This window comes from Phascolarctos cinereus, unplaced genomic scaffold (genome assembly GCF_003287225.1).
Source record: "Phascolarctos cinereus isolate Bilbo 61053 unplaced genomic scaffold, phaCin_HiC Scaffold_726;HRSCAF=1367, whole genome shotgun sequence".
Classification (NCBI taxonomy): domain Eukaryota; kingdom Metazoa; phylum Chordata; class Mammalia; order Diprotodontia; family Phascolarctidae; genus Phascolarctos; species Phascolarctos cinereus.
Window position 1 is genome coordinate 246,572,373 of NW_027556098.1, and position 72,089 is coordinate 246,644,461.

The following is a 72,089-nucleotide window of genomic DNA, read 5'->3' on the forward strand; positions in this document are numbered from 1 at the left end:
AGGGACAGCTAGTGGTGCAATGGATATAGCTCTGGCCTTGGAGTTAGGAGGACTTGAGTTCAAATTCAGCCTCAGACACTTGACACTTACTAGCTGTGTGACCATGGGCAAGTCACTTCACCCCAATTGCCTCACCAAAAAAAAAAAAAAAAAAAGGAAAAACAAGTGACCTGGAAAATAGATCCAAGAGAAATCATTTAAAAATTATTGGACTATCTGAAAGCCATGACCAAAAAAAAGAGCCTAAACATCATCTTTCAAGAAATTATCAAGGAAAGCTGCCTTGATATTTTAGAACCAGAGGGCAAAATAGAAGTTGAAAGAATCTACTGATCTCCTCCTGAAAGAGATCCCCAAAGGAAAACTCCCAGGAATATTGTAGCCAAATTCCAGAGTTCTCAGGTGAAGGAGAAAATATTGCAAGCACCCAGAAAGAAACAATTCAAGTATTGTGGAAACACAATCAGGATAACACAAGATTTAGCAGCTTCTACTTTAAGAGACCACAGGGCTTATCTTGGAGGGCAAAGGAGATAGGATTACAACCAAGAATCACCTACCCAACAAAACTGACCATAATCCTTCGGGGGAAAAATAGACATTCAGTGAGGACTTTCAAGCATTCTGGATGAAAAGATCAGAGCTGAATAGAAAATTTGATTTTCAGATACAAGACTCAAGAGAAACATGAAGAGATAAACAGGAAAGAGAAATCATAAGAGATTCATTAAGGTTGAACTGTTTACATTCTTCATGGAAAGATGATATTTGTAACTTGTGAGTCCTTTGTCAGTACTAGAATAGTTGGAGGGAAAAAATTATATGTATGTGTACATATAGATAGATAGATAGATAGATAGATAGATGGCACAGGGTGAGTTGAAGATGAAGGGGTGATATCTGGAGAAAATTAAGGGATGAGAGAGGATTATACAGAGAAGGAGAAAGGGAGAGGTAGAATGGGGTAAATTATCTCACATAAAATAGACAAGAAAGGGCTTTTACAGGAGGGGAAATGGGGGAAGGTGAGAAGGAATGAGTGAATCTTATTCTCATCAGATTTGGCTTAAGGAGATAATAATATACACGCTCCATTGGGTATGGAAATCTGTCTTACCCTACAGGAAAATGGGAGGGGGGAAGGGGACAAGACAGCAGGAGGATGATAGAGGGGAGGACAGATTCGGGGAGGAGGTAATCAGAAGCAAACACTTCTAAGGAGAGACAGTATCAAAAGAGAGAATAGAATAAATGGGGGGGCGGGATAGGATGAAGAGAAATATACTTAGTTTTTCACAACATGATTACTATGGAAGTGTTTTGCACAGCTACACATGTATAACCTGTATCGAGTTGCTTGCCTTCTTATTGAGGGTGGGTGGGGAGGGAGGAAGGGAGAAAATTTGGAATGCAAAATTTTAAAAACAAGAGTTAAAAAATTTATTTTCACATGCAACTGGGAAATAAGATATATAGGGAATGGGGTATAGAAATCTATCCTGCCCTACAAGAAAAGTGAAGGGGAAGGCGATAAGAGAAGTGGGGGAGAGAGAGAAGGGAGGGCAGATTAGGAGAAGGAATACTCAGAATGTATGCTCTCTTGGGGTGGGAGAAGGGACGAGATGGGGAAAAATTTTGGAACTCAAAATCTTGTGGAAGTGAATGTCAAAAACAAAAAATTAAATCAATTTAAAAAATAAGTAAATTATAAAGAAGTTCTAGGAATGAACATCCTTCCAGAAAAGGATATACAAGACCTGCACTGAAGCTTGGAAAGGGTGTGAGACACCATTTTATAGAAAATAGTTGCATTTGTATGAGGAGATAAGTAAAAAAAACACCAGAGCTACTCAATTTCTTAGCTTGCCCAATCTTTTTGTAGTCATTTTTAAGTGTTAAGAGTATGTTCATTTTAAAGAATAAACATATTTCATAAGCAAAAAAAAAAAAGTATTGTGAGGGCTTCAGCAAAGTCTAACACAAAGTCCTTACTCTTCAAGACTTTACACTTTATCTGGGCAGACATGACCCTAAACATATGCAAAGTTAGACAATGGCAAAGATATAAATAACAGCTGAAGGCAACAATAGAAGAGATTTCATTGTAGTGGGTTTAAAGAGACATCAGAGGACCTGGGTTACAGTCTCAACTCTACCTCTTGTTAGCCCTGGCATAAGGAACAAGCCACAACCTCTAGGAATCTCAGTTTCCTCATTGGTAAAAAATGAAATAGAGACACAATGTGGGTTAGTGGATAGAGGGCTGTCATGAAAAGTCAGAAAGACCTAGATTCAATTCCCACCTTTGACATGTGCTATGTGACCCTGCATAAAACACCTAAGCATAAGGTGTCCCAGAAAACCCTAAGAGTCTAAGTGGCACAACAATTGCTGATCTACTTTGAAGAAGGAAGTTTCCTTGCTAAGAATTCCCTACATTAATAAAACCATACCTCTAAATCAATAGATGAATGTAGACTACATACATATACATACATATACATGTACACTCACATATATATGTATAATATATACATATATATATACAACCTCCAAACAAGACAATGTGAGAGAAAACTATAAACTAAAAATTATTCTATAGATTAAAAGCACTAGATGTAATCATATAACTAATTGCTAAATGAACAGAACAGATCATATGGGTTCATAGATCCAGTACAGGAAGGGATACCATCTAATTCCATTAGTTCATTTTACAGACGAGGAAACTGAATCCCTGGAAAGTTATGTGACTTGGTCACATGATAGTAAGAAGCAAGAGAGGCAAGATTTGAATGAGGAACCCCTGACACCAGAGCCCATGTTTACTATATTTACATCTATCATAAAAAACAACCCTCTAATGGGTGCCCCTTGTTAGAAACCCCTATTGTTGCTAAGTATGATGACAGCATATAGTATTTTATTTTGTCTCATTGGTTTTTCTCTTTATATTTCAGATATAAAGGATACATGTTAATTTGCCTTTCAGCTTGCCTGCTTTTATTTATTTATAAAACTAAGATCAAAGAAAGAATAAATATTTTTGGCAGCTGCCATAGAATCAGAAAAGAGCAGCACTAGAAGGAACCCAAGAGATCATTCAGCTCAATCCTCTCATTTTACCTTTGAAAGGTCGGTATCCTAGGTTCCAAGCAACATTAAGTAACTAACAACTACTTCATCAAAGAGCTACCAAAATCCAGCTGTTTCTTTCAAAATGATTTTTTCTCTCACATTTTTGCTGTATTGAAATGCATTACAAAATGATGCATTAAACCATGAATCCTCCTAAATTCAATAAAAAGAAATGAGAAGAGATATTTTCTTCTGATGTCTCCAGCTGGCTGTCTACCCTAATCACACACAGACTTCAAAATTGTTTTCTCCTGACAATAATGTAATCTATAAAGGGTATTACTGTGGAGTGATTTGAGAGAGACTATTGAAGGATTGTGACCCTAAACAGCAGATGAAATGAGAGTGGTTCAATAGGAATACAGATAGGATTGGATAAACCCCGAGTATTTGGTGTACGGAGGTGAGAGTCAACTGCTTCTACATTTTTCTCAAATTTCTCCAAGAGACAGTATCCACCAAATTGCTACTGACCTTCAGCCCTTGGAGGTCAGCGCTCCTGGTACAAGGAACTATGCAATTACCTTAGGATTTCAGGCCAACTTAGGACTTTCCCACCCCCTCATTGCCCACTTTCTGCAGATGCTGTCTGAGACATGTGGAGAGTGGTGTTTGCTTCTGGGATGCACCAGAGTACTGCATTAGACTCAATAGGTAGCAACAGAGAGTAAAACCAGTCACAGGGAAATCAATCAATAAGTATTTAATTAAAGCAGAGCAATCTCTGCCCTCAAGAAACTTATACTGTTTAGGGGGAGATGTCATGCGCATAAACAGGAAATTCCAAAAGGTTTAAAAGAGCAGTTTTGGAAGCCCCTTATAGGTACATAAAAGAAATATTCATAGTAAATACTAGGTAGGAGGTGGAGGGTGATAGGACGGGGGAGACCAGAATAGGCGCTTCACAGAAGGAGCTGAGTCTTGAAGGAAATAGTAGATTCTAAGAGTCAAAAGTGAAGAGGGGGAGCGTTCCTAGAATGGGAGACAGCAGGTCCAAAGGGGCAATGAAGATGGAATATTGCATGTGAGAAGCAGCAAGCAGTCTACTATGGCTGGCCTGAAGAAGCAGAGTGTGAGTCATGTGAAAGAACATTATTTCTTTAGCCCTCTTATCTGTCTCTGATCTGGGAATTTGCCTAGAGAATTTCAGCATTACAGAACATGGCAAAATGTAATTCAATTCAATAGACCTTCATTCAATACCTTCTGAATTATGTATGTACATGGAAGCTGTGATATTAGTTAGTCAGTAAGTATCTACTGAGGACTTCATGTTTACAGAAATCTAGACCCTATCTGGGAAAACAAATGAAGTAAAAGATGTGGCCGTTAGCCTCAAGGAACCTACAGTCTAGTAAGAGGGAGAACACATACATATGTAAAGCAACTAGAAAAGAACTTAAAAAGAAATGTGAAAAATGATAGTGATAGCTTGCAATTTGCATAAGTATGTAGATTTTACCTCATTTGATCCTAACAATAACCTATGACTTGGGTAGAAAAAATAAATGGTATAATGGTAGAGGAAATGGACCTGGAGATAGAAGACCTGACTGAGGTGGAATCTCAGCTCTACTTCTTATTAGCTCTAGGGGGCGGAGCCAAAATGGCAGAGTGAAAGCAGTGACTTGCTTGAGCTCTCCCCTAAACCCGTCCAAATACCTATAAAAAATGGCTCTAAACAAATTCTAAAGCAGCAGAACTCACAAAAAGACAGAGTGAAACAAATTTCCAGCCCAAGACAACCTGGATGATTGATCAGAAAGGTATATCACACAAGACTGGGAGTGGAGCACAGTGCAGCGTGGGCACACAGGCCACAGTGAACCTGGAGCAGGCCTCAGAGGACTGAATCGTGGGCAGCTATGGTGGCTTCCAGAATTCTCAACCCAGGAATGCCAAAGACAACTTAGTAGGTCAATGGGAAGAGTCTGTTTCTGCAGTGCTGAGAGAGGAGCACGGGTCTCAGCTACATTCCCCAAGAGCGCAGCCCTGTGGGGGCAGCTGCCTCCTGAGCTTCTGGCCCACAGACTGAGGGGGGAATCCAGTGGCTGATCAGAGGGGGATTGCAGGGATCTCTTTGCCAGTTCTGAGGCAGGAATCTCTTGCTTTGCTTGTGCTTGGATCTGGGTCACAGTTCTGGGCGGCAGTCCTGGGGTGAGGAAGAGCGCTGACCGGGTGGAGCTTGTAGTGGCTGTGGAGAGGAAATCTTCCTCACAGTTTCAGGACAGAAAGGAGTGCTTGTGGTTACTAACAGACCAGAGCACAGGCCAGGAAAGGAGTAAACACCTCACCCCTTATCATACCACCTTGCAAGAACTGAAAATTTACAGGTACCTGCAAGTATCTCTGAAAACAGCTGTACAAGCCCCTGAAGCTTGGGACAGTACATTCTCCACATTGGAAGCAGACTCTTACCTTAACAAAGAATTTAAATCTCAAGTAATTGGCCAGGAACATTAGCAAGCAGAGCAAAAAGAGTCAGACCATATTGTCTTATTTTGGTGACAAAGAAGATCAAAACATACAACCAGAAGAAGACAACAAAGTCAAAGCTCCTACATCCAAAGCCTCCAAGAAAAATATGAATCAGTCCCAGGCCTTGGAAGAGCTCAAAAGGGATTTTGAGAAGCAAGTAAGAGAAGTAGAGGAAAAACTGGGAAGAGAAATGAAAGTGATGCAAGAAAATCATGAAAAAGAAGTCAACAGCTTGCTAAAGGAGACCCAAAAAAATACTGAAGAAAATAACACCTTAAAAAATAGCCTAACCCAAATGGCAAAAGAAGTCCAAAAAGCCAATGAGGAGAAGAATGCCCTAAAAAGTCCAAAAGATTACTGAAGAAAATACTTCCTTAAAAATTGGAATAGAGCAATTGGAAGACAGTGACGTTATGAGAAATCAAGACACTGTAAAACAAATCCAAAAGAATGAAAAATTAGAAAACAATGTGAAATATCTCATTGGAAAAACAACTGACCTGGAAAATAGATCCAGGAGAGAGAATTTAAAAATTATTGGACTATCTGAAAGCCATGATCAAAAAAAGAGCCTAGACATCATCTTTCAAGAAATTATCAAGGAAAACTGCCCTGATATTTTAGAACCAGAGGGCAAAATAGAAATTGAAAGAATCCACCGATCACCTCCTAGGAAAACTCCTAGGAATTTGTAGCCAAATTCCAGAGTTCCCAGGTCAAGGAGAAAATATTACAAGCTGCCAGAATGAAACAATTAAAGTATTGTGGAAACACCATCAGGATAACACAAGATTTAGCAGCTTCTACCTTAAAGGACCACAGGGCATGGAATATAAATTCCAGAGGGCAAAGGAGATAGGATTACAACCAAGAATCACCTACCCAGCAAAACTGAGTATAATCCTTCAGGGGAAAAAATGGTCATTCAGTGAAATAGAGGACTTTCAAGCATTCTTGATGAAAAGACCAGAGTTGAATAGAAAATTTGACTTTCAAATACAAGATTCAAGTGGAACATGAAGAAGTAAACAGGAAAGAGAAATCATAAGAGACTTATTAAGGTTGAACTGTTTACATTCCTGCATGGAAAGATGACATTTATAACTCATGAGACCTTTGTCAGTATTAGGGTAGTGGGAGGGAAAAAAATTATATATATGTATGTATGTATGTATGTATGTATAGATAGATAGATAGATAGATAGATACATAGATAGATACATAGATAGATAAATAGATAGAGGGCACAGGGTGAGTTGAAGATTAAGGGGTCATATCTGGAGAATAAAATTAAGGAATGAGAGAGGATTATACTAGAAGAAGAAGAAAGGGAGAGGTACAATAGTGTAAATTATCTCACAAAAAATAAAACAGAAAAGAAAAGGCCCTTATAGTGGAGGGGAAACAGGGAAAGGTGAGAGGGAAGAAGTGAATCTTATTCTCATAGGATTCGGCTTATGGAGGGAATAATATACACATTCAATTGGGTTTGGAAATCTGTCTTACCCTACAGGAAAATAGGGGGAAAGGACAAGAGAGCAGGGATGAGAGAGGAGGGCAGATTGGGAAAGGGGTAATCAGAAGCAAATACTTCTGAGAGGGACAGGGTCAAAAAAAAAAGAATAGAATAAATGGGAGGGCAGGATAGGCTTAAGGGAAATAGAGTTAGTTTTTCACAACTTGTCTACTGTGGAAGTTTTGTGCATAACAGCACATGTATAACCTATATTGAGTTGCTTGCCTTTTCAATGAGGGTAGGTGGGGAAGGAGAAAGGGAGAAAATTTGGAACCCAAAGTTTTAAAAACATATGTTTAAAAAGATGTTTTCACATGCACCTGGGAAGTAAGAAATACAGGAAATGGGGTACAGAAGTCTGCCCCACCCTACAGGAAAATAGAAGGGGAAGGGGATAAGAGAAGGGGGGAGAGATAGAAGAGAGGACAGACTAGGGGAAAGGATATTCAGAATGCATGCCATCTTGGGGTGGGGAGAGGGGCGAGATGGGGTGAAAATTTGGAACTCAAAATCTTGTGGAAGTAAATTTTGAAAACCAAAAATAAATAAATTTATATTTAAAAAAAATACTTATTAGCTCTGTAATCTTGGATAAGTCAAAAATTGTTAGCATCCAAGAGAAAGGAAGTGTAAAATCAGGTCTTGGGAGCAGGAGAGCTGGTTCACTAAATGTGAGTTACTTTAGATTCAATTTCCCCTTGACAATTAATCAATCCATCAAACAACAAGCATTTATTAAACACCTACTATGTGCCATGAATCTAGGCATTTTGGGCCTAAGTGATTTTTGTTCATATCTTTCTATACATCTTCTATTGAGCAACATTCTGAAGGCCTTCCCCTGGGTCTTTTCATATCATGTAGCTCTCCATGCAGCACTCAGCCTGTCTGCTGATCCTCAGTCTTACTATGCTCACCATGACCAGCCCACCTGCTTTTTTGGTCAACTTATGCTCAGTGATACGTTTTTATTGCAAGTCATGATTGGAAAAATGCTGTAACCCACTTTCTCCTGCCCCTCTGGGTCAGCTATTTTGATTCTAATGAGGCTAATATGTTCTGTTACTTCTCAGCCACACAAATATCATCACTGAGAAATGATTGGTATTTTTAAAAAGGGCAAACTTCGTGTCAGGACAAAGCTTGGGATCATTAGAAGCTCTGCATCACTTCCCTAGTTTGATCCAGTTTTATATCTGCTTCATATTAATTGCTATGCCCAGATCTCTGTCACTTTGCAGGGCCTGTCCAAGCTATATGATTGATGTGCTAATTTAATGATTGCCCAATAAACTGCACGCCATAGTTTTGACCAGGGATTTGCAGATGACTTGCTACAGCTGACCGTATTTTCATAACCATAGTATAAGGAAAATGCGAGATGTATTTTATTATTCATTTACTATCACTCCCCCCAAAAAAAACTTAACTTGATGGGATGAGGTGGGCCTCCAACAAGTTGTCTTCCGTGTGTTAAGATCATTATCTAGAGTTGGGAGGGATCTCAAAAGTGATCTAAACTAACCCTTATTTTACAGATGAAGAAACTGAGTCCTAGAAATATTAAGGGTATTGTCCAATGTCATATAAGTTCCAAGTGTTGCAGGTGGTATTTGAACCCAGCTCCATAGCCTCTGAATCCATCGTTCTTTCCAGTGCACCATTAAATAAGGTTTTGTAATATATGCAAACCCAGAGATAATTTTACTCAATGATCCTCTATCAGCATCAAGTTGGGGACAAAAAAGAAGTGCCTGCCCAAGGTTTTCAACAGTATCATGGAGAATGTTCTAAGGAGAGTCCATGGAGGAGGAAGATTCCCTCTATGTGACGAGTTTCTTTAGATGTTCTTTGTTGCAGTGGCACAATGCTCATCGCACTGAGCCCTGAGAAAGTAGGGCCTCCTCAGGGAGATCCGCTGTCACTCAGAAAAGAGGGATTTGGCAATTGGCAAAGGAAAAATCCAATAGGTGAAGGATGGACTGTAATTAGGACTATCACTATTAGAGCAGCAGTCCCATTCCCACTTTTATTAGAGGAAGCAGGAAAGTTGTCAAGTTTAAATGACATGTGCAAGGTCACAGGGCTAACAAGTGGCTATACTAGGAACTGAAGCTAGATCTTCTGGATTTTTATCCAAATATTTACAAGTTAACTATGTAAGTGTAGAGAAGGCCAAGAAAAATGCCTTCTGATGAGAGTGGAGTGAGGTTAGTTGAGATAGTTTTATGGGAGGCAAAAAGACTTCTTGGGGGACTTGAACAATTCAGACAAGCATGAAATGTGGGTCTTGAACAATTCAGAGGGACCTGAAATGGTCAGAAGGGCATTTCTAGGAGGTTTCTTAAAAATAAGGATCAAGAATTTAGTAGGGTCTGAAGGAAACTAAGTGGCAGCTAGTTCAGGACCAATAATGGTATTGCAGTGGACCAACATTTATTTATGAGAAAATATTTCCCATATTTTTTAGAGTCTGTGCAGGTATATAATCCAGGCAGTTCTTCCTCCTGGGTGTTCTTGGAAGTCACATCGTCAGAGACATTGTGTTTTCCCATAGGGACAATATTATGCTGTAGTCAGAGGTTGTGAACTTGACCAAAGGTTCAGCATCACACACAGAAACAGCAAAATGTCATAAAAGCAAAGATAGGACTACCAACTATAAAACAATAGCAAAAAGTGAAATTATGTTGCCAGTCCTTTACAATGCAAAGAAATATTATATACTCACTGATTATATAAAAGATCTCAATATGCTATAAAGTGTATTTGCTGTTCAGTCATTTTTCAGTCATGTCTGATTCTTCTTGACCCCATTTGGGGTTTTCTTGGCAAAGATTCAATGAGCATTCATTAAGCACCTACAATATACAAGGCATTATGTGCTAAGGACATAAAAATAAATATACTCTAATAAATATATAAATAAATAATGCTCTCCAGAGCCTACTAAGTGGGGAGGGAAGCAGGGAACATTAACACCTATGATACAAGGAAGAGTGAGATAATACAAAGAAGATATACATTCAAAATGCTACAAGAAATTAGAGGAGGAGATCATTTTCAGCAGGGAAAGCTTCATGGGGAAGGTAAAACTTAAGTTGGACCTCAGAGGAAGGGCCTTCCATAGACAATCAATCCATCAACAAACATTTATGTCCCAATTAAGTGCCAGGCACTATGTTTAGTACTCAGGATACAAATACAAGAAAGAAAACAGCCCCTGCCCTCAAGGAGTTTATGACCTAAAGGTGGAAGATAACACACAAAAAGAAGCTGGAAAGAGGGCAGAGATGATGAAATTTCCCTACAAAAATGTCTAGACAGACACTAGGAAGGAAGGAGAGTTAATACAGGCATGGAAGATGGCATGAGCAAGAGCTCAGAGATGAGAGAAGATGGGATGATGTGTAATCCAATTTAATTGAATCTTGGTGATGAACTGGTAGAAAAAATTACGTGCTAGCCCAAGATATCTAGACTGATTGTGGGTGCAATCTTTACTGCATGACTGAATAAATCAAACCACAGTAAGGCTGTTGTCGTTTTTTAAATATATCAATGTACCGATGGCAAGTTTCCACACAATGCATAAGATTGATCATACAGTGATCTCAGTAGCATTTTCAGATAACTGAAAACATGAATTAATCATGCCAAGTCCTAGCTCTACTATTTGGTCATTGAGATATGTTAGGCAAGGATAGCAATGTCAGTATTTTAATTAAGGGTACTTAACAGTCAAAAGACCATCTGATATAGATGTAAGAAGGATAAATGCAGAATTTGAGGACCTGAATTCAGAATTCAACTTGTCCACTGACTCCTTGTAAAAGCTTGGCTACTTAGCCCCTCTAGGCCATCATTTCCTTATGTATAAAATTAAAAGGTTAGGCTGGACAACCTCTTAGGCTCCTTTCAGCTGTATAATTCTAAAGCAAGCTTCTAAGGCTTACTTGGATACCATTCTAGTATCAGAGATGAAGAGGATTCTCCCATTTTTCTCTCCATTAGAAAATAAGATCTAAGATTTAGCAGAAATTGATAAATATGCTGTATGTTTATATTTCTCTATGTGTGTGCGCATGTGCATTCATACATGTGTTTAATGATCATTATTATAGGACATTTTCAGGCAATATTATTTTTAAGCTCTATAGAGGGGCTATCTTCCATCCTTTTATGAGGTAACTATATCATCAACTAGTAGGGATACACCCTGTTCTTTTCTAACTGTCACCAGTGACACTGAGCAAAACTTTAATATCCATATGGTAGGGAGAGTCTTGCTTGTCACTGCTTAGATTTCCAGTAAGAAAGATGGTTTGATGATTACACAAGGTACTCTCTACTCTACAAGGATTGGCTCTGCAGATTCTTTTTTTGTTTGTTTTAAGGCAACTGGGGTTAAGTGACTTGCCCAGGGTCACACAGCTAGTAAGTGTCAAGTGTTTGGTCTGAGGCCAGATTTGAACTCAGGTCCTCCTGACTTCAGGGCCGGTGCTCTATCCACTGTGATAACTAGCTTCCCCCAGTTCTGTAGATTTTTGAGAAAAGATTAATCTCTAGACATTTACTGAATGATTACTCCCCAGCACACACACACACACACACACACACACACACACACACACACACACCCCAAAAATTCTCTTTTTCAATTCTCTTTTTAGATCTCTGATTATGTAAGGGAGACAGGCTTAATTGGGTGGTGATATTGCTTGGGCTTTATCCAATCATGGAATCATAGAAATTTAAGAATTAGGATTCCATAAATAGAAGCCCCTGCTTAATGAAGGCGGGCAGCAACAATAGTGTAACCACAGAGAGCAGTCGTAGAAGTAAAGAATTGTTATTAGGAATTGGAACTGAATATGCACCAGAAAAGCTCAATTCTAGATTCTCAAATCAGGAAAGTTTCCTTTCATAGGCTTGTAAGATCAAACATATAAAGCTGAAAAGGACTTTAGTGGTCATCAACCTCAATTTCCACATTTTTTTTTGGTTAGGCAATGGGGTTAAGTGACTTGCCCAGGGTCACACAGCTAGTAAGTACTATGTGTCTGAGGCTGAATTTGAACTCAGGTCCTCCTGAATCCAGGGCTGGATCTATCCACTGTGCCACCTAGCTGCCCCCAACTTCTACATTTTTACACAGGAGAAAACTGAGGCCCAGAGTGATTAAGTGACTTTCCAAGTGACTTACCCAGTGTCCCTTAGCTACTAAGTGTCTGATGAAGGATATAAACCCAGTGTTTTATACTCTAATTCTAGTGCTCTACAAAGTTGCCTTAATTAAATTCAATTCAATGAACATTTGTTAAATATTTATTGGGAGGAAGTTGGAATACTTCTTGCTCCCCAGGGCTACTCTCAGACTCATCTTCTATCACTATCAGTCAGTAGCCTCTCCTGCTTTGAGATTCATTTAATACATTTTTATCACCCCCAATCAAGATTCTGGTAGCTATCTATCAACTTCTAGGACATTCTGTCTTTCCTCAACTAATTCAATGTCTGGCACACAGTCTTTCTCTCCCTCCCAACTTCTGCTCTCATACTAGATGACTTGATACTCCCTCAAACATCTTATCCTCTGAGTTCCTCAACTTACTTATTTTCCATGACACACTCTTCTATTCCAACTCAACTCCATACAAAGATGATCATACCCTTGATCTTGTCATCTACAACAACTGCTCCACTTCCATGTTCATGAGCCCTGAAATCCCCTATTCTGATCACAACCTCTTGTAATGCCACTTCTCTCTCTTTGTATCTCTCTTTGTCTCTCTCTCTGTCTCTGTCTCTCTCTGTCTCTCTCTCTCTCTCTCTGTCTCTCTCTGTCTCTCTCTGTCTCTCTCTGTCTCTCTCTCTCTCTCTCTCTCTCTCTCTCTCTCTCTCAACCCTTAAGCATATTATTTGTCTTCTCTATGACTTCCAGTACCTCTGTCCCTCATGTCTTTTCCATACCATCACCTCTGTACTAGTGATACTCTCTTCCTCATTTTGGCACCTTAGTTTAACAGTTCAATTTTCTTAAGTCCAGCATTCCCTTATATTATCAAAGATCTTGTGCTACCAAGCCTCAGCCTTTAATTATTTCCACCATCTTCTGTCTTTGCTCCTACTCACTTCCTAATGAATGAATATGGAGAAAGTTAGAAAACTGTGCTCACTGGGCTCACTACAAATTTATGTTTTAGAGTCTCAACTGGGCTCTCACTACTGCAAGGCAATCCTTTATACTTTCCTAATAAATTCATTATCTCACTTGCCACAGTGGCTTTTCCAAGCTTTTTTCATTCATCCTCAAACCTTCCACATCTCTTCTTCCCCACATCCTCTTAGCTGAGAACTTTGCCTCATATTTCACTGAAAAAAGTGAAGCTATTTGCTGAGACCTCCCTCTTTTCCCCATTTCCTCACTTCACACCACACAGCTGACTTCTGCCACTATCGCTTCCTTTACCACTGTCTCACAGGAAAAGGTGGCCTTTCTTGCCAAAGCAAATACTTCTACATCCATAAGCAACTTCATTCCATTCCATCCTTTCCACCAGACTGTCCCATATATCATGCTCATTCTCTCACCAGTCTCTAATTTCTACTACTTCACTCTAACTACAAATATGCTCCTGTCTCCTCTATTCTCAAACAACTCTCATTTGATCCATCCACCTCTGCTAGCCATTATCCTATATTTCTCCTCCACTTCATGGTTATATTCTTTAAGGAAGCTATCTAAAATTAATGCATATACTTCCTTTCTTCTCATTCTCTTCTTAACTTTTTGCAGTCTAACATCTGACCTCATCATTTAACTGAAACTGTTCTCTTCAAAGTTACAAAAAGATTTTGTAATTGCTGAATCTAATGGTATTTTATCAATCTTCATCCATTTTTATCTCTTTGTTACTCTTAACATTATTGATCATCCACTTATCGTTAATAGTCTCTTCCCTCTAAATTTTCATGACACTGTTCTTTTCTGATTCTCTTCCTACCTATATGACCACTCCTCTGTCTTCTTTGCTCACTCTTCATCTAAGTAATGTCCATTAACCATGTATATTTCCCAAGGCTCACTTGGGCTTTATTCTCTTTTATCCTATTTCACTTTTGCTTGGTGATGTCAACAGTTCCCATGGATTCATATATCATCTCTGTGGAAATGATGCCCAGATCTATTTTTCCATCCATAACCTCTCTCTTATGCCCAGTCTCACATGCCCAACTGCCTTTTGGATATCTGGAATTGGATATCTCATAGACATCTGAAACTCCACATTCCCACAATTTCCCTCCCCCAAGCTTTCCCCTCTTCCTAATTTTCCCTTTTCTTTCTGGGGCACAACCATTCTCCCAGTCTACCCAGACTACCAACCTAGGAGTCAACTTCAACTTTTCACTCTCTCACTGACCATATTCATGCTATTGCCAAGTCCTGTGGATTCTACCTTTGTAACATTTCTCTTATTCAACCTCCTTCTGTCTTCTAAAACTGCCACCACCTCAATGCAGGCCTTCATCATCTCACACTTTGTAATAGCTTGATGTCTGGTTTCCCTGCCTCAAATCTTTGCTCACTGTGGTCTATCTTCTACTCGGGCATCAAAGTTATCTTTCTAAAGTTCAGGTCTAACCATAACACCTTCCTATTCAATAATCTCTAGTAGTTCCTTATTACCTTCAGAATCAACTATGAAATCTGTTTGCTTTTTAAAGCACTTCACAACCTGGCTCCTTCCTGGCTAGCCAGGCTTCTCATACCTTACTTTACTCCACATAGTAGAGTGACAAGGGCCTCCTTTCTGTTCCTCATACATAACATTCCATCTCCTGACTGCACGCATTTTCACTGGCTGACTGACATGTCTGGAATTCTCCCCTTCCTCATCTCCTTTTATTGACATCCTGGCTTCCTTCAAATCCCAGCTTAAATCCTGTCTTCTGCAAGAAGCCTTGCCCAGTCCCAATTTATGCTAGGGCCTTCTCTCTGTTGTATATACATATTACATATGTATGCATGTATGATAAACTGAAATATATAAATACATGTTTCTAAATGATTGTTTGCAGTTTTCCCCCTATTAGACTGAAAGATTCTTAAAAGTATAGACAATTTTTTTTCATTTCTTTGTATCACAAGATCCCTAGCACTTAGTACATAGCCTAGCATATAGTAAGCTCTTAATAAATGCTTTTCGACTAACATACATGTAGTAATATATTAGTAGCTAGAGATACAAAGACAAAAATAAAACACTCCCTACCCTCGTGGAACATGCATTCTACTTGGAAGATATAATACATGCATAGCTGAATAAATTCAAAGTAATACAATGCAATTTCAAAAGAGAGAGGATTCTATAAGCTGAAGAATCAGGGAGAGCTTTGTTTAGGATATTGTACCTAAATTGCACATTGAAGGGTGCTGGGGATTCTTCATGGAGAAAATAAAGAGTATGGGTACTATGTGTGTTTAAAATGAAAAGGACACAGGAGATAGAATTTTGTATATAAAGAAAAACTAGCAAGTCAGTCTGGTTGAAATGGAAAGTGTGTGAAGAGAAGTAATATGAAATAAAATAGAAATAATGGGGAGGGGATACTATCTTTTTTTTTCTTTCTTTCATTTTTTTCCTTTTATTTGAGTCCTCTTGTACAAAATTAATAATATGGAAATGCTTTACATAACTGCACATGTATAACCCACATCCAACCACCTATCATGTCAGAGAGGGGAGAGGATAGGGAGAGAGGGAGGAAGGGATAGAGTTGGGAATTCAAAACTCCAAATAAAAATGTTTTTAGGAAAAAAATAGACAGTGGGGAAGGACAAGGGGGAAATCAAAGAACAAAGAGGACCAATGTCTGCCATGGATAGAAAATGATAACATGAATAAATAGAAAGGAGAAATACATGATTCTTATTGGATTCTGTTAACTAACTTTTTATATGGCTATAGATAGCTTTGATTACTTCATCTGAAAACTGATCACACATTTTGATCATTTATCAGTTGGGAAATGGCTCTTTTCTTTATAAATTTGACTCAATTCTCTATATGTTTGAGAAATGAGGCCTTTATCAGAGAAACTTGCTTTAAAATTTTTTGACAGTTACTATTGCTAACTGTATTTCCCTCCATCCTATCCCACCCATTTATTCTATTCTCTCTTTTCACTCTGTCTCTCCTCAAAAATAGTTTGCTTCTGACTACCCCCTCCCCGAATCTGCCCTCCCTTCTATCACCCCCTTCTCTTATTCCTTTGCCTCCTACTTTCCCATAGATTAAGATAGACTCCATACCCAATTGAATGTGTATGTTATTCCCTCTTTGAGCCAATTTTGCTTAGAGTAAGGTTCACTCGCTCCCCCTCATCTCCCCCCTCTTCCCCTCCAAGCTCTTTTGCCCTCTGCAATATCATATTCCAAGCCCTTCAATCTTGTAATTTAGAAGCTGCTAAATCTTGTGTTATCTTGACTGTAGCCCCACCATTCTTGAATTGTTTCTTTCTGGCTGTTTGCAATATTTTCTCCTTGACCAGGAACTTTGGAATTTGGCTATAATATTCCTGGGAGTTTTCATTTGGGGACCTCTTTCAGGAGGTGATCGGTGGATTCTTTCAATTTCTATTTTACCCTCTGGTTCAAGAATATTGGGGCAGTTTTCCTTGATAACTTCTTGAAAGATGATATCTAGGCTCTTTTTTGATTGTGGCTTTCAGGTAGCCCAATAATTTTTAAATTATCTCTCTTGGATCTATTTTCTAGGTCAGTTGTTTTTCCAATGAGATATTTCACATTTTCTTCCATTTTTCCATTCTTTTGGTTTTGTTTTATTGTTTCTTGATTTCTCATAAAGTCATCTGCTTCCACTTGCTCCATTCTGACTTTTTGGACCTCTTTTACATTTGGCCTAGTCTGTTTTTTAAGGTGGTATTTTCTTCAGTATTTTTTGTGTGTCTCATTTGCCAAGCTGTTGACTCTTTTTTCGTGATTTTCTTGCATCACTCTCATTTCTCTTCCCAATTTTTCCTCTACCTCTCTTACTTGATTTTTTAAATCCTTTTTGAGCTCTTCCATGACCTGAGACCAATTCATTTTTTTTTTTTTGGTTTTCGGAGGTTTTGCATGTAAGAGCTGTCTTTGTTGTCATCTTTTGAGTGTATGTTTTGATTTCCTTGTCACCATAGAAACTTTCCATAGCCAAAGGTTTTTTTCCATCATGTGCTCATTTTCCCAGCCTATTACTTGACTTTTAATTGTTTGTTAAAGTAGGGCTGTGCTTCCAAGTGGAGGGGGCACTGTTCCAAGCTTCAGGGATTTTGTGCAGCTATTTTCAGAAATACTGTGGTCCTGGTTTTCAGTTCTTCCAAAATGATATGACCTAAGGAGAGGTGTTTACCACTCTCCTTGCCTATGCTGTGGTCTGTGAGTAACCACAAGCACTCTTTTTTGCCCTGGAACTGTGAGGAAGGTCCCCCCTCTACTGTTGCTCTAATCTCTGTGATGCTAGTGCTCCTTCTTGCCCTGAGATTGTCACCCAGGACTGCCACCTGAATCCAAGTATGGGCAAAGCAACATAGTCCTGCCTCAGTGGCAGCAAAAGGACCCTTGAAATCTCCTTCTGACCAATTGTTGACCCCCTTACCATCTGTGGGCTTAGAGCTCTGGAAGTAGCCACTACAGCTGCCACTGATAATTCAGTCACTCCCATGGCCTGCTCCTAGTTTGCTGGGGCCAGGTCTGTGCTGGTATGGCCTGCACTGGACTGTACTCCACTCTCACCCTGGTTAAATAGACCTTTCCTGCTGACCTTCCAAGTTGTCTTGGACTGAGAATGTGTTTCACTCCATCTTTTTGTGGGTTCTGCTGCTCTAGAATTTGTTTATAGTCATTTTAAAAAGGTATTTGGAGGGTTTTGGGGGAGAGCTCAGGCAAGTCCCTGCCTTTACTCTACCATCCTGGCTCTGCCCCTTGAGGGGAAGCTATTTTGTAGGGGTTTTTCAATTCCTTCTCGAAAATTTCTATTTTATCCTAAGGGCATGAAGTAGTCATTGAAGATTTTGAGTAGAGGAATACCATGGTTATACCTAGCTTTTAGGAATATTAATTTGAAAGTTGTGTGAGGGCTGTATTGGAGAAAGGAGATACTAGAAATTGAAAAAAAAATTAAGCATCTATTGTAATAGTTCAGGTGAGAGGTGGTGAGAGTCTGAACTATTGTTGAGGCTAAATGAGTAGAGAAAAGAGTACATATGTGAAAACTTGGTAGCATGACCAAAACTAGGCAAATGATTGAATGAGGATTGAGGAAGATGGAGAAGTCCAGAATTACTGCAAGGCTGCAATTTAAGTAAATTGAAGGATGGTGGTACCCTGAACAGAAATATGCCATACCCTCAAAGAAGGTGAAATGTGTTTGGGGATAAAAGTGATGGATTCCATTTAGAAAAATACTAGATTCAAGGTTTCTATAGACATTCAGGGAAGACAGATTAGACAGCAGGTCGTTGGTAATATGGGTGACTGAAAGGAGAGAAATGATTTCTGGTTTTACAGATTTCAGAGCCATTTGAAGAGATATAATAATTAACCACGTTTAATTTGATGAGACTGGAAAAAAAAGTTTAAAGATTTAAGAAGACCCAGGAACCTTGTCAAGTTTACCATCTCTATTTGTGCCACTGATCTTCTCTCATCTCTTTTGGGAACTTTCCCCTTGAAATCTTCCATTTTCCCTTTCCTATATTCAATTTATCTTTATCCAGTAACTCTTTGCCTATTGTCTCCAAATATATCTAAGTTTTCCTAATCTTTAACAACAACCACAAGAACTGCCACTTGACCCATGCCATACCCTCAAACTATCATCCTATATATTTCTTCCTTACAGACTTGGAAGATTTCACACAAAAAGATAATCCAACGAAGGAGACTGAGAATAAGTGATTAGGATAGACTGGTAGAAAGAGAAAAATGAGAGAGGAGTTCACAGAAGCCAAGAGAAGAGGGAACATCCCAGATGAAAGAGTGACTGAAAGTGTTGTAAAGATGACAAGAAGTATGTGAACTGAGAAGAGACCATTAAATTTACCAGCTGGGAAACAATTGGTAACTCTGGGAATCATAGTTTCCATCAAGGTAGGGTGAGAAGCTAGACTGCAAGTGTTTGAGAAGTGAGAAAATGAAGTCAATAAGTATAAACGGCTTTTTCTAGGACTTAGGATGTCTGTGAAAGGAAAGAAAGATATAGGACGATAGTTTGAGGGCATGGCATGGTCAAATGGAGGGTTTTTTGGTAGACAGTATAGAAGTAACTAATATATAAAGAGAGACTGAAGGTCAGAAAGAGAAAAGGAACAAAGGGACAAGTTCCCAGAGAAGACTGGAAGGGTTGGGGACATAAAGTGGGGATGTTGACTTTGGCAAGGAGATGATGGATCATCTGTTTTTCAAATACTGGAGCAAAGCAAAGAAAAAGAATAGAGTATTATGTTCAGAGGAATTAGGGTATAGAATTGGGAGAAAGGGAGATTAAATGAATGAATGAATGAATGAATGAATAATTGAATTAAGAAGTACTTACTAAGTGCTGAACTAACAAAAAGCAAGACAGTCCCTACCTTTGAGGAGCTTACAGGAAAAGATATCATATATAGAAGAGTGGTTGCCAGAGAGCAATGCTTTAGTCTAGATAGTGCTTGGGATGATGAGTGGAGCAAAGGGAAACTGATTGCTTCATAGTCCATTCAATTACTATTCTCAGAGGTATACATGAAAGGCAAAGAGCAGCAAGAAAGGCATGCTTCTGTGGCAGTATGGGATGAAGATGGTCAGAAAGAAAAATAGTGCATTGGGTTAGAGGTGAGGAATTATCTCCAACTGAGAGCCTGGAGCCCCAGGAACTCTGGATAAAAATTAGAAAGCATGGTTGGAAGTAAAGGCTAGATATAAGGGGATATAAAATGAAGATTAGGATTAGGGAATTAAAACATTTTAAAATAACATCACAAAGTCCTTAAACAAAATTCTAAAGTAATTCTTTTTTTATATTTCTGAGATTTAATTGTGGCCATTCAACAATTCCAAAGCTTGAAACATGCCTTGAGATTTATATAGGAGAGAAACTATGTAATTCTAAAACATTATTCACAACATCTGGTATGTTCTCTCTCCTCCTCTCTATCTCTGCAATGCCTATCCATTCTTCCAGATCACCTCACATGCCACATCCAGCATGTAGCCTTACTTAATGCCCCAAAGCTAGCAGTGATCTCTTCCATCCCTGAATTTTCATAGCACGCTGTTTGTGTCTTTTCTGTGCCCCAAACATACTGTAATTCATACTGGAGTTATTTTACTCATCTTGTCTCTCGTGCTTGACTGTTACCTCTTGGTGTTCAGGGACCATGTCTAGTTTATCATTGTAGCCCCCTCTGCACCTTATACAGTGTCTTACACACACCACATGGCCAAAATATGGTGGCAGAATTAAGTTGGACAATAATATTTGAACAATTAAGTTAAACTACGTTAACCAAACAATACCATCTTAGAAGTGATGTAAGAGTGTGTATATATATGTATGTGTGACTGTGAGTACATATATATATGTATGTATATATATATATATATATTACATATTTAATCAGAACTTGTACACGTTATAGAGAATGTAGATTTATAGAATACGTAAAAGAGAAACCTAGCACAAATGGCATTATAGTGAATATATATTACTATAATACTACGTTACATGTAACCTAATACATTATTATAAGAATGTACAAAGTAATAATGTGACATTTGTGCTGGGTTTCCTCACTCAAAGGCTTAGCCTACATAATAGAGTCTACAGAATAGGAGAAATTGGGACCATTTCCCAAGAAATTTGTAGTAAAATACCTTCATTTTAACTAACTAGGCAAGATGGTGACTACAAATCTCTATTTTGACATTCAAGACCTGGCTATGTAGAGCAGAATTGTTTTGGTTTGTCCTATCTTCTCTCTCCCCAACTTCTCTCTACTAGGATAGTATCCATAGACATGAGCTAGAAGAGACCTTAGAAACAATTTAGTCTAATCCCTTTTTTTTTTAGTGATAAGAAAAATGAGGCCCCAGGAGTTTAGGTGACTTGCCCAAGGTTACACACCTACTTAGTGTAACAGTTTACCTATTTCAAACTTTGAGTTTATAGATTGTAAGGGGCAAGGACAGCTATACGATGACATTTTGAATAGCTAATTTGAATAGCCAGAAAAGCACCAGAGACAATAAACTTGCCCCAGGACAAGGAATTCTTTAGTACCTTGTTTTCCCAATGCTCATTTGCATAGGACCAACAGGAGAAATTTACAGTTAAAAAAATGAACTCTGAGTGATTTGGTGAGTATTAGGCAAATAAACATAATCTACAGAGAACATTGTGGAAATGTACTGGATGATCACCAAAAGTTAGAATGAGGTCCCTCACAAAGGAACCCATCCCTGAGCCAGGTGCACAAAGAAAAGTTACCCCTCTCTGAAGTGCCCCCTCCTGACTGAGAGATGATTTTAAAAAAACCACCTTTAAAGCCCAGGTGAGGGAGCAGAACTTGAGGCTTCTGCCAATCCTGGGTTAAATGTCTCTGCCCTTTCTGAAAGATTGCAAGCTTATGACAACTGACCCTGAAGTGGGAACTGGTGGAGGACTATAACCATGGTGGGAAGCAAACCCAGTAGAGTGGAGAAATAGCTCAGCCTACTAGTGAAGCAGCCCAACTGAGGACATCTGCTGTGATTACCTAGCTCAGTCCAGCATTAAAGTGACCCTGTATAGCAAAGGGAGAGTAGCTCATAACCACTCATCTAGCCCAAATGCCATTTCAACAATGAACTTTTTGAAGACGGTTTGAGAGAGAAAATAAGTTGAGGCCCTATAGGTCCAGAGAGAGAAAGGACACCAGACCCTTGCAGTTGTATAATTGTGAGTTACCTTGGTTACCTGTATTCCTTAAAAATGTCAATCAGTCAACAAGTATTTATTAAGCATCTACTGTGTGCCAGGCTCTGTGCAGTTAAGTTTGTGCCTGCTTTTCTCCAAAGATGATGAGTATTTTCATAGGAGAACGTATCCCACATTTATGGCAAGAATATACCATAACTATCATTCATGCTATGTCATTCAAGTAAATATCTTTGCTAAGAGTCAATTGAGTCAATTTACTGAATGATAATGGGGAGCCTACCATGGCAACTCAGGAGCTACAGATGTTAGGAACGCAGCCACATATATGAGTCCTCCTAGAATATGAAGTAGCAGTCACCTCTTTAAGGGACCTCAACCTGTGGGTGGGTGGGTGGGTGGGAGTTGTACAGGGGACATGGAAGCCCAGAGAAAAGTGCTACATACGCATCAGAGGGAGGATTTGAACTTAGGTCCTCTGATTCCAATGCCAGTATTTAATGTATAATGCCACCTTCTTCATGGTAATTCATGGTGGCTGTTAGAAAGGAAGAGTAATTTATATGTGTATTTGTTTTTTTTTAATTTGCTCATATTAATTTGCTTACCACCACTTTATTTTGGTTACTTTCTGGCTATACACAATTGACTTTATTGTGCTAATTACCAACTGTTTTGTTTAATAAAACAAAATTCATTAAAAGTTAAAACAGGTTTTAATTTAATTAATATTCATTATATTGTTTTCTAATACAGTACATTTATTTTTGAAACCACATTCCAATTAGTATATTATGCTGGAAAGGCAAGCCAACAAGTGAACAGCAATCATATTAAGAACCTGACAGAAAAACAGCATTATCCTTAAGCTTCCAACAGAAGTTATAGCAAAGCAATTTAAAATAAACCAAGAACTCATTTTTCATTAGTCCTTGCTCTAGCTAGGTCACCCTGACAGAATATTTACGGACTGCTCATTCTAAACAATTGCAGTAATTTACTTAAAAAGGAACACACAGATGATTATCACCTTGAAGCAAAAACTCAGGAATTACACTGATTGGCTTGAATTTTTAGAGAAGCTACCATGTGCTGATACACATTGCCTCAGTCTAAGCTATGAAGATACTTAACGTTGTTCTTAATTAAATTGTAATGAACTGAACTTTTGTCTAACAAGTCCTGAAGAACTTTGCTGTTTACTTTAGAGCAGAATTTGGCACAAGCCTCTTCCATCTTGGACCTTATTCAAAGAGATTACATTACTGTACTATCCAAACTTCCTCAAAAGAAAACATCTTTTCAATTACTCACTCTGGGACCTTGGGTAAGTTATTTAAACTCTCTAGATCTCAATTTCTTCATCTTTAAAATAAGAAGATTGGACTGGAAGATTTTTAAAGTTGTATCCAATTGCAAAAATATGGTCCTTGGATCATTGAGGCAGTGTGGGGTAGCGGATAAAGCACTGGCTTTGGCATCAGGAAGATCTAGGTTCTAATTCGTCCTCAAACACTTACTGGCTATACAATTTTAGGCAAACAAATCATTTAAGCTCTTTGTGTCTCAGTTTCCTACTCTGTTAAATGATGGCCTCTAATAGTGCCCTTGCAGTTATAAATTTACAATCCTATGATTTAACCGATATGATGGCCCTTCAGCATGGAACAAATATGGAAGCCATAGTGTACATCGTCCTCATATGTCTTCTGTTTCAACATTCAGTTACACTAGACCTGCACAAGTTGGCAGTAGGTAGGGGGCAAAATTAAAACAGACTAAACTTCTTTGGGCCCCAGATAGGTTAGACTAGAGACAGACTGATCATGGTTAGTTTCCACAGGTCATGTGACAAACAGGAGAGTGAGCAGTGGCAACCCTACATTTTTTGTGGGCCACCTGATATCCTTTACTGGGCCACAAGTAGCCTGCAGACTATATGTTGTGCAGGCCTGAGTTAGACAGTCATTCAAAAAACACTTATGAAACACAAACTTTATGCTACTCTTCATGACCCCATTTTGGATTTTCTTGACATTTCCTTCTCTAGCTCATTTTACAGAGGAGGAAACCGAGGCAGAAAGGGTTAGGTGACTTGCCCAGGGTCACACAGCTAGTAAGTGAGGCCAGATTTGAACTCAGGAAAATGAGTCTTTCTGATTCCAGACCAGCATTCTATCCCTGAGCTGCCCTGTGTAAATGCTAGGTGACATACAAAGATCATTAAGACTTGCTTCCAGGAGCAATGAGGTGGCGCAGTGGATAGAGCACTGGCCCTAAGGTCAGGAGGACCTGAGTTCAAATTTGACCTCAGACCAAACACTTGACACTTACTAGCTGTATGACCCTGAGCAAGTCACTTAACCTCAATTGCCAAAAAAATTTTAAAAAAGACTTGCTTCCTCTGTCACATTAGCTCACATTTGCAAAGGACTCAAGGTTTAAAAAATTGTTTACCTCACAACAATAACATTTACCTCACAACAAGTAACACAAAGATTATTATCCTAGTTATGCAGATGGGGAAACAAAGGCTCAGTAACATAACTTGCCCAAAATCATACTATTAGATCCAGAACAGTGACCCAATGCTTCCGACATCAAAACCAGTGTTCTTTCCATGATGTCTTTCTGCTTACATGTACAGTTGCTGAGATCTATATAAATAAACATAATACAAAAAATAGATAGATAGATATAGATAGGTAGATAGACAGACAGATAGACAAGATAGACAGATAATTAGACAGATAGATATAGATAGATAGACAGGTAGATAGATAGACAGACAGGTAGGTAGGTAGATAGATAGATAGATAGATAGATAGATAGATAGATAGATAGATAGGGTTCAAGAAGAGTATCTGGTATCTTGAGATCAGATGAAAGAGATGCCACTTCCTGCATTGGAGGAGGAGGGAAGCAGAGAAGAGAGTGACAGGGAAGACTGCTATTTACTACTGTTGAAAAAGTGTTTGCTTTCTGTCCAAGCATCCCTCGAATACTTACAAACATTTGGTGTCTCCCCTTGGTCTTGGAGGCAATAGTGAAATTAATGGTAGGCAATTCACCTAACTTAATGCCAGGTACCTAACCAAACCTCACCACCTCACACATCCAGGTATGAAGACCATGTGGGCTCCATCTCTAGTGGTACCATTTGCATTACCCAGGAAATACAGGGTTGATAAAGCTGTGCTGCTTTCCTTACAGGGTGCTTATGAGGAAACACTGAAACAAGGTAAGTAAAGTGCTTTATACATATAAGTTATTAATATTATAATTATTAGTAGTATTATTATTTAGAAATCCTCTGGTTGATCACTTATGAAGGCAGTACCCTACACCAATAAAATCACAGGTCCAGTCCCTATTCCTAGCCCTATGGACACTATAGAAGATAAAAAATTTGGTTTGCTTGTCTCAGAAAAATAGTAGTGCTGGAAATTTTAATTAAATTTCACAAAGAAAATTGTACTAAAGTATCTGGTATACAGCAAAATACAATTCAAATGCTGTTTTGAGATCATGTTTATGGAATACTTTGAAATTTGCAAAACATGTTCTTCACACTAACTCTTTGAGGTAGGCAGCACAAATGTTACTATCCCCATTTAACAGATAAGGAAACTGAGGGTCATAAGCATTAAATCAGTTGGAGCACTGTGCTAAGTACTGGAGACAGAAAGAAAGGCAACAGACAAGTCACTGCTCTCAAGTTTACAGTTTAATAGCAGAGATAACATGCAAACAACTATGCAAAAATGTCAGAGCCAGAGTTTGAACTGTTTTGAGCGGAAAAAAAAAAAGAATATGGGCTGTGGATTTTTTTTTAACATTCTACGGCTATCTAGAACTTATAAATTCTAGGATTCAGCTCATATTAAAAGCCAATCCTCTCACCATTTAACCTCACTCACCAGGAAAGGCACATTGAACCTAGAACCTAGTCTGAAAGAATAGACACAGGCCTCACCTCTTATTCGTCAAAAGCACCAAGCTATTGACTCACTGCCATCTCTAAAGGAAGGAGTGCAGTGTTCTCCCAGGTCAGAACCAGTTAAAATTTCTATTTTATTTTTCTTTTAGCAACAACTGCTGGAAATAACTTTTGTGTAGTTGAAATTGAAGCACTCTTTTTTTCATCCTAAAATAACAGCAACAAATATAAGATAATGCCCAACCCCATCATTTCATACAGGAAGAAACTAAACACAATGTTTGCCTGCCACTCAGGAAGCAAAAATTAGAGGTTGGTTTTGAATCCAAGCCCCCTGACCCCACACCCAGAGTTCTTTCCACTATACCATGCTACAGGGGTTGGCTTTTAAAATAATTAGGGAAATAATTGAAATAAATGGGGAAAATTATATTAAAGATATCACAAACAAAAATAATGTAGGAGAAAAAGAATGATCACCTAACACTGGCACGTGCTCTCTGAATGTATAAGGCAAAATGGAACAAGACTGCATCACAGTTGTTGGCATTGACCGAACAGCAATAGGGGCTAAACTGAAATGAACACACTGATTTTGTGTCAAGAGGGATTCCTTCTCTCCCATTCCTCCCACCCTCCCCATGTCTGTCTGTCTGTCTGTCTGTCTGTCTGATATCCTAGAAGCAGGGATGGTTGGACAACTAGGTAGCATAGTGAATATAGAACTAGACCTGGAGTCAGGAAAACTTCAAATCTATCCTCAGATGCTGAGTAGCTGTGTGGCCCTAGGCAAGTCAGTGAGCATCTGTCTGATATAGTTTCTTCATCTGTAAAGTGGGGATGATAATAGCACCTACCTACTAGGGTTGCTATTAGAATAACATAAGAGGATATTTGTAAAGTGCTTCACAAATCTTAAAGCATTAAATAAATAGTAGCCATTAGTATTAATTATCTCTGGTCAAGTCAGGTAGTGATTGGGCAAAGTTGTGATAAATAAATTTGAGAGTGCTAGAAGCATAGCTGTCATAAATTTGTATGGTTTTGTGAATATGTGGCGTTCAGGAAAAGTGAATGTCTTTGGTGTACTTTGTGAGGGTGGGTTTTTCTGGTATGAGCTGGGTTAGTACACCTAACTGAATATATGACGGTCTGAGCTATGAAGCTGTGTGTGTATCTGAATGTGTATGTGCCATGCAGATCCTCAGGCAAGTAAAAGGAAAGTTTCATCTTCACCCTGAATGATTAGGGAGAAAATATAAGTGTTAATGGGCTGAAGTATAAATTTCTAAGCCAGTGGCCAGTGTGGTATCATTAGTGTATATTTATATTTGTTGTTCAGTCATTTCAGTCACATCTGACTCTTCATGATGCCATTTGGAGTTTTCCTGGCAAAGATACTGGAATGGCTTGCCATTTCCTTCTCCAGCTCATTTTACAGATGAAGAAACAGAGGCAAACAGGGTTAAATTACTTGTACAGAGTTATACAACAAGTAAGTGCCTGAGGCCTTCCTTCCTCCAGACCTGGCACTCTATCCACCATGCCACCTAGCTGCCCTGTATGTTTATGTAGATCAATAGATCTCCAATCTTATCTATATGAAAACTTCCCCCAACAAAGCAACCCATACACACTTTCTTATTCTGTGACTCTTGCCCACAACTAACACAAATCTTCCCCTCATGTCTACCCAACATACTTGAGGTCTTCTTTCTGATCACTTGACATTGCATTGATCCCAATGGATCACTTGAGCTGTCCATTGGCCATTCCTCATTCTTGTTTCATATTCAGCCCTCTTCTCTCTGACATTGTTAGCACAGCTTCTTCTAAGAAATACTTAAGTAAATATATTCACCATATACTTCTCCATTATCTTCTGGGTGACCTACCACTTTAATTCTCCCAACATTTTGGTATTCTATGGCTCATATACATACAAATCACCAGAAGAATAGATATTATTAAAAAGATCATTCTTTGTAGGGAAGATAGTCATTAGAAGTACTACTTTCCTAATTATAACCCACCTTGCTCTCCTCTTTTTATCAAATTCTGGCTGAGTGCAGAGTTCATTATCATTAAATAAAATGAAGCCAAAAAGATGGTCACTTTCACATGTACATAAAAGATATTTTTCTTCTTAACTCTATCCCATCTTTATTTTCCAGGTCAAGAGTGAATCCTACCCTACTGACAGAGATAAGTTTGACTCTCCTTCCCAAAAGCTATTATCCAAAAGCTCTTAAGCAAAAAGCTAATGTAATCTTAGCTTGCATTTAGAAAAGAACATAGTACCCAGGAGGGGGAGGTGGTAGAACTCTGCTCTCTGCCCTTGTCATACCACATCTGCAGTGTTATATTCCAATCTGGGTGCCACATTTTAGGAAGAATGTTTAGGAAGAATCAGGAAAGTATCTGGAAAAACACAATTAGAATTGTTAAGGATGCCAACATGATGTTGTTTGAATGGATTTAAAAACGTTTGTCAAACACTTACTGCTTGCTAGGCATTGTGCTGAATCCTGGGAACACAAATATTGTAAAACAGGCAGTCCCTGACTTCAGTAAGTTTATAATATGATAGGGGAAGCCAACACATATAGGGCAGAAGTGATGAGGGAGATTTGTTCTTGGGAAGTAGAGGTGGGAGGTGGGATTATGGGTGGATAGATGCCTTAATGTCTGGATAGGATGTGAAACTGTAGTATGGTCTGTTGTATAGGGATAGCCAGTAGATATAATGGCTTAAGTTGCCTAGTTTTCATACACACAGTCAACCTGGGGCAGGAGCTCCAAAGATAAATGGATTAACTTGCTCAGGGCTGTGAATACAGAAATACCCAGGTATGGAATTCTAAGTCTCAGGATGAAGGATGCAAGCTCAGGAGGAGAACAGGTAGGCAGAAGGGAGTGGGATCTGGGTAGATAGCTGGCTGGGATAGAAAGCTGAAGCATGGTGAAGATTGATTGAAGAAAATAGGAATGTTTAGCCTGAAGAAGAGAAGTCTTATGAGAGCTATGATACGTCTACCGGTATTTGAAGGACTCTTCTATGGAAGAGGAATCAGGCTTGTTCCTTCTGTCCCTAGAGGTCTAAACTAGGAAAATGAGATTTAGACTTAACATAAGGATATACTTTACATAAAAATTACAGCTATCCAAACAGGGAAAAACTGCCTCAGGAAGTAGTAGGTTTTTAATCTCTGGAGGTCTTCAAGCAAAGGTTATATAACCATTTGTTAGGAGCATATAATTAGACTGGAAATCCTTTGAGGACCTTTCCAATGCTGATATTCTACAATTCTGTAATTCTGTGCCAAGTCAGATGTCTTATGTGGACTAGCCCTGTGTCTAGAATGCTCTTCTCCCCATCATTTTTTATCTTATTTTTGGTTCTGAGACAGAGATCCCTTGTTATGGCCATATCAAAGTTCTCAACTTTATATTCTCTTGAAGATAACCAGACCAAAAAAGATAAGTAGTAAAAGTGGGAATATCCCCATTGTACAAAGCATTTGCCTTAACCAAAGCATTTGACAATACATCCAGATAATGCTATCTCTCTCCTATTTGAATTCACATAAAATTACTTTCCTGAATCTGCTGTTCTCCCTCCCTACTGTAGTTGCCCTGATGCTTCATTCTTTCTATCTCTTATAAATTTTCTCTTATAGATCCCCTGTCATATTTCCTTGCTGATGCTTTAGCTCTCAAAGTCCAATTCTAAACAATCCCTTACAGACTACGAGCAAATGCTTTGTGGAGTGGAGGTACCATCTCCTACCCCCTTTACTGAGCAATTGAGTTCCTCACCTGCTTCTAGACTGATCTCCAATCTATCAGTAGCCCATGCTGACTGCCCCAACCATATAGCCTCCAGACAGAATCTCTTTAAAATCATGGTCAAGTGGCTTCCCCCTATGACTTTCACCTCTCCTCAAACACTACCCACATCATACCTACCTATTTGCCATGTACAATGGTTTACTCTCAATGGTCATCCTCAAGACATCCCTACAGTGGCCCCAAAAGCTTTTGAGCAGGCACATGAAAGGGAAAAAAGCTTTAAATACAGGTTACTTGAAATCACACCTCCTTCTTTAATCCTAGACTCCCAGAATCTCATAGTTGGTAGAGACTTGAGTGACTGTCTATTCTAACCCATAACTGCCTAAAAGTTCCATCTGTGATGTACCTAAGTCGTGGTCATCCATTAACTGTTTAAAGGTCTTTATTGATAGGGAACCCACTACACAGATCATTTAACTAATTGTTAAGCAGTATTTCTTGACATTGAGCCTGAATTTTCTTCTTTACAGCTTCTATTCATTGCCACTCTGAGGCCAAATAGAGCAAATCATCTTTCATTCATTCACCTAATTCATCTTTCCCACAATACCTCTTCAAACTCTTGAAGAACTTTTCCAGGCTAAACATCCTCATTTCCTTCATCCAATCTTCATATAGCATGAATTTGGCCCTCTTCACATTCTGGCTGCCTTCCTCTGGATACTGTTTAGCTTATAAATGTCCCTCTTAAACCTAAACTTATACTTGGGTGTCGGTAGTATGTGGTGTTTGGAATGAGGTATTTTTGTCAATATGTTTTACTATTAAAATCACTCTTCCACCACTTACAAAATATTGTAGGTAAAAGTATCTATAGTGTCCCAGAGCCAGGGAGATTCCTTCAGTTCTTGGCAGGGGGAGGTGTAGTATCTGTATCCCATGATGAAAATCAGGGTCTGCTCTGGCAATGGCCTCTATTGGGTGCAGTTGCTCAGTCTGAAAAGCAAAACACTTCTCTTCTATTTGCCATTGACATGCTTAAAAGTAAGTCCTAATATACTTTAGTTTGAGTTGAAATAATTAAATTACTTGGAATTTATCCACAAAGTTATGAGTAAGTAGCTTAAGGACTGAGCAGCAGAAGAGATTCTAAACTTTGAATGTAACTGTTCCATGCATCTACTCAAAGATTGTTTAATGTCCAAAAATGGCTTAGTGTCCAAGGCAATAATTTTAGGAATTTGTAGTAAGGCGTACTTTTTATGAACATAGGATGATTGTGAGAAACTACATGATGGTCCACTGTGTATATCATCTGATATCAGCTCAATGGTTAGATAGATATTTTAGGGAAAATTATCAACTGAGAAGAAACCATAAGAAAATAATAATCTGACCAGGGGTTAATATGAGGGAATTATGACCTCCTTATTATCAGAAGCTATACTTGTTGATATAATCCAAGATCACATTAGCTTTTATGGTTGCCATATCAAAGTGTTGACTCATTTTGAGTTTAAAATCAATTAAAATCCACAGATCTTTTTCAGACAAATTCATCTTAACCCTGTAAATTTTATGTTTTTCAGTAGAGGTTTAATATTTTACATTTAATTTTATCCCATTCAACCTGATAGTCTAACCATGTAACTGTGTAACCCTAGGCAATTCATTAAACTACAGTCTGCCTCAATTTCCTCATCTGTAAAATTGAGATAATAGCACCAATATTCCAGTTGTAAGCATAACATGAGATCATATTTATAAAGTCCTTTGCAAGCCTGGAAGCATTATTACTAGCTATTACACAGGCACAGGTGTACACTAATAGTAAATGTCTAAGAAAAGACATGAATTCAGATTTTCTGGTCCCTAAGTCTAGTTCTCAATCCATTATGAAACTATGTCTCCTGGTAGCCCTTCACCAGAATCAAGTTAAGGGTTGAAATATATCCTGCACCATCCAGGTATAAGAATATAAATCAATGCAAACTTAATAAAGAAAAAAAAACATTTCCCCAATATCAAGTTTGAAGGACCAATGAATTCCCAATTCAAAACCATAATTGTCCCTTTTTCTACTCTAGCTCTTCTGATCTACAATGTTGCTATAGGAGCAACAAAAAGGAATTTCTGTTTGGGTATAGATTGAACTAGATGACCTCTGAGCTTCCTCCTCACTCTAAGGTTCTGTGATTCACTATCATTTTTATCTTGCTCATTCTGTGTCAAGGATCACAAATCTGATTCTTTCTTCCAAAGTTCACTCTTGCTTTTACATTGCCAAAGAAGGACAATGCTTTTTCCAAAGCTAACTTAATCTATGATATACCAGTATACACAGATATGAGAGTAGTTTCATACACAGCCTGGAAATGTGTATGTTACTACACATGTAACATTGAACCACAGTATATTTTAAAGCAGAAATTTTCCTAAGGAGAAAGCCAAGTCCTTTTGATAGCTATAAACAGAGGTGATGACCCAAAATGATGAATTTAACCAATGTTTTGAAATTTAATCTAATCATTCAGAACCTGTGAAATAGAACTCACACGTCATTAGGAAGGTCTTACTTTTCCGCCGATAGATTTATCATTTTGAAGAATGTATCCATTTCTGGGGCAGCATTTAGAATACATTTACCTGCTACAAAAGTTCTCAACTGCATAATCTTGCTAATATCCCTTCTATGAAATGACCTTTTGTATCTTATAGGACTCATTGAAATCTATTGCTGCTATTTTAGTGAAAGGTGTAAGAAAGACAATATCTGTGGACAAGTAAAAAAAAATCTTAGGGAACAGGATCTTTAGTTTCATACCTCTACCTGGGGTGAAAAGAACTTGACCAAAAAGAGGGGGACCAGGGAAAAGTGTTAGAGGGTTCCTTTTCACTATTTAGCTCCCAAGAGATAGACAGAAGTTAAAATGTGCAGAAAGTTCTGGAAAGTGCTAAGAGAACTCTCAGATGATCAGAACATTATCCTATACAGATCTACCAGCCCAAGAGGAGGCAAGGAAATAGCAAATGCCCAGTGCTTTCAGCAAAAAAGGATCTTTGCAAGGGTTTGACAATTTTCTTTCTGAGGTATATAGAGAATCAAGGCCATACCCTGCTTTCTTCAAAGAAAAGAGGAAAAGGGGATAGGATCCAAAGAGGAGAGCCTAGCAGAATATTAGGACACAGTAGAACTGAAAGGAAAATATCAGTAGACTTTGCCTTCCCATAGAAAGATTTTCTCCCTATCATCTGTTGTTGGGGTTATGGAGGAGTAGAAACAGGGAAATAGTGATTACAATTCCATAGAGCACATTTAGGGACATCTTCATTTGGAGGGTAGGATCTCTGAGAACCATAGAAGGGAAAACAGTATTTGCAAGAGTGTTTGTTAGCAAATGTAAAGCCTTCAGTCGATGGATGGAAAAGCAATGAACTTTGAGTCAGAATACCTGGGTTCAATTTGAGCTCTGTCACTTACTAGCTGGTGACCATGAGCAAAATACTTAACACTTCTCAGCCTCACTTCACCAGTAAAATAGAAATGATAATATTTATACTAAGTTTTATTAAATATCCAAGTCTTATCTGTGGAGGATTTAATCAAAAGATAAGGATAAGAATCACAAACAATGAAAAAAAGGATCTGTAAATCTAACTGTGTGACCCTAGGCAAGTCATTAAATTACAATTATGGATCTTTCTAAGAAAAAAAAGTCATCATTTCAACAGTTCAGTAAACTCACAATCTCATCCCTGCAGGTTCTTCCTCAGATGGCACAAATTCCAATCCATCCATCCCATCATCTGGCACAATTTTCATCCATTAGAATCAGAAGGGACTATCCTAAGATCATACATAGATTTACAGCTGAATAGGACAGTCAAGTTCATCTAGTCCAATACCCTAATTTTGCAGAAGAGGAATTTGTGTTCTAGAGAGGGGAATTATCTGTTCAGGGTCAACTAGGTAAGTAGCAGTCCTGATGGAAAAATTCTACAGTTTGTGCACAATTGTTTATCATAATCTGGACAATCAATATCTTTCATTCATTTGGTCTGTCCTGTGTGAGTAGCCAGACCAATTATGTAAAATCACAGACATCTTCTAGGAGTATTTTAAAAGTTCTAGGCTTGATGAAACAATGACATCTGCAAGTAGGAATATCCAGAAGACTTCACCAATCACAAGAAATGCCTCTTCATTTACTAGCTATGTGACCCTGGGCAAGTCACTTAACCCTGATTGCTCCACTAAAAAGCAAAAAAACAAAAGCATCTTCAATCTGGAATCTGTCCTGAATCCCTCCATTATTGTAGTAGACATTTTTTTGCAAGTATGTATTTTCCTATTTCATATACTGCCTGATATTTCTGGGTGTGAGGGAAAATGTTATTTCTGCTACTAAATCTTTCAGGGAATCTTGAATCATTTTTTATTGTTATGTGGAAGACACCTTGTTGGAAGAGAGATTTTCAGGTGATGTTTTGCTTTAGAAAATAAAATTTTTATAATCAGCTAAAAATAGGCACAGGAAGGAAGAAGTGGTCCACATTTTCAGTATCTTTCCATCAATTGATGGTTAATATGTGGTCCATTGTAGAATATCACTTGCAGAAGCTTGTCTTACTAATGCCTCCATCAAGGATGCCCTTGATGTGTATGTAGAAGAGTTTCACAAATATTTTACCTAGATAGGAAAATTGACATGTAAGTCCATGTTCTGAGTTACATTTTTCCATATTTTGATGGAATAAATTCTGAGAATTCTTTACTTTCCATTATTATCTCCCCTTTCTTCTAGTATGTAATAAATCAATTCCCGTCACATTCTCTTCTAATGATGTCACCCCCAGTACTGATCTCCTCTGTGTAGAGTTGGCCCAATCTGGCTGCATTGTGCCATTTCTATATCCTCTACAAGTTCATCTGATACTGTGAAATTAGAGTCCAAAGGTTGTTGTTACTACTCTACTTAATAGTGAAAATAGTTTGTTACAATAATCTTTGCAGATTTTTTTTTCTATTTTTCTTCTATTTGTTATATTCCTCCCATTTTCATCCTTAAATGGTCTTGGGATGACTTAGTCTAGTTGGATGCCTCTTTTTTTTGGCAAAGCAATTGGGGTTAAGTGATTTGCCCAGAGTCACACAGCTAGTAAGTGTCACATGTCTGAGATCAGATTTGAACTCAGGTGCTTCTGACTCCAGGGTTGGTGCTCTATCCATTGTGCCATCCAGCTGCCCCATTGGTTGGATCTCTTAACAAGCTTTCTTCATATTGGCTTTACCCTCAAGTAATCCTCTCTATTTTATGAGGTGATATGGCTTATCTATTGTACTTTTTTATTAATTTATTTTGATTTATCAACAATCATTTCCATATGCTTTTGAGTTTAAAATACTTTTTCAAATAATTTACAAGTTAGTTCCTCATCCAAAATCATGCTGTCATTGGCTTCCATTTCTCTCCACTGACTTGCTGTGGGAAAATTTATTGAATAAAAAAGTCATCTGTTCAAATATATTTGGCCAATGTGTTAAGACACTACTTTTTCAGTGCTCTTAAGCATTCCTAGATTGGAAAACTAAAGAAACGGTAAGTGCTGTATTTCTGAAAGCCCACCTCTTCCATGAAATTACCCCAGGCAGATCAGAGAAAACTGGTTAATTCTCCTCAGCTAGTCTGAACATGGAATTACAAGGGTTAGTAAAGAATATGAAATTATTAACATCATTAATTACTTATACTTTCATAGTACATTTCACTCCTATAAATGCTTTTATATTCATTATTTTGTTGTAAATATTTGTTCTTTTCCACTCATGAAGTTCTGTCAATTCAGTGAATTCTCAAAAAGAATGATTGGTGTTTTGAAAAACCCTTCAGGAGCACAAATAATTGACTTAGGTTACCTTACATTAGACCATAATGAAAATTCTACTCTTCAATCATTTCTTTCAGTAATCTATTTTCATTTCATCACCTACCCAGCAGAGGAGGACTTTTCTCTACCTAGTGGAACACAATTGAAGTTACTCAAAAAGACAGATTTAAAAAATTATTAAACATTTCTGCCCTTTTCAGATATCTAAAAAAAAATTATTCTGATCCTTTGCTTCTTCCTCCTTTACTTGAAGTAAGATACATACTGGCTCTTGTACTCTTTCTGTTTCTGGCCTAACAGAGCCTTGATGTGCACATGCACATACTGGATTCTATGTCCAGAAGAATAGAGAATTCTTAGGGGAAAGCCTTACATACATACATACATATACACATGCACATGAATGCACATATGCATGCATACCCTGAGTGAGATCAAAAAGTATATCCTGCAAGCCTCAAAGAACAGTAGTAGAACTCACACCAGAATAGCGCAGGGTCTTCAAGATCCATAGAAGTCAACCCTGAGAATCCATATAGAGCCCTAAAGATCAGGGCTCTGAAACTGGAAGTTCCAGAAGGGTCTAAGCCCTGAAGGTAGAGATGAGCACAAAGAACCCAGCTGACAAGAGGATGATTAAGCAGGACTGTCTATTCTAAACCAAAGTGTGTTAGGGAGATGGGGCTGGGGCCCTAGCATAAAGACTCCATTCAGAATCTAAAACTGGTGAGAAGAGCAAACTAAAGAAGACAACAATTAATAGATACCCCAAGAAGGAAATAGAAACTCCATAATAACTGCAAATAAAGACTCAAAGGTAGGGAATGGATTTTCCTCTAGGGCTACATGAGTACCTAGAAGAAATAATGCAAAAGATAAAAAAAAAAATAAAGCTCTAGAGAAAAGAATTGAAAGGAAAAGGAATAGCTTAGAAGAGAACATGGTAAACCTTACCTATCTAATGTACCACAGAACTAGAATAGCTCAAATAGAATTCCACCAAACAGCAAGAATATCAGAACAAAATCAAAAGACTGAAAACCTACAAGTAAAAGTAAAATATTTGATGTCAAAAAGAAATGACCTGGAAAATAGGTTAAGGAAAGGTAATTTGAGAATCAGTCGACTCTCTGAAAACCATGATTTGTAAAAGCCTAGACATATTTCAAGAAATGATAATGAAAACTGCATGTATCTATTAGTATTGTAGGGCAAAGTAAAGATAAAAAGAATCCACTCATCATCTTCTAAAAGGAACCCCAAAAGCAAATGTCCTAGGAATGTCATAGCCCAAAATCCAGAGTTCCCATATCAAAGAAAAAGTAGTGCAAGTATCTAGAAAGAATTAAATTACTAAGGAACCTCAGTAGGATCATACAAGACCTGACAACTTCTACTAAAAATCATAGGTCCTGTAATACAATATTCAAACATGTAAAAATCATAGGTTTACAAATGAGAATAACCTTGCAAATTTTGGTTTTTATAAAAATAAAAGGCTTTCAAGGATTTCTGATGAAAAGATCAAAGCAGAAATACAACTTTAAAATACAACAAAGACAAGAGTCAAGAGAAACCTAGAAAAATAAATTTATTTGAATAATTGGAAGGGATGGTATGATGATACAGTATTAACATTTTAGTAGAGAAAGAAGAAACTAGTGTCCCACCAGGACCTAACTCTTTTCAAAGGTGTTGAGGGAGTTAATAGAAAGAAAAAGAAAACTTTTGAGTAGATTGTTTCTGTTCTGAGAGCTTGGAGAGCAGAGGAAAAGAAAGGATAAGATGGAAAAGGAGAAGAATTAGAATCTAAGGGAATGCTTATTAATTGAGAAATGGATGAACAAATTATGGTACATGAATATAATGGAATCTTATTGTGCTGTGAGAAATAATGAAAAAGATAATTTCAGAGACTCTCCTCAGATGCAGACTGAAGTGAGCAGAACCAGGAGGACAATTTATAGGATAGCAATATTTATCGGATATTCATAAGACAATAAAAAAGAAAACAGCTCTGAAAGACTTAATAACAATGACCAAAGAAATGACCAACAATGTCTTCAGAGAGTTTATGATAAAGTCAATGGTGTTACCCACCACTTGATAGAAAAATTGTGGATTCAAACACATGTGTGTGTGTGTGTGTGTGTGTGTGTGTGTGTGTGTGTGTGTGTGTGTGTGTGTGTAATTGAAGCAGCAGGATATCACAGTTGCTAAGAATAGTGGGCCTGGAATCAGATCTCAGTTCAAATCCAGCCTCAGATAGTCACTAACTGTGTGACCCTGAGCAAGTCACTTAATCTCTGTTTGTCTCAATTTCCTCATATATAAAATGAGGATAATAATAGCAACTGAACCCCAGGGTTATTGTGAGGCTCAGATGAGACAATAATTATAAAGTTTATCATAATACCTGGCACATAGTAAGTGCTATATAAATGTGAGTTATGATGATGATGATGATGATGATGACTACATGTATATATTAAAATCTGTCAGTGTGAAATGTAGATTTGCAGTTTCACAATCTTTTTTGTGTTCCAATTTTTTGGTGTTTAAGTTTGAAATAAAATTTTAAAATCATACACATGTTCATTTCAATTCTATTCTTATAAAATATACTTGGTGAGATCTAAGAGGGAAAAAAAAAGGTCTTATTGATACACCATACATGTATCTCCTTCATACATATGGGTAACAGTTTTAAGACATTTTAATTGATTTAGGAGAAACTATAATTTTAGCTGGAGCTGGAGGAGGGGCTAGAGAACCCACCCTGAAGCTAGGAAGCTGTGGTTCAGGTTCTGCCTCTCACATAACCTGGGTCCGTGACCCTGAGTGTAACCTCTTACTGCTCTAGACAGCTCTCTAAGACTCTTAGTTACTAAGAGGATGCTGATCTGCATTGGCAGTGGGGTGTTTCCTCACCTGGGAGTTTACTGTATTAATAAAATCCCAAATCCAGTCCCTATCCCAGTCAAGGAGACATTTGGGGAATTTTAAGCAGAGATCCACAACCCTCCATCCTGCATTAACAAGTCAAAGGTAAGCTAATGGTGTTGAACCATGACAAATGAGTAACACATATCCTCAAAGTCTCCAGGATGAGATAAAGGCATTGTAAATCACTATAATCCAAACAATTATGAAATTACTATAATACAAAGTCTTTGTAATATTGCTAGACTATTCTCGTGTACTCTAGTCATTTAGAATGTAGGAAATCAGTCTAGCAATCAGCAGCTAGTGTTTTAGATTAGTGGCTTATGGCCACTATGGCATTAAGAACTTTTAACTAAGAACAACTAGGTGGTAAGGGAACATAGCGTATTGGACTTGGAGTCAGAAACATATGAGTTCAAATCTAGCCTCGAAACTAGCTAGGAGACCCTGGGCAAGTTATTTAATTTCTCTCAGCCTCATTTTCCTTACCGCATCAAAGAAGATGCCTTGTTTTGTGAGCAAAGCAGAATTACAGCAGCAAGAAGGAAATGGCAGATGTACACATTTAGAGAAATCTCTATCTCAAATGGTCAAATAAACTATTTAAATGCAATCTGTGGTAGTGCCTTCAAGCTCACATTGGACTGATCAGCTACAGTCAAACACACTGTACCTTGACCCCAACATCATCATATTATTGGTCCTCTTTGGGTACAAGGGATGAACAGCCAAAACATTTTCCTGATTTGTGAAAATGGAGATGATAATTGTGCCTACCTCACAGGATTGCTGTGAGGATCAAGTCAAGTCAACAAGCATTTATTAAGCACCTATAATGTGCCAGGCATAGTGCTAAGCCCTGGAGTTAGAAAGAAAGGCAAAAGACTTAAGAGGCAAAAGACCTGCTCTTGAGAGAAGACAACAGGCAAACAACTATGTACAAAAAAGATTCGTACTGGATCAATTGGAGATAATCAGCAGAGGTAGGATACAAACATTAAGAGAGATCAGGAAAGGCTTCTTGAAGAAGGTGAGATTTTAGTTGGACCTGAAAGAAGCTGGAGAAGCCAAGAGACAGAGATAAGAAGGGAGAGAATTCCAGGTGTGGGGACGTTCCATTAAAATTCCTGGAGTCGGGAGTGGAATACAAGGAAGTCATTGCCACTTAGATTATAGAGCATGAGATGGGAAAGGGGGTGGAGTAAGGGGTGGGGTGCCAACCCAAAATCTCCTCCCCTAGATGTCTTGATGTTAAATGAATAATGTAGTTCCTTGTCCTTCATTACCTTACAGGCCCATCTTTTTTTCTAATCAAATATTTCTCCAGAGATATCCTTCATAGTGCTTCCCTTGACCAGTTCCTCACCTGTAGCATATTTTAGCCTGCTTACAACCACCTTACACTTCTCTATTTCCCTTTTGGCTCACTTTGGGCCTCAGTATCCACGACTGAAAAATGGGAGGGGATGGAGTTGAGATCTTTAATCATCTTGAAATTGGGGCTACTTAATTTTATCTTCTTTATCCCCAGTGCCTATAGGCACTTAATACATGTTTGATGATTGGTTGATAATGCTACAGTTTTAAGATTTTTATTTCATTTTTTATTCAACAAGTATTTATTCTCTCTTCCTCTCATCCACCATTTAAAAGAAAAAGAAATCCCATGTAATAAATATGCATAGTCAAGCATAACAAATTCTCACATCAGCCATGTCCAAATTTGTATTTCTCATCCTCTAACTTGAAAGTCATGCAGAACATCCAAAAGAGAACCATGCTAGTGAATAGTACTGATATTTTGGGATGGATAGGATACATAAATAATAGCTAACATTTTTTAGCACTTTAAAGCTGGCAAAGCATTTTATAAATATTATTGCATTATATTCTCACAACAAGCCTGAAGATAGATGCTATTATTATCCTGATTTACAGATGAGGAAAACTGAGACTTTCCTGAATGTGGTACAGAAAAAAAATATTCACCTCTCTGAAGAGTTGATAACAAAGTTCTGTTAATGGACAGCTCCTGGGGGAAATGGGGAAGAATACTGATTTGATTTTTCTTGTGGTAGAAAAGCTCTTATATTTTCTAAGGTTCACCTTCACAAAGGATGGAGAGTTGAACTTCATGTCCTAATTGTTTCAGCTTTGAGGCACCATGGCTTGTTAAAAATTCTCATTTCTTATTGATTACCTGTGGCTTTTCAAAGAGGAAGGACACTTTTAATGCATTGCATGAAGAAGCCAGTGATATGCTATCACCAGGCATTGAAGGCAATCAAAGTCCAAATTTCAACTCCCATCTCTGCTGAATGTTTGCTTGTCAGCTCTCATTTGGTGACAGTGTTCAAATGCGTGTAATTTCTTGCAAGGCGCACTTTGGGAATGAGAGGACATGACAGTAAGAAAGAAAATTTTGTACAGTGGGTGAAATGAAGGGTTTTGGAAATTGACTTTGTAAAGTCAACTTGATGTCAGCATTAGTATGCTCATGAAATTTAGGCTCTTCTGAACAGACTTTCAGACAGCGAATTTATCAAAATGAAATTGCAAAGAACCATGTTCTGCATCTCCCCTATTTAGCATCCAGAACTTCTCATAGTGAATGAGAAGGATTTTCTACAATATTTGTTGGTAACACTCCTCCTTCCTAAGAGAATTTCATTGCTCAGGCCAGTATAGTCTCTGTTACCAGTCTCTTCACAGGGCTGAAGTTTAGACCAATATCAAAGGTGAAACACTACACCGGTTGCCCCCAAGCAATAATGAAACAGCGCATTTATATACTTTAAAATAAACAATTGGAACCCTTCTCAGCTATGACCAAACAGTACTATAAGCTAAATTATCATAATCACCATAATTCCTTAAATATAGTGATTTGTAAAGGTCTCAAGGCCTGAAGGATTGAACAAATGCAGGTTTAAGGGGTAAAAACTGAATTCTGAGTTCATCAATTAAGATCCACCTCTGTTTGCTCTTGGACTTACACTACAACATACTTAACCTTTCTGAGTCTCTCATTTCACACACATCAAGCCAATGGAATACCACTAATATTCTTGGAGTGATAAGATACAACAACTAGCTAGCATTTATGCAGTCCTTTAAATTGGCAATGTGCTTTCCAAGTATTGTCTCATTTGAACCTCACAACAACCCTGGAAGATAGGCGCTATTATTATTATTCTCATTTTACACATGAGGAAACTGAGGTAGACAGAGGTTAAATGACTTGTCCGGGGTCATATAACTAGAAAGTGTTTGAGGCTGGATTTTAACTCAGGTCTTCCTAATTCTAGATCCAATCAACACTACCCATTGCACCACCTAACTGCTTCTAACTAGATTACTTATAGATTATACTTCTTGGTGGGAGTAGGGAAGGTGGGAGAGAATAATCTTGGTATATAAAACTACTTACTTTTATATCACTTCAAACTCTCTTGCTGTAGGTTGGTCCTCTTTTTTATTTTATTATTTGACAGATTCATACTGTAATTCATTGATATGGGAAAGTTTGCATGGAAATTCCCTCCATCAATCTAGATCAGCATTTTATAGTCTTAAACATTGATCTGGAACACTAAAATGGTGTGTCTTATCTTTGGTCACAGAGTTAATGTGTGTTAGACACAAGAGACTTGAATCCAGGTCTTCATGATTGTTACTTTCATAACAATCGATTATGACACCATGTTTTCTTTCTAGTCACTCAGCCACCAAAGTGACTTTTCTAAAACCCAGGTCCAACCATGTCACCCCCTTATTCAATACACAGTAATGGCTCCCAATCACCTCTAAGGTAAAATATAAAGTCCTCTAACATTCAAAACCTTTTATAATCTAGCCCTTCCTCCCTCCCTTTTCCATTGTTCTTATACCTTACACCCCATGCCTTTCCAGTCCTGTAACACTGGCCTCCTTGCTATTCTTTGAACAAAACACTCCATTACTTGATCCCTAGGCATGTTCACTAGCCATTCCCCATGCTTGGACTGCTCTCCCTCCTCATCTTCACATCCTGGCTTACCTAGTTTCCTTCAAGTTCCAAAGAAAATCCCACCTTCTACAGGAAGCCTGATCCCTCTTCCTTCTAGTGCCTTCCCTTTGCTGACTGTCTCCAGTTAATCTTGCATATAGCTTGTTTGCACATGGTCATTTACATATTGTCTCTGCCATTATATTATGAGCCCCTTGAGGGCAAGACTGTCTTTTGTCTTTCTTTGTATGCCTAGCACTTAGTACAGTGTCTGGTATATAGCAGGCACTTAGTACATGTTTATTAACTGTTACTCTAATAAAATTGTCACTATGTTAAAAAAAAAAAGATGAGATTTATTTTTGTCATCTCAGGTTCACTTTTGTGGACATAAGATGAGTAACTTCAGTTCAAGCTATTCTGAAAGTCTGTTTTCTTGGCAAAATGACTGCATGGATCAACCACTGTGGGGAAAAAGATGAGGAAACTTGGGCTTCATCTATATATTGATCTCTGCTTATTTTCTTGAAGTTCCCCACCCCCATCACACACACACACACACACACACACACACACACTGCTACAAAACTGTTTGAATAAGGATTCTAATCTGTCATTAAAATGAGTGAGCTTTCGCAGCTAGGTGGAGCAGTGGATAGAGCACTGGCCCTGAAGTCAGGAGGACCTGAGTTCAAATCCAGCCTCAGACCAAACACTAGACACTTACTAGCTGTGTGACCCTGGGCAAGTCACTTAACCCCAATTGCCTAAAAGAAAAAAAAAATGAGCTTTCAGAGTGATCATTTCTCAATTTAACCACCAGATGGTAGTGATAGGTACCCTTCATGGAGATCCACGCTGGTGGTTTGTCCATGCCAGATAGGGTAGAAAAGACTAGTAAATGCTAACCCTTTTATGGTTATCTGAGAATCCAAGACCTTTCATCCCTCAGCTCTGCTGTGTGAGCAGTCAAACAGTCCAGATGGACTCTAGATTTTTCCAGATTTTTTTTTGGGGGGGGAATTAGCATTTCACCTTGGGTGATAATTTCCAGGGATGTGTGCATTTGTAGATTTATCTAATCAAAATGAGCCCTGAGTCCTATGCCTCCTTTTGATCATGCTGTATTTCAATGAGCACTAGGTCATGTGACCCTGACTTAATGGAACTGGTTCCCCTCAGGAGATAAACATGATGGAATGTTGCATATAATATTTTTACTCCTAGCAAAGAATCAATAAGCAAATAAGAAGCACTAAAAAACAAAGTCATAATGCACAGTAAGAAACAGTAAACATTTCCAGATACATGTTGTACCATTCTTCTATACCCTGGAAGTCACCCTCAAAATAGGATTGAGGAGTTCTAGTAAGTGAATGGTCTTAACCTTTCCATAAGTGGGCAAAGAAATGTAACAACAGTCTTCATAAGATGTTTTGCTTATTCTCTCCTTGTAACTGCTCATCAGTCATAGGTAAAGAGGCTTCACTCACATCGTAGGGAGTGGAGAATGTGGCTTCCAGGGTGAATTGGAATCCAAAAGGTTTGGATGTTGCTTGTTCTATGCTTCTCTTTTCGGTCACCAATGGAGAACTTTGACCTCATCTGGCTGAAGTTAACTGATCCCAATGCAGAGTGAATAGAACTAGCATCCATCCCCAAGAAAAAGCTACACCATTATTGCATGCTCCTGTTTCCCTTTTACTCTGATTTATACTACTACTCTATACATCATGTCATTTCTCTCCCTCTTTTCTTTCTCAAAGTCCTCTCTGGGTCCCACCGCCAGAAGAACCTTGTCATTTCCCCTCAAACACCAGTCCCCCCCCCAAATCTAGTAAAGGACTGTTTGACTGCTCATACAGCTTATATGAAATGGGACTCATCACCTCTATTCCTTCCAATAAGATGGAAGACCATTAAGCCTTGATAATTACAATGCTACCACACTCTAAGATCCTCCAGATCTTGCCATCTGGCCTTCTTGTATACATTATCATTTTCTAGCACTGTCATTTGGCCTACTGACCAACCTAAGAACCCCTGGGCCTTTGCATCCACTCTAGAACTTCTGGGCCTTTCTACCTACCTTGAAGCTGGACTCTCTCTTATGTATTATTTCCCCCAATTGGAGTGTGAGCTCTTTGAAGCAAGGATTATTCTCACTTTTTCTATTTATATCCCCAGAACTTTGTTTTTCATTCATTCATTCACCAATATGGTGTTTTTCATTGTGTCCACTGTTCTACCCAATTAATAACTTTGCCTCTTCTATCGACTGTAGTCTTTGGCCAGAACCCTTGGTGATTTCGTGATTATTGTCCACAGTTATTAAAATACTGTTCCCACCTACAGGAACATTCTGTGGCTTTGGCTAATGTCTTACCAACTGCTGCATGTAAGAGGCAGCAGTTGTCTCTCAAAGAGAACTTCTCCCTTCTCTCTCAAAGAGCTCACATGGATTTAAACCACGTTCATCTCATAGTGGAGCTGCCTTCCATATAAATAAGGCACAGGCTTGTACTATTCTGTATGCTGGGTGTTATCTTCCTGTCTCACACTCACATGTCTGGCTTTAATGGGGGTCATAGATCCATAAAGACTGTAGAATTGGGCCTTCAGGCTCCAAATTACTTTAGAATGAATGCTGGCCATTGCTGAGTACATCATGAAGACATCCAAGAGACACGCGATTTACTGTGCTTGGTCACATGAATGACAGCAACACTCCTCTGAATCCTAAATAACCTCATTCAATTTTCTGTTTTCCATTGCCTTAACCCTACCTGTTTTATGATAGGATGAAATGACATTATACAATTTAAATTCCGAATAATCTCATTATATTTTTCTCCTCTCAGGCATGACTTATCTTTTATGTAATAAAGGAGAGAAGAAATGTGAGCGTGATCATTCCATGGGTCGCTGTGTAAACTGATGCAAATAAATTATTCTCTTTGGCTTTTCACTCCTACTTTTAAACATGATGATGGGGGAGGCTGCAAAACACCAAGAAAGAGAATGAAATCACCTCTGCAGTTGCAATCACCTTCTTAAACTAAAAAATAGCTACCTCTCCAGGAGTTATGTGTGAGTATAAGAACATATCGGTATAGAAAAATGAATGTGCATACATGGTTTTGGTGCAAGTTCTCTCTTTGGAACATAATTCATGTATTGGGCTAAATATTTTAATTGTAAGTCTTTCTGTCAGGGTGTTTCTTTAGCAAAATAATTTTTTTATTTTGATTGTGGGATAGAAACAAGCATGTTGCCCATACATTGGTCAACGGAAGGTTTGGGGGGCAAAGAGGGATGAGGAATGGATATTTATTGTTTAAACTTTAATGTCTCTGATACTCTGTATTGTATTCTTTGTCCATATATAGATTTTGCTGCCAGGCAATCTTTTATGCCAATAGGAGCTACCTAATTACTGCCAAGGAATATTTGTCAGGTTGACTTAATCATTGGCTCCCTTACTTCCCTCTTCCTAGAAACCAACTTACAAACCTCAATGTACTAATAAAAATGACTCAAACCATTACAGACAAGAATATGAGAAGATAACTTTTTTTAATTTAAATTAAGCCTGAATAAAGGGGCAGCAAAGTGGTGAAAAAGATGGAGCACTGGCCCTGGAGTCAAGAATCCTGACTTCAAATCTAGACACTTACTAGCTGTGTGACCCTGGGCAAATCATTTAACTCCAACTGCCTCCCCCAAAAAAAGGATAAAAGTTAAGCCTGGATCAGAGGTTCAGGATTGTGCCAATTTCTATTAATGGGTAAAAGAACTCTTCTCTCATCTTCTCTTTTTTGTAGAGATAAAATAAATAACAATTCTCCATAGTAGAGGATATTAGAGAATAGCAATACAATGACTACATTCACTAGAGCCAATTTTGATTCATACAATGTCATGATGAAACATTTCTAACAATGCGCTTTTAACTTATTTCAGCTTACAAAATTTAACAGACTATCTCCCTGACCTTTCACTTGGTTCTTAGTGTCCCTCATTTACTGCTCTGGTCAACTTTCATCCATATTACAAACTAATTTTCTCCCTGGCTTTTGTTCAGTACTTTTTTCTCCTGAAGCTATTTCTATACATATGTATTGAATTAGACATGGCCAAGAGATTTGTTTTTCCTGTCACTTAGAGAGGCCATGAGCTAAAGCTGCAGTGAATAATAATAGCTAAATCTTTGTGTTATAACTGACCTGGTAGGGCAGCTTTAGCCATTGAATGTAATTCAAAATTTGAATCAAGAAACCTCAAAATAAAGTTTAATGATTCATTTGGAAGATAGATACACATGGCATATTTTATGAAACTAAAGGCAAAGTGAGATAAAATATACCTAATATCATGGCCAGCATCCACGGATGTTAATTGATGGTAATGACTAGGTTTTAAGATAGAGTTAGATTTTTAAGTTCAGGTACTATGTTGCCCCCTGGTGTTTGGAATATAGAAATAATACAAGTTCTCCAGAAACTGAACTACCAGGAGCTTTTCTCTCTTCCTCAAATAACAAAAGCCAGTCCTTGAGAATGATGTGCTTGGTCCTCACTGCTGTGTTTTACTTCAACTAATTATTACAGATGTTATTGTTTGCTCATGTTTGAGTACATCTTACAATTACTTTAAAAAACATTCCAACTAATAATGTATCTATTCCTTGAGACATAAGAATAAACAAAGGTCATAATTTTTCTATCAGATCATGGAAATAATGATAACATCCTCTTAATTAACTTAACCCTGTAAATGCTTTACAGTAAGCTAACCTGAGACATTATTTCTACCATATGTGTGTGTGTATATATATATGTATATATATATATGTATTTATACACACACATGTGGTGTGTGCATGCGTGTGTGTGTGTGTATGTGAAATGGGTTGAGACAGGTGAATGGAGCAATACAAGTCTAAATCACCCACTCAAAATTGTGTTTAGCAAGCCTATAAATAACTTGCCATTAGCAAATTCCTGGTATTTCTCTGTAATCTCACATATACTAAGAGAATCATAACAATGGAAATCTGTTTAATTAGCAAATGAATATCATTTCTACTTTAAACCTTATAAATTTATTGTAAAATTAAAGTTAAAAATAAATGGTTTGCTGTAAACATTGCTCCAACCTCTATCTTCATCCAAGAAAGACTTCTATTTACCTTTTTTGAAGGGTTTGTAAAAAATGTTTAAATCCAAATTCTCTATAATTTTCTAGCAAAAGGGAGGAAGGGAGGGAGGGAAGGAAGGAAGGAAGGAAGGAAGGAAGGAAGGAAGGAAGGAAGGAAGGAAGGAAGGAAGGAAGGAAGGAAGGAAGGAAAGAAATATAAACATGAAAAGAAAAGTGACTTAGTAAACTAGAAATGTCTATAAACAAAACTAGCCTAGAATAACTTGCATTTCATAATTAGGTCCCCGTGGATCTATTACTCTTTTGGAATTTCAACTCATTTCAGAGTTGAAACATGTCAGTCAGTCAGCAACTGAGCACTCCTCATGTAAAGAGTACTCTGGGGAGTCACAACCTGAGGCAGGCAAAGTGTTGGTTGTGCTCATACAGTTCACAATGAGACCCTAATTATAAGCCTGCAATTGCATTCATTCTTCTAATCCAGAATGAAGAAACACAGACACCAAAATATTCCATCAAGAGGAGAGAAAACATCTTTAATAAATGAATGTTGGAAAAACATTTTAAAATTATTTTTGTTCTTCCCAACGGCTTTATCCTTTCCCACTGCTTTTGACTCTGGTCTTTGGCAGTGTTTGAAGTGATGCAGCAAGAAGAGCATGAGTTTGAATCATTGCAGGAAGGATAACCTCTGGGGAGCAGCAAAAGTGACTCAGGTTTTTCTCTTCTCCTTCAAGCTCATTTCTTACAGTAGGACCCTCTGAGATTTCCTTTCCTTCTCAAAACATGGTAACAGGATTATCCTGGTGGAATGGGCTTAGTTGGCCTCTCTAATTTAATGCTCTTTTCAGGGGTCCCTCCATTACTGTCAAGAACAATCAACTTTGGAATGGACAGCTTTTAAGTACATATGAAGATCAAGCCTTTAGCTCAAATTGAAAGCCAATTTCCCAAAATAGATTGAGACCAGCATTTCTCTTTCATATTTCTCCACTTTGGTTTTGAATCAGTGACATCAAAAACATTTATATTTTTTCTGTAAATGCTGATGTCAAGGGGGCAAACAAGATGTCTTCAAATATATGAAGAACAATTCTGTGGAAGAGGGATCCCACTTATACCGCAGAAGTCTCGGGGGCAGAATTAGAAATGAAGGATAGATGTTTAAAAGGAGGTGTGCTGCAGCTGAATATATTGAATTTTGTAACAGAGCTGTCCAAAAATGGAGTATGTAGAGACTATGATTTTGCTTTTTGTTATATCCTCAGTTCTCAGCACAGTGCCTGGCACATAGTAAGACCTTCATATGTGCTTATTGATTGATGGTCAAATAGTGACTTAAAACCATTCATTGGATGGCACTGGAGAGATGCCTACCTGAAGTATCATAGATATAATACCTGCTTTGGGAGATTGGGCTATGTGACCTCCAAGGTCACTTCTAATTGTGAGAGTCTACAATTGTGTGAGCTACCATCAACCTAACTTGTTTTCTTGTTTTCTAAATCCCTACTTCCTAAGAATAGATCATTTGAGGAACACAACAGTTCCTTTGTGAACAAGTGTTACTTTCTAGACTTACCTAATTGCACCACTAATAATTCTGGGAAAATATTTAAAGAGAAAATTTTTCCTGCTCTATTGATTTTTTTTTTTGGAAAATAAAATATTTATTTTTAAATCAGATTTCTCTATCTTCTTTGTTTCAGTTTTGGGTTTGTGTGGATAGATAAATGACAGATGGACGGATGATAGATACATAGATAGATGACATAGATAAATGGATGGATGGATGGATGGATGAATGAATGAATTTAAGCACTGATTTGAACTAAGTGTTTAAGCATGCTATTTGGAGTGTGGGGGGAAGGAACATGCTGGGAAATCCAGGTTCCAAACATCATATACATAACAGCAATAATGTGCTTTACAGTATTGTCATATATTCATTTCCATCTATGGTTTAAAAGCACTGGGGTGGATGAGGGTAAAACATGATGGCTCTGAAGAAATAAGGCAGTTTTGCCTTCTGATTTTCTGTGATGCTTTGATGAATACACCATTACACTGTTGTTGGCATTCCCTCCACTAGTGTATATAGCAACCCCAGAACAACTTCTCTTCCTATGTCCTTGTTTCTTAGTGAGCCCCCATAGATGAACTACCCACTGTGCTAGAGACCTTCCATTTTAGAAGTTTTGCTGCATGCATCTTTCTTTTCTCCCAGCAGATTGATTCAAATATTTAGCCTATAGCTTTATGATGCCATTTTCTCTACAGATTTGTTTATGTTATGAGGCAATTCTCAGTAGGGAAAATAATCTTTTAGTCAGTGAATATTAATCGATTACCTATTATATGCTTCACAGCTGGTTATTATTTTTCCCTGCCACAGATTTCAAGTAACAGTATGCCTGTGCATCCTTTATTCATTTACCATGCATTATTTTGTAATACAGTCATTTGTTTATGTGATAGACTATAGACTCCTTGAGGGAAGGAGCAATATCTCATAAAAACTTTGTATAGCTCCCCTTCTGGAGCTATTTCCCCTCTCTCTTCACTCAGCAGGCTGAGTCCCCAAAAGGCAATTAACCTCTTTTGTTATCCAGTTTCTAAAGTAATCCTAAAGAGTTGGGGTTGTCTAGCATTGTTTCTCATGAGCCCCCTTATCTGGTATGCTTCCAATATCCATTAACCATTCCAAGTTAAGTAGCTCTTTGAAAGGGATATTTAATAATATGGTATACTAAGAACAAGTTGTACAAAAACATCCTGTCCCCTCTAAAGTATGGGATATACCCTCTAATGTGCACACACAGAATCCTGAGGAAAATGTGCCCCAGTTTAGAGAGCACATGGGGAAGCAGGTTATCTCCCAGTTCCTGTTTGGGTGGAAGTCTTTTTTTTTTCCCTTCGTGGAGTCATCATAAAGTTCCCCAAGATGCTACACTAGGCTCCAATGGTCAGTGTTTTTGTAGAGTTCATAGCTTTACCTTTCTTTGCCTTAAAGAAGACCTGACCCCAAACTGAAACCTGTCTTCCCTTAGTACATGTCTACTTTATGCTTACGCCACTGCTGCTCCTGAGGCATTACTACCAGGCCTATTGGGCAGTCCAAATCTTCCAATCTTCCAAAGTTCACAAGGTCATCATCCAGTCAAAGGTTGAACTGGAATAAAGATAGCAGATGAGAAGGTAAACTTAATCTCCCCCTTTCCACCATCCACTGGGTACAGGTTCTAGGTACTGGCTCCTTAAAGTGTTCCTGAAGCTTAGCTTATTGCTGGAATTTACACACACACACACACACATGCACGCATGTGTGTATATATGTATGCATGTATATCCACATATGTGTGTGCCTACATACACATATACATATATATTCAATGATATGCCTGATATACATATATATATGTTCAATGATATACCCAATTTTTTCAATCTATCCTATTATATTTCTTATGTAGAACCATCTGATTTCATCAAATGGTTAAAAGAATTTTACTCCTTCCAAATTGATTAAGCACTTTTTCACATCTAATTTATGGCTTTTTTGATTAATTGATGATTCATTAAGAGATGGCCAGGCCTTGCTCACAACCTGTTTTCACCTTTGATTACTTAATTCTGTCAACAAAGAGGCTTTCTCACCTGATAAAGGTATCTGGTTATAGAGCATCTTGTAAGTTACATTCACTGGGGTTATTGAGTATGGGATACCCCACTTACATTCGTTTTTCTTCTCAAATCTAGTGCAATACTCTTAATCCAATAGGTACTTAATAAATGTTGAATTGAATTCAACTGAGCTGAATGTGTTCAGCATCAAATTAAATGCTATGCTGATACAAAGAAGTCCCTAATTCAAGAACCTCATAATCTAATTGAGCAAATAAGACTGATGAAATAATTAGAGGACAAATTCATGCTAAACTGTTTAACATGATTCCTGGTGCCATAGAAGGGGAAAGTCAGGGAATATTTCAAGGATTTGAATCAGACCTTGAAGAGTGATTAGGATGAGAATGGGATAAGAGTGGAAAGTTACCATTCCTTACTCAAAATCTCTTTGTAGTCAATAGAAGAGAAGTGCTGTTTCATAAGTAAAAACAAGGGCCATCATGATTTCAGGAGATCCTGTCTCCATGCATGTGAGATGCCTCTGTCCCTTAACAAAATACAATTGGAAACCAAATGGTTTCCTTGATGCAGCACACACAGCTGGAAGGAGGAGAGTGTCTGTATTCTCAAGTTACTCCTAGCCTTTATCATTTCTCATTCTCAGCTTCCAAGGGACCTGACAAGCTATATAGTCTGGGAGGCTATTTTCAATATCTCTTGATAGTAAAAGACCTTAATGCCACAGTGATTCACCTTTATGGTGAAGAGGAATAGGGGTTTGTGTTACACACAGTGTCTCATCATAGAAGCAAGAGTGTGACTGCCTAATGCTTACTGAGGCCTTATACTATAGACAAAGGCCAAGAACTCAGAAGCCCCAATTTCTTTTCCTGCCTATAACCTTCCATTATTCAAATTGTCTATATTTCCTCTTTTTTATTTGAAAGATGTATCTAAGAATGCCTCATGGGGGGTGTTTCGAAGACTCAGTTAAATTTTATGAAGTGCTAAATATGATATGCAATGTAAAGTTCTATGTATGATTCTATTGCAGCTTTATTTTTGTACCATATTGTTCCTGCCAACTGCACCTGTCCCTAAGTGCTTTGTACAATTGGATCATAATGGTTACAAAAAGTGGCAATAACAGTTGGGGAAGAAAAAAAATATGAGGCAAAGGGCACAAAGAAGAACATTTTCAGTGGGATTTGAAGGGAGAATGAGAGGCAATGAGGCAGAGAAATAGGGACAGGCTGTTCCAGATGGCAAAAACTACAGAGATGGGGATTATACAGACTTGCAAACAAGGAAGTATAGGAAGAGATATATTCCTATATATAAACACAGGGGAGAGAAGGAAGACTAAATTACATCCAGGAAGTTGGATAGACCCAAATATAAGCCCTGGCCCAGAACCAAAGCTCCACTCTTCCATGAACTGGATTAAAATGGTTTGCTTGTTTGTTTGTTTGTTTTCACATAATCGTATTCCTTAGCTCATATCTCCACCTAGATTTCCTCTTAGAGCATTTAACTTTAACTTATGGCTACCTTTTCCAGCAACCGTAACTCTCCAGGGATGTACATTATCTTCCAGCCTTAGAATACTACTTTGGAGTTGAGGCCCCCTTCATTTGGAGTTGCTAAGAGTCAACTCTTTTCCCCAAATCTGCACAGTCCATATTATAATAATAATATCAACGATGAACATTTACTATGTGCCAAGCACTGTGCTGAGTGCTTTACAGTTGTCATCTCACTCATTCCTCAAAACAACCCTGGGAGGTGGGTGCTACCATAACACCAGCAAAAATTTTTAAAAACTGGATTTATTGCTCCATACTGTGGCTTTGTCCCTTGATGTTCTTGGCTCTAGCATTCTCTGTCTGGGTCCAGAAGCCTGGGTTCAGGAATGCCATTACTTAACTAGGAAGTCCTCTGTTGCTCTGCCAATGTCACTCCATTGCTGCTGGCTGATGTTGCTGAAGCTGCCAGATACAGTTCTGAGCTTGGCCCAGGAGTTACTCGCTGTGCCAGTGATGATTCCGCTAACTGCTTCCATCATCTACCATCTTTAGTACCATATCATTCCCTCCTTTCCTGGGGAGCATATGGTTGTCTAGGCACATGGTTCCCCAGAAGAGCCATGCAGTTATGCAGGCTTCTTTTCTAAGGAACCAAGTGTATATGCACCTTAATGCCTTCTTCTCTGTCCAGTCTCTTAGCTCTTGGTCTCTGTCTGACATGACAGAGAACAAGTCTTTCAAACTCAGTCTTTCAAAGACTGAGCCCAGGTATAATAACTGGTTATGAATCAAAATGTGACCTATATTTTCTCTCATCTTCAATATCTCCTTATTCACTTCCAACCAAAAGGCTCAAGTTTCGCCATCCTTTTTTAAAAACTAACAAGACCAACAACCTTGATTTGACCCTTCCATCTTCTCAAGCTATTACCCTCCACGAGCATACTAAAGAGATATTGCAGGTTCAGTTCCAGACCACTGAAATGAAGCAGATATCAGAATAAAGTGACTCATACAAATTTTTTGGTTTCCCAGTGCATATAAAAGTAATGTTTATACTATATAGTTGTCTATTAAGAGTGAAATAGTATTATGTCTAAAAAAAGTATATACCTTAATTTAAAAATGCTTTAATTCTAAAAAAAATGCTGATCATCATCTAAGCCTTCAGCAAGTCATAATCTTTTTGCTAATGGAGGATCTTGCCTTGATATGGATGGCTGCTGACTAATTAGGGTGGTGGTTACTGAAGGTTGGGGTAGTGACAATTTCTTAAAATAAAACAACAATGAAGTTTGCCACATGGATTACCTCTTCCTTTCACTTGAACACTTGGAGGCTCTTGTAGGGTTATTAATTGACCTGATCTTCAATAGTGTTGTGTCTCAGAGAATAGGGAAGAGAGGGACAGAGATGGGGAAATAGCTGGTCATAAAACATTTATTGATAAAGTCCACCATTTTATATGGGCATGGTTTGTGGTGCCCTAAAACAATTTCAATAGTAACACCAAAGATCAATGATCACAAATCACCGCAACAGATATAATAATAATAATGAAAATTTGACATATTTGCAAGAATTACCAAAATGTGACAGAGAGACGGGATATGAACACATGATTTTGGGAAAATGGCACCAATAGACTTGCTTAATGCAGGCAGGGTTGCCACAAACCTTCAATTTGTAAAAAAAAAATACAATATCTGCAAAGTGCAATAAAATGAACCACAATAAAATGAGATATGTATGTATTTCCTTTCTCTTATAGCCATTTGCCTCCATTTCCTCACCCCTTCTTAATCCCTCACAATTAGTCCTCCAATACTACTACTCAACTGGGTAACAACTGATGTCTTAAAAGCTAAATCCAGTGACCTTTATGCATCTTGGATTCTATACAGCTTTTGATACTGTTGAGCACCTTCTTCTCCTACACATTCTCTTTTCCCTAGGACATTTTTGTCTCTTGGTTCTCCCCCTACTTGTCAGACTAATTCTTCTCAGTCTCCTTTATTGGGCCATCATTGTCCTCCTGACCACTAAACGTGATTATCCCCAATTCTCTGTACTGGGCTCCCCTCTGTGTTTTTTTTTTCTCTCTCTCTCTCTCCATTCTCTTTCTTAGAGATCTTATCAACTGCCATGGGTTCAATTAATATGTTCATGCAGATGACTCTGAAAAGAGTACATATAGTACATACATATAGATAAGAGATTAGTCTCTTATCTGAATGTATGTTATCACTTGCCTGCTGTATACTTCCACCTGAATGTCCCAAAGGCATCTCAAATTCAACAGTTCCAGAGTGGCATTCATTGTATTTCACCAATACTAATCCCTCCTCCAAACTTCCCCATTTCTGTTGACAAGACCATGATCCTTCCAGTCAATCAATTTTGTATTCTTAGGATCATCCATAACTCCTCCCTTTCCTTTATGATATGTATTAAAACAATTGCCAAGTCCTATCTATTTTACCTAAACATCATCTCTCACTTCATTCCCCTTCTCTTCATTCTCTGCCTACCCTAATAGTCTCTTACCTCCAACCTAGACTATTGCCTTAGGACCATAATAGCTCTCCTTACTTCTACTCTCTCACACCTTGATTCAATTCAACAGACATTTATCAAGCTGCTAGTGTGCCATACTATGTGTCCAAGCCCTACTATGTGCTAGATGTTCAAGATACTAAGATGAAAATAAACCTAAAATATTCCAGTGGATTATAAGTGCTTTAAGATCAGAGATTGCTCATTTTTATTTTTGTATCTCCAGTGTTTTGTGCTGTTTAGGTGTGTGTGTGTGTGTGTGTGTGTGTGTGTGTGTGTGTGTATATATATATGCATATTCTTGCTTGTGTTGTTGTTGTTGTTGTTGTTGTTATTGTTGTTTGGTCATTTCAATTGTGTCCAACCATTTGTGGCCCCATTTGAGGGTTTTCTTGGCCAAGATAACTGGAGTGGTTTGCCATTTCCTTTTCCAGCAAACAGGGTTAAGTGATTTGCCCAGCATCACACAGCTAGTAAATATTTGAGACTATTCGAACTCAGGAAGATGAGTCTTCCTGATTCTAAGCCCAGTGTTCTATCCACTGCACCACCTAGGTGCCCACACACCTAGATGTATGTGTGTGTGTGTGTATAGATCACATATTATATACATTTGTATGTATATGTAACTATAAACATGTCTGTTTGTGTGTATATATATATATATATATATATATATATATATATATATATATACATATATATATATATGTATACGGTGTCCCAAAATACATGGTGTAGTTTTAAACTGTTAAAGCTTGATAATTTTATATAGAGTATCCCAAAAGTCTTAGTCCAGTTTTAAGCTTTAATAGCTTAAACCTTTGGATATCCTATGTAAAAATCACCAAAGGAAAGAATATGTCTATATATCTATATACATACACACACAGAGATAGGGATGATAGAGATAAAGATAGAGATAGCATAGACATAGTATCAACAGGTATAGATATGTCAGATTCTATAGTTACTTTTAGAGCTGTTAAATAAAGTCAAATAATAGATTTGGAAGGAAAAGAAAGTGGCTCATTTCTCCTTTTTATAGATTAGAAAACTAGAGAGGCTATGACCTGCTCAGAATCTAATAAGTGGCAAGGTAAGAATTTTAGAGCTAGGAGAGATAATAGGGGTGGGGAAAGTGCTAGATTTGGAGTCAGAGGATCTGGGCTTGCATTCTTGCCTATCTATGTAACTTTATCTGGGTTAGTCACTTAACTTTCATTGGCCCCTAAATCTATGATCTTAAAAGATCATCTAGTCTAAACCTTTCATCTCAGAGATAAGGAAATTGAGTCCCCAAAAGGTTGCTATTTGCCCAAGATTATAAAGCAGGTTAGTAGAGGAGAGAGGATTAGAACCCAGGTCTCATGATTCATTGTTGACCACTCTAAAAACTCCATTATGCTGCCCCCAACTTTGTAGATTCATCATTTGACAGAATCAAATGTTTATTTAAATCAGTATGCCTGGAGAGTCAAATTTCTTGGCAGCCCACCTCACTGGCTTATCCACCTCCACCTCCACTCCCACCCCAAAGCATGTCATCAACAAGATTCCAGCAACTGGCTTACAAGTTATTTGCAGCTCAGGTCACCACACTAACATTCCAACTGGAATTTCAGTGCTAGTGAGGACAATATGGATGTAGCTAGGTGGTGCAGTGGATAGAATATGGGGCCTGAAGTCAGGAACACTCATCTTCCAGAGTTCAAATTCAGTCTCAAATACCTACTAGCTGTGTAACCCTGGGCAAGTCACTTGAGCTGGAGAAGGAAATAGCAAACCACTCCAGTAATTTTGCCAGGAAAACCCCATATGGAGTCATTAAGAGTTGGACACAACTAAAAAGTGACTGAATAACAATTGAGGACAACATAAATACAATTTCAATTCCAAAATCAGCCTGCTGGGCCATCTGGGACAGAATAAATAAGCTGCAAATCAATTGATGAAAAAGCATTTATTAACTATTTGACAAGGATTGTACTAAATACTAGGAATAGAAATACTAAAGCAAAGGCAGTCCCTGCCCTCAAGGAACATTCTGATGGGGAAATGTGTGGCTAGAGAGGAGCACTTTGAGCCATAAGGTAATTGGATGGTGAATCCAGGCAAGGTGGGGGTGGGAAGCAAGCTGACATACCTCATCTAGAAACAATGCCAGGGTTGATTTAATATTTTTTACTGCCCCAAAACTAGAGAGAATATTGGTTTAGAGTCTGTGGAGGAGATGGTCAGAGAGTAATGGGATTTCTTGAAATGGTGGTTTAGGAAAAACTATCTCTAATCAAAAGAGTAGGACCCCAGGACAAAAGTTCCTCCATGGTATGGTCTCTGCTGTGTACTGCCAGGCAGTTGGTAAAGATATTTTGAAGAAGGTGGCAGTAGAACAGGGAGAATGCAAGATCTTAAATGCTAAACCAGTCCAGGAAATCATCTTCAAATAACATTAGGCCTGAAATTGAACGCTTTTTATCTTTTCTATGATTCAGGAAACAAAGATATATCTGATGCTCATTGACTGATTGGCCTTATTTATCTCACTAAACTTGGCTTAGTACCAAATAAAACTAGAGTGTGGTTGCACTCAATTGTGACTTCAAATCAGGGAAGAAGTCCTTTTCAGGAGAGGCTGGGCTTTAGCCTGCAAAGAGTGGTGACCTTTGAGCTGTGCCAGATGCCCAACATTTGCTCCATAAATATTAATTGCCCAGAGGTTTGGAAAGCATCGATAAGGGAACATTTCCCTGAAGGGCAGGTTTGTTAAACTAATCTTGTTGCTAAAGAGTCATTACTCTGAATTTTAAGTGGCTAAGGAAATCTAAAACTACAATTTCACCAGGTCAAACTGGTTGGAACCTTAGAGATCATTCCGCCCAACTCTATCACTTCAGTTAGATTAAATGTAGATAAGGATCAGTTTTAAAATATTTTAATAAATCATTTTATTGAGTTACCTCAGAGTCCTTTAATGTGAATTCCAAAAATGTATCCCTATACGTAAGTGCATTTGCCCACTGAAAACATAACTTGAGTGCCTAGCCCATGAGCCCTACTGGCTGTGTGACCCAGGGCAAGTCACTTAACCTCTCACTGCCCCTTCCCCCCAGGAAACTGTAGGACTGTGAGTTGCAGAATGGCTGTTCATCTGGATTGGCAAAGAGATATTCATTATTAATAATTCCTCAATCCAATAAAATCATAAGTCTAGTCCAAAATAAACGTTATATACCCAAACAGATGGCATAGCATCATGACTACCAGACTAGGAGTTAGAACATCTTAATTACCATATTATCATTAAAACTAACTAGCTATGTGGCCATGGGCAAATCCATTCAGTTTTGGGGGCCTCAGTTTCCTTATCTATAAAATGAAGGAGTTGGACAGGGTGATTTCTAAATTCCCTCTCAGATATGAAATCATGATTCTAATTTAATCTGTGATTAAATATAGTGCCAAGATTTCTCAGACAGTAATCAGCCCTATAATCCATGCTATATTGCTTCAAGGATGAGAGAAAGATTGAATTGGCGCTCAATTATCTTTAAGAAATTTATAGATAAACAAGTGAATAGCTTGGTAGTTTGAGTCTTGGGGAAAATACTCCTCTCCCATGTATCTTCTCAGTGTTTGGTGTTTTCCTTGGACAGATACCATTCTACTTCTACTGATCTCATGGACAAACTATTACATAGGAACAGAGAATGGCTAAACTTCACAATGTAACCAACTAAGTGGCACAGTGGGAGAAAGCTGGGCCTGTAGTCAGGAAGACTTGAGTTCAAATCAAGTCTCAAGATAACTTATTAGCTGTGTGACCCTGCACAAAAACCTGTTTGCCTCAATTTCTGTATCTTAAAATGGCAATGATAACAACAGCTACTATCTCCCAGGATTACTGTAGTTTATCATTGTAAATTTTAGTGCAGTTCCTGCCACAAAGTAAACTCTATTTAAATGTTAGCTATTATCATTACAACCAAAGTATTTATTACAAAGCCAAATACAGTTTGGTTTAAATCAGAAAGCATTTATGCCTCTTCACAATGCCCAGATCTACACATCTATTATGTGGATGAGGATGATTCTATCAGCTTCCCAATTGTTCTCCTCTGGCCTCTCCCCTCTCTGAATCCATCTTCCAGACAAAGGCCAAATTGATATTCTTAAAGCAAAGGTGGGACTATATCACTTCCTTGTTCAAGAAGCTTTAGGGACAATTTGCCTCTAGGATAAAATACCTACTTCTCTGTTTGGCATTTAAAATCATTTATAATCTGAATCCAACCTACATATTTCTAGGCTGATTACACATTACTATTTTTACATATACATACATACATACAGACAGACAGACAGACATATATACACACACGTGTATGTACATATGTATATATACACATATACACACATACATATATACACGTGTGTGAGCGTATATGTGTGCAGGTATGTATATGTATATATGTTCCATCAAAACTGACCTCCCAATGCATCTCATACATACCACTCCATCTCCTATTTGTGTGTACAGGTTGTCCCTGTAATGCACTCTTTTCCCTCCTCTACTTTTTGGAAACTCCAAGTTTTTTCAAGGCTCACTTTATGGGCAATCTGATCAAAGTCCTTTCCCAATTCCTCCAGTTAGTGTTTTCTCACTGAAATTCCTTTGTATTCATTATTTGGATAGTTCATATTTACTTTTATATGACTCCCCCTCAATAGAATTTAGGCTCTTTCAGGGTCTTTGTATCCCCAGCACCTAGCACAATGCCTGGCACATATATTAGGTGCTTAATAAATGTTGTATTGAATGGAATTGATTGACAGAATCATATGAATTTCACAGTAGAGATGGAAAGTGCCTCAGGTACTCTCTAGTCCAACCTGTACTTAACATTTTTCTCTATTTCATGACCAGCAAATGATCAATCAGTTTTGCAGGGAGGGCTCCAATTAGGGGAAAGCCACCACCTCCTGAATCTATCCATTCCATTTTTGGATACCTCTAATTTGTAAGAAATTTGTGATTTCAAGCCTAAATCTGCATCTCTAGAATTCACATTCACTTTCCTCTTTCTGCCTTCTGAGGCCAAGCAGATTAAGTATGATCTCTTCAAACACTTAAAGAAAGTCCTCATTATGCCTTCTCTTCTTCAACCTGAATATCCCCAGTTCCTTACATTAATCCTCATACACAGGTTCTCCAGTCCTTCCACTGCTATTACCTCCTCCTCCCCCTCCCTCCTCTTCTGCCTCTGTCCAAGTGGAGAGTCCATACCTTTACATGTGGGGGCTCTGTCCAAAGGAATATAAATTTTAATCACTTATACTCTGCAAGATGTCTTGGAGTTTGGAAGATAGATATTTTTCTCTCTCCTTACTCTCTCATTTCTTCTTATGAAAAACTGAGACAATTAACTCTTTTGTCTCACATCATTTTCATTTATGATTTCCTGAAATTCAGCTCCAGAAAACCAGGCTTTGATAAAGCCATTGGGATTCAAATGGAACGACATGACTATGCCTTTAAAACCAAATCACTCTGGCTTCACTGATTGGCCAATAATAGGTCCCAACCCAAGTTTCACTTGCTCTTTGTTTGGGTTTGATGGCTCAGAGCGAATGTAAATAGCAATTGTTTCTCTTCTGGCCAGAAACACGAGGATCTTCCCCTCCCAGGCTGATTCTTTTGTGAAGGCAAACTATTCCATCTTTTGTCTCAATTCTTGCCTTGCGAATCTTTGAATATGTGTCATCTCAGACAAACTGAGATCTGGGAAAGGCCTTATCTCAAAAAGATCAAGGTCCCCCACTGTATCCTGGGCTATCGCCAGCTTGTCCTTACCTTTGTCTTGCCACTGGGCTCCAGAGCAGAGAATGAGACTGCTGACTTTGCACAGCCCTGCCTCACTTAAATCCAATTCACTTGCCAAGTCAAGACATCATCTTCCTGATGTAATTGGTCCTCTTCCAGAAGGAAGACTAAACAACAACAAGCCAGCCCTTTCACCATCCTGTGCACCCTCTTCTGGTCATGCTCCAGATGCCTATGTCTTTTCTACAAAATACTGCCCAGAAAATATGGTACTCAAGATGTGACTTGAACAGGGCAGGGAATTGTGGAACTGTTATCATCCTTTTCTAGACACTAAACCTCCCTAAATACTCTCTAAATCTAGAATACTATTTGGGTTTTTTAAAATGCCACTTTATATTGCTGACATGCTTGAACGTATATAACACTAAAACCCTCATATCTTTTTCACAATGAGCATTGTTTATCTATAATTTCCCTTAATCCTATACTTGTACAGTTATTTTGTGAACCAAAGTGTAGAACTTTATTTTTTTTGCAATGAATTTCATCTTATTTCATTCAGTTCAACATTGTAGCCTATTGGGATCTTTTAAGATATGACTTTCATCATCTATTTTATTGGCTTTCCCTTCCAAAGTTTCATGGCCTTTCATGGTATTTGACAAACATATCATCTATTCTCCATTCAAGTCTTTGGTAAAAATGTGATACAACACACAGAGTCAAGAGTAGATTCTTGAGGAATCCCATTAAAGACCTCTATTCAAGTTGACATTAACTTATTAATGATGACTCGTTGAGTCCAGTTATCTATCTAATTCTAAATCCATCAAACTGTAGCATTACTAAATCTACTAGTATTTAGTACATACACATATGTGTGTGTGTGTGTGTGTGTGTATGGATGGATGGATGGATGTATAGTCAAACCTAAGGGCAGCTAGGTGGTACAGTAGATAGAATGCCAGGCCTGAAATCAGAAGACTCATTTTACTGAATTCAAATCTGGCCTCAGACTAGCTGTATAACCCTGGGCAGATACTTTAACCATATTTGCCTTGGTTCCTCCTCTGAAAAAGGAAATGGCCAACCACTCCAGTATCTTTGCCAAGAGAACCCCAAACAGAGTCACAAAGAATCAGACACAACTGAGCAACAAAAACAATAGTTAAAGCTATGATTTTTCCAGTAGTAAATATGGCTGTGAGAGTTGAACTATAAAGAAACCTGAGCACCTCAGAATCGATGCTTTTGAATTGTGGTGCTGAAGAAGACTCGAGAGTTCCAAGGAGATCAAATCAATAATTAAAGAAATTAACTCTGGGGGCAGCTAGGTGGCAGAGTGGATAGAACACTGGCCCTGAAGTCAGGAGGCCCTGAGTTCAAAGCCAGCCTCAAACCAAACACTTGACACTTACTAGCTGTGTGATCCTGGGCAAGTCACTTAACCCCAATTGCCTAAAAATCAAACAACAAAAAAAAAGAAGAAATTAACTCTGACTATTCATTGGAAGAACAAATACTGAAGCTGAAGCTTACATACTTTGGCCACATAATGAAAAGACAGGACTCATGGGAAAAGAATCTCATGCTGGGAAAAATTGAAGGCAAAAGGAGAAGGCAATGGCAGAGGATGAAATGGATAGATAGTGTCATGGAAGCAAGAACATGAGCTTAGACAGACTTCAGAAGAAAGTGAAGGACAAAAGAGTCTGGCATGCTATGGTCCATGAGGTGACAAAGAGCTGGGCACAACTGAACAACTAGACAACATGTGTACATATGTATCAATATGGATATGTATTACACATATACAATATGTACATTACTATAGCTATGTAATACATATGTGTTGTATCTTCTGTACATCTGTATGCATTTATATATAAATACATATTTACACACACATATATGTATATGTGAGATATATATATATATACACACATACACATACATACATACATTTTATCCATAAGCATAAAATAAGAGATGTGGTCTATGTGCTTTTTCACCATTAGTCTCCGTGATGACTGGCTCAGAAACCTCAGAAATACTAGACTGACACTTAAGAGTACAATTTTCACTGTACTATGATTATTCGGAGCCCACAAATTCTTTCAGTCACAGACAATTTTGTGGTCTTGTATAGGCCCAAGTCCTTGACCTTTAAATGTCACTGAAGTTCTTATAATACTTCCTTAATTTCCAACAAGTCACAGTACCAAGCCTTTGTTCAAATTAGGATCAAATGAGGTAATGGATATGAAAAATCTTTGTAAATTATCAGTGTTTATTTAAATGTAAAGTATAATAATTTTTTATCATTATTAATAATTGTTCTTGACTAGAAAAGGAGGAAAGCAAGCAGGTAATGATTCAACAATTTAAAAAGAACGTGGACTTGAGCAATATAATAAGAAAAGTAATTTTCAGTGAAGAAATGTACTAAGGCTTGAAGTTTCCATTCTTTCTTTTCTTCCTTTTTTTCCCTTTTTTTCCTTTCTTCTTCCATCCTTTTTCATTCCTTCCTTTCTTTCTCTCTTTTTTTTGCCTTTCTCCTTATTTCTTCTTCTATCATTTTCTTAGAGAATGAATATATCTTCCAGGTACATAGTTGCTTACATATTGTCTTCCCCATTAGAATGGGAACTTCTCATAAAACAAATCAAAAGCATTTCTATATATTACTAACAAAGCCCAGCAGCAAGAGATGGAGAAATTCCATTTAAATCTACTGTAGACATTATAAAATATTTGGGAGTCTACCTGCCAAAACAAAATCAAGAACTATATGAACACAATTACAAAACACTTTTCACACAAATAAATTCAGATCTAAATAATTGGAAAAGTTTCAGTTGCTCATGGGTAGGTTGAGCTAATATAATAAAAATGACAATTCTATCTAAATTAATTTACTTATTCAGGGCCATACCAATCAAACTACCAAAAAAATTATTTTATAGAGCTAGAAAAAACAATAAGAAAATTCATTTGGAAGAACAAAAAGTCAAGAATATCAAGGAAACTAACAAAAAGAAATGCAAGGGAACATGGCCTAACTGTACCAGATCTTAAATTGTATTATAAAACAGCAATCACAAAAACTACTTGATACTAGCTAAGATATAGAGCGGTGAATCAGTGTAATAGGCTAGGTATACGAGACACAACAGTCAATGACAATACTAATCTACTATTTGACAAATCCAAAGTTTCTGGGATGAGAAATCACAATTTAATAAAAACTGCTAGGAAAACTGGAAAAATGTATGGCAGAAATTGGGCATAGACCAACATCTTACACCCTATACCAAGACAAAGTCAAAATGGATACAGGATTTAGATAAAAAGACTGATACTATAGGCAAAGAAGAGCAAGGAATAGTTTACCTTTCAGATCTATGGAGAAGGAAAGAATTTATGACCAAACAAGAGATGGAGAATATTACGAAATGCAAAATGGATAATTCTGATTACATGAAATTGAAAAGTTTTTGCACAAACAAAAAATGTGAAATTCTCAAGGGCAGGGATTGTTTTTACTTTTTTTTGTATCCCCAGTGCTTGGCACATAGTAAATGCTTAATATATGTATGTGTGTGTGTGTGTGTGTGTGTGTGTGTGTGTGTGTGTATGTCTGTGTGTATGTCTGTCTGTGTGTATGTATGTGTGTGGAGAGAGAGGGAGAGACAGAGACAGAGAAAGATTTTGTACCTAGAAACTGAGCTTGCTTTTCTTGAAGGAAGGGAGATTAAAAGGTTGTTGGGTTTTGGGGGGGGGGGTTTGGAGTTTTTTTAGGAAAAAACAAAAACAAAACAAAACATATTCTATAGACAAGGAAAGTAAAGCCCATAAAGAAGAAGAGAGTTAGCCAAAGGCACACATGCAGCAAGTAAAAGAGCCAGGATTGACGTCTGGTTCTGGGCTCTTCCTGTTGTACCAAGCTGCAGCTGCTGCTATTCATTCTACATAATGGCTTGAGGTTTACAAAGAAAATGTCACTAGTCAGTGGTCCCTAAGAAAATTGTTAAATATGAATGAAGCACAATTTTAAAGGGGGAAGAACACTTTATACCCAGTACCATAAACCAGGGGTAAGAAACTTCCAGGCTGCCCTGCTGCTTAATTTCATACATGCCCTGTCAGGTACCACATGATATGACTTTCAAGTACAGCTTCAGGCATTCTGGAATGAAGCAGCCCTAATCTCTCAAAGCGCACAGATAACATAATTGAGGCAGTTTCTGAAATTGAAAAGGGCTTTCTGGCCTAACTACTAAATTGTTGATATTTCTAAAATTCCAAAGCAAAATTCTAAAGCCTAAATAATTTCCTGATACACATGCACACTATTAGGAAAATAAACATGTATAATATTCATACATATATGTCTAGATACAAATACCTTTAAGTTTGAAAAGAAAAGTAGATAACCAATTTCAATGCAAAAGGACAAAATTATAACAGGCAACCTTTTATTATCCACATTCTAAGAGAATAGTAGAATATTACAAAAGCCATTTACTTTGACTAACAAACTCACTTTAGAACCTAATTAATCACATTTTCCTCTTTTCTCTTTATTCTCCTCTCTATCTCTTTGTGTCTCTCTGTCCCTGTCTCTCTTCCTCTTCCTCCTTCACCTTCTCTCACTCTATCTCTCTGTCTCTCTGTCTCTGTCTGTCTGTCTCTCTCTCTCTCTCTTTCTCTGTTTTTCTCTGTCTCTGCCTCTATATCTGTGTGTGTGTGTGTGTCTCTCTCTCACCTCTGGTTTCCTCCTCACTCTCTCTGTGAGTTTCTCCCTCTTGTCCTGTCTCACTCTAGCTCTCTGTGTGCCTATCCTTCTCTTCCTATTTCTATTTCATCTTTTAGTTTCTCCCCCTATGTCTCTACATTTAATGGAAAAAGCCCCTGATTAAGAATCAGGAAAACTTGTTTCCAGTTCTAGTTCCACAATTAACTAGTTATGTGACCCTGGTCAAGTCCTTTTACCTTTCAAAGCTAAACTTCACTTCCCTAGTCTGTAAAATGAGGTGATTGAGTGATTCTTCAGATTCTGTCCTGCTATATAGTTCTGTGAATTTTATGACTAAATAATTTCTAGGGGCAGTTAGATGGCACAGTGGATGGAGCACCGGCCCTGGATTCAGGAGGACCTGAGTTCAAGTCCGACCTCAGACACATAACACATACTAGCTGTGTGACCCTGGGCAAGTCACTTAACCCCACCGCCTAGCCAAAAGGGAAAAAAAAAAGAATGAATAATTTCTAAGGTTCCATGTGGTTCTAAATCTGTCATTCTAGGAGTTGTTCATCCTTCCTTTCCAGTTCTTTTTTTCCTTTCACTTTTAACACTGGCCAAAATGTGGGATGAAGTATATTTTTTTCTTCTAGACTAAGTAGAGAGCATATTCTTTGATCTTAATATTAAAAAATAAAAACTAGAATATATTCTCTTTTTTCTGGCATGTGACTTGTTCTTCCAGTGAGTGAGTGGCCCTCTACAAGAAAAAAAAAGTTTCCCCCATCCTATTCTTAAGTTTTCAAATTTATCATTTGGTAAAACATTGCCAACAATAAAATGCTTGGTGCATTATTAAATTCTAAGATCTCCTTGATCTACCATGATCTCTGTGCTTCCCCAGGGAAACCAAAGATGAAAATCTAGTCTACTGTCATAAATGCTAACAATTATATTCAACTCAGACAGATTTCTCCAAACTCCACAGTCAAAGGAGATATGTATCTGGTCCATAAGAATGATAGTAGCAATAGAATTAAAAATAAAAAGAATAATGAGTGAGCTACATCATTGTTCTCAGGGGCTGACCTACAGTTTACTGCTACACAATGAGTTCTTTCTCAAAGTGCAAAGGATAGGTAGAGGACAATTGTTACTGCATCTTTATTTCTTCAGCAATATACTTTAGCTTATTTACTGACCTTTAGCAATGATGGCATTATTAAGGTTTAAATTCACCATCAGCTAAATGGTCAAAGGATATGAACAGGCAGTTCTCAGATGAAGAAATTAAAGCCATATAGTCATGTGAAAAAAATGTTCTAAATCACTATTGATTAGAGAAATGCAAATCAAAACAACTCTGAGATACCACATTACACCTATCAGATTGGCCAACATGACAAAACAGGAAAATGATAAATATTGGAGAAGATGTGGGGAAATTGGGACACTAATGCATTGTTGGTGGAGTTGAAAATGATCTGACCATTTTGGAGAGCAATTTGGAACTATGCCTAAAGGGCTATAAAAATGTGCATACCTTTTGACCCAGAAATACCACTTCTAGAGCTGTATCCCAAAGAGATCATACAAATGGGAAAAGGATCCACATGTACAAAAATATTTATAGCAGCTCTTTTTGTGATGGTAAAGAATTGGAAATTGAGAGAATGCCTATTAATTGGGGAATGGTTGAACAAGTTGTGGTATATGAATGTAATGGAATACTATTGTGCTATAAGAAATGATGAGCAGGCAGACTTCAGAAAAAGATTAGGAGGATAGGGTAAAGAGAAAAGGTAGGGATTTGGAGGGCAGGATAAAATAAGGAATAAGAGGGTAAAAAGAGAAGGTAAAGTAATTAGGATAGGGTGAAAAAAGAGGCAAAGAAGGAAAATAGTGAGTAAAAATAAGATGGAGGGAAATTCACAAATAGCAATTATAACTTTGAATGGGAATGGGAAATGAATTGGGGAATGGCTAAAAAGTTGTAGGACATGATTGTGATGGAATACTACTGTGCTATAAGAAATGATGAGCTCAAATAATATTAGAAAAACATGGATAGATTTGCACAAAATAATGAAGAGCAAAATGAGTAGAACCAAGAAAACAATGTATACTAAGTAACAGCAATATTGTTTTAAGAATGACTTTAAGCGAGAAAGTCATTTTGTCTATTATAAATGCCCAAATTAATTATAAAGGCCATGTGAAGAAAGATGCTATTGGCATCTAGAAAAAGAACTGATAAATAAAAGCATGTATAGATAATTTTGCATATATACATATACACACACACACACACACATACACACACATACACCCCTATTTGTGTCTAATGGTAGTCATCTGGAGGTGAGAAAAAAGAAATTTACATGATAATTTTGTTGTATATTTGAAAGGAATAGCAAGTTGTACAAAGTAAATTTGCAGTTTCATGTACAATCATCTTTTTATTGTACTATGTTATGGAAATGCTTGTTTTATTCCATAAATTGCTTTGTTGTTGTCCTTCATTCTCAAAAAGGACCAAAATGACCTCACTATGCTAGAGCCAAGTTTCAGTGTGTCTGACTGTGGCTGATCAGACCAATATGAGCTCATCCATTTACTTCTCTTGGCCAGGGAGTATGAGGGGTGGGAGGGAAGCTTTACCATGTCTTCACACCTAGTTGCCCTCTTCTCATGGACAGAAGAAGAAAGAAAGATTCTTATTGTGGAGCATATGCATGTCTACAATATGAAGTGCCCATGATTAATTTTTTTCCATTCTGAATGGAATATTTTTGCTGCCACTGACCATCTTCATTTTTGCCTTTGTGAATAAAATTCCCTCATGACCAGTTCCATCTGGTATTTACCTTGAATCATTGTACATTTTGTCCTATATTTAGCCAATGCTAACTCAGAGGATTACATAGAAACTCCTTTCTGTTAAAATACTTGTACTTGCAAAAAAAAATTTTCCACAGTGTCACAACTGTGGAAGAATATTACTTTTAGAAACACTTTCAGATCACTACAAGGTTTTGAAACAGATATAGAATGCTTTACTCACACCTCCCTTTTAAAATGGTTTGGTATGTTTTTTTTTCAAAAATAAACTGATTTATTATTGTTTTTCATTTACATTGCATGCAAATCAATTCTTATAGCATCTGTACAAATTATGATCGGAACAGAAAAACTGTTAGCCACATTTGAACAAATTTTCATGACAGATATGTATTTTATTTTATCTAAAAGCAAACCTTCAATATTAGCATAATAGCAATAGTTACGGTTAAAGAATTGAGCAAGAAGTCTGATCCAAACATTTTGAAAGGCGATCTGGAATTATGCTCAAAGAGTTAATAAACTGTCTATACTCTTTGGCCCAGTAATACCACTACTAGGTCTGTTTCCAAAGAGAATTGGGGAAAAGGAAAAGAACCTATGTATTCTAAAATATTTATAGCAGTCTCTTTGTGGGGGCACAGAACTAGAAATTCTGGGGATACCCATCAACTGGGAAATGGCTGAACAAGTTGTGGTATATGATAGTGTTGGAATACTCTTGTGCTATGAAAAGTGATGACCTCAATGATCTTAGAAAAACATGACTAGACATGCACAAAATAACGAAGACTGAAATGAATAGAACCAAGAGAACATTGTATTCAGTTACACCATATTGTTTTAAGAACAACTTTGATTGAATAAGTCATTTGACTATTTTAACCATCCAAATTAACTACAAAGGACATATAAAGGAAGATGCTATCTGCATCCAGAGAAAGAACTGATAAATAGATGTATAGAATGGTTTTATATATATACATATATATATATATGTGTGTGTGTGTGTGTGTGTATGTGTGTATGTGTGTATATGTACATATATATGTATATATATGTGTGTGTGCATGTATATGTGTGTGTGTGTGTGTGTGTGTGTATACACACACACATACATATTTGTGTCTAATGGCAGCCATTTCTAGGGTGAGGTAGGGGAGAAGTGAAGAAAAAAAGAAAGTTACGTGACAACTTTATTATATATTTAAAAGGAAAGCAAGTTGTACATAATAGATTAGCAGTTTTATGTGCCATCATCTTGTTTTTCTATTCTACTATGATATGGAAATGCTTGTTTATTTCTTAAGTTCAGAATAAAATAAACAAAATTAAAAAAAGCAAAGGATTTGATGGTTCATAGTAATAAATTAAATATCCATCTTGCCCTGTTTGAAATAAAGAAGAATCTAGTCAATACACATTGTCTACTGCATTCCAGGAGCTGTGCAAAGAAAAGGCAAAAATCAGTTTTTACTCTTAAGGAGCTCACAATCTAATGGGGGAGAAAAATTATAAATAATTATATATAAATAGGAGATAAACAGAATAAGATGGAGGCAATTTCAGAGGGAAGGCACAAAGATTCAGGAGGATTGAGAAGGGTCTCTTAGATGTAACTTGAACTGAGATTTGAAGGAAGCCATGACAGCTTGGAGGGAGGGATGAAGGAAACACAGTCAGTGAAAATGCCCAGTCTAGAAATAGTATACATGAGGATCAGCAAGGCTCAGTAATGAAAAACAATGTTTTATTACTACTTCTGAACAGTTGCTTATATTTTTGAAGAATTGGTAAAATAGTATCATTTGCCTACCATTAATTAGATGCTTGATTTAGTGAAAATCTCTTTAGTGCCTCAATTTTCTCATCTACACAATGAGGGTGTTGTAACAGATAACTGCCAACTTCCCTTTTGAGATCTACGGCACTCTTATTCTCTTATTATTGATTTTCATGTTCCTTGGAAAAACTAAGATAAATGTGTTCTAGAAATCTCATCTGAACTCTTACTATGGAACTGTCAGGAACCAACTATTTTCTAGATGACAAATAGGAATGGATGAGGCCCATTGTCTCAAAATGACCAAAAGGCAAAAGGGACTCACCTAAAATGCATTAATTTTTAAGTGGGCAGATTATTCCAAATTATGGAGTTAATTAAAGGCTAATCATTCAGATCTGTTAGAGACATACAAATGGAGACATGGGCTCCTGGAAAGAGCACTGGATTCAGAATGAATGGCCCATTTTCAGGTGCTAGCTCACCAATTTAAAGCTGAGTGGACTTGGGCAATTCTCTTCTTTCCTCTTAGCCTAATTTCCTTCATCTGTGAAATGGGGACAGTAATACTTGTACTGGCTGGCTTACAGGAGGGAAACAGTTTATAAATTCTAAAAGGCAATAGAAACATGAGCTCTCCCTGACGTAAAACCTTTCTAGCTCACTCTGCTCTTGACTTTGCTTTTTAGAATGTGGAAATGGCAAATACCTTCCCATCAATTATCAAGCATATAAACTTGGCTGTGATGACTGCTTTCCTTTGGCTGAGTCAGCAGGAAGTTATAGCTAGGAAGCAATGACATGTGACAGATCATTTTTGATTCAGCTCTCTACATTGCCTGTAAATCTGTTACACTGGTCTTCTCTGTTTCTTTGGGCCTCTCTTTGAGATTTACAGTGATTCTGAAATTCACTTGCCCCCAAATAATTCTGTAGAGGAGACAAAAAAACAACAAAAAGAAAAATCTAAAGATTCTAAAAATAGTGCATATTGTTGATCCATGAAACTTAAGTGATTTCATTGACTGTGAGAAATCAGAAGATTTTATAATCTTACCTATTCTACTACTTACTTCTCTCACCTTGGGCAATTTATGCCATTTCTTGGGGCCTTGGTTTCCTCTACTGTAAAATGAGGGGATTGGAGTAGGTAATCTCTGAAGTCCCTTCAGAACTCTAGAGTTTATGATGCTTGACAATGAGTTAAATATATGCAGATCTGCCTTTGCTTTTGAAAAAAATATGTTGCTAGGCATGGAGTTACCCCCTAAGCTCTAAGCTCAACTGCAACCCCAAATTGTAGGGACTTTGCCACTGATGACCAGAGTCTATTAGTCTATTGTTCTGAGATTCTGGATCCTGAGAGCATAGTTAA